Source organism: Arvicanthis niloticus, chromosome 2 (assembly GCF_011762505.2).
Source record: "Arvicanthis niloticus isolate mArvNil1 chromosome 2, mArvNil1.pat.X, whole genome shotgun sequence".
Lineage (NCBI taxonomy): Eukaryota > Metazoa > Chordata > Mammalia > Rodentia > Muridae > Arvicanthis > Arvicanthis niloticus.
In genome coordinates, this window is record NC_047659.1 from 60,945,740 (window position 1) to 61,016,093 (window position 70,354).

At 33.9% G+C, this 70,354-nt stretch overlaps 3 protein-coding genes and 4 pseudogenes across 4 annotated transcripts; 2 read left to right on the plus strand and 5 right to left on the minus strand.

Annotated features, from left to right (window-relative positions):
• Positions 1–2,628: 2,628 nt before the first annotated feature.
• On the minus strand, positions 2,629–8,186 carry LOC117703809 (olfactory receptor 8J3-like). Its single transcript, XM_076929013.1, has 2 exons — positions 7,805–8,186; positions 2,629–5,229 (listed from the first exon to the last, which is right to left on the minus strand). The coding sequence occupies exon 2, from the start codon at positions 5,216–5,218 to the stop codon at positions 4,271–4,273; it is 948 nt and encodes a 315-aa protein (XP_076785128.1). The 5' UTR covers positions 5,219–5,229; positions 7,805–8,186; the 3' UTR covers positions 2,629–4,270.
• A 3,027-nt stretch (positions 8,187–11,213) lies between these two features.
• Positions 11,214–12,844, minus strand: LOC117703689 (olfactory receptor 8K3-like; annotated as a pseudogene).
• Positions 12,845–20,984: 8,140 nt separating this feature from the next.
• LOC117703154 (olfactory receptor 8K3-like) lies at positions 20,985–22,564 on the minus strand (annotated as a pseudogene).
• Positions 22,565–29,070: 6,506 nt separating this feature from the next.
• LOC143441361 (olfactory receptor 8K3-like) lies at positions 29,071–34,819 on the plus strand (annotated as a pseudogene). Its single transcript, XR_013108683.1, has 3 exons — positions 29,071–29,099; positions 31,767–31,834; positions 32,643–34,819. The product of XR_013108683.1 is annotated as an olfactory receptor 8K3-like (transcript).
• A 2,938-nt stretch (positions 34,820–37,757) lies between these two features.
• On the plus strand, positions 37,758–39,336 carry LOC117703155 (olfactory receptor 8K3-like; annotated as a pseudogene).
• A 3,168-nt stretch (positions 39,337–42,504) lies between these two features.
• On the minus strand, positions 42,505–43,556 carry LOC117703859 (olfactory receptor 8K3-like). The gene has a single exon (XM_034495706.2). The coding sequence runs from the start codon at positions 43,554–43,556 to the stop codon at positions 42,615–42,617; it is 942 nt and encodes a 313-aa protein (XP_034351597.1). The 3' UTR covers positions 42,505–42,614.
• Positions 43,557–50,192: 6,636 nt separating this feature from the next.
• LOC117703700 (olfactory receptor 8K3-like) lies at positions 50,193–51,341 on the minus strand. The gene has a single exon (XM_034495495.2). The coding sequence runs from the start codon at positions 51,335–51,337 to the stop codon at positions 50,396–50,398; it is 942 nt and encodes a 313-aa protein (XP_034351386.1). The 5' UTR covers positions 51,338–51,341; the 3' UTR covers positions 50,193–50,395.
• Between the last annotated feature and the right edge of the window lie 19,013 nt (positions 51,342–70,354).

Genomic DNA, 70,354 nt, shown 5'->3' on the forward strand with positions numbered 1-70,354 from the left:
TATCATTCTGTAGAATTGTTAATTCATGTAATAAATATATTTCAACTCAAAAAAGACTTGCAAACTTTTTTAAAATTATGACTCAAATTTATACTACCAGCAGTGGAGAACAAAATAAACATTTATAATCTTATTTCATATATTTTATATTGATTCAGTACTTGGACCTACCTGGTAATAAAATTAAGGACAAAAGCTTGTCACCTCTGACTTTCTTTTCTGTTTGTCACTTTTATTTTGAGTCATGTGCATAGCTCTGCACACTTTCATGTTTCCCATTCAAAGTGTATATGTTTACTTATCTCAACATTCACCATGAATAAAGGCATTGCTTTGTTATTACACTAAACTTCAAATCAACTTTGAGTTCCAGAAGAACAAAAGTTAGCAGGGCAGTCTACTATGAAGTAATTTGCTAATAGAGTGAGCTGAACCCTATCTTGGATCTTTGCTGCTTCCCATATCCCCTGAATTTGGTTTCCAGTATCATGATGTTCTCCAGCTCAAACTAGTACAAGCCTCTGACCATGGGATAAACTCTGAGAACTATGAGCCAGACAAGTTGTAATTCTATTATTATTTCCTTCAGGAGGTTGTGAGGGTAAAGGAAGAGAAACCCTGTAAGCATGTTCACAGGGGCTGGGATTTGGAACATTCACATTCTGATTAGGGATTTGGGGAGGTATAGGTGGAAAGCTGATGATATATTGTCATCAAATCTCTTTATTCTCAGCTTATACACATGGAAAAATCTATTTGTACTATTAGTGTTCAATAATATAGAGACAAATTCATTCTCCAAAAGATAAATTCAAAAATTTGTGCTACGACTATACTCATATTTATCACTAAATTAAATATAAGAAAATTTTATTATAATTTCTAAAATTGTTTGAGATATGAGAATAATAATATAATATTTCCTATTTTGTGCATGTCTATTGAAAAGTTCAATTGATCAGACAAAAACACTACCAGACAAAAATATTCAATATCATTTAAAAAAAAAAGAAAAGAAAGAAAACTAAGAGCTATAATTGGCTAGGTGGCAAAGCAGTGAAGATTGTTTTAGAAGACTTGTATTAGTGTTTCCAGAACCCATATGATCTGCTCATAACTGTCTGTCATTCCTGTTCCATGAAATACAATATCCTCTCTAGCATCCACAAATAACTAGACATGTATGAACAGCAAAGGAGTCAATGCCCAGGTTCTGTATGGAATGAAGATTATGTCTCAATAGCAAAAGTTCTACTCAGTTTTATTGATATAATTCTCTGCCTGAAATACTACAGATATGTAGTAGTATCAGGAAAATAAAAAATGGCAAATGGTAATTTTTTGATTCAAGATTGCTTTCACTATTTTTGTTTTGGTATTTCCACATAAATTTTAACATGTTTTTAACCTGTCTGTGAATAAATATTCTAGCTTTTGATTAAAATTGACAAAAATTTGTAGATAGGTTTTGGTAGGATGAAGGTTTTTACAATAATAAATCTCCCCTTACCATATCTAGTCAATCTGAATCTCAGTGGTGTGTGTGTGTGTGTGTGTGTGTGTGTGTGTGTGTCCTAGCCCTGCTGTTACTAGGTATCCTAAGGTGGGTTGTTATCAAGGGGGGACTCCCCTTTCTCTGAGGATAAGTTGAAAGGGTTATTGGGGAGGGATTTGTAATGGTGGGACTGGGAGGAGAGGATGGGGGCTATGTGGATATAAAGTCAATAAAAATAAATAATTGGAAAATAAAATCTATATTGTTATGTATATCTCCTGATGTTCAGAACACACACACACACACAAACACACACACATACAAACAGACACACACACTCACACACAGAGAGACAGAGACAGAGAGAGAGAGACTACAGATGTGTATGCTACAGAACTCCATACACATATATAGAATAGAATGCAATTATATAAAATTGTCTCTGATGACTGGAAGCTGTGTAATTCAAGAATTTTTACCTCTATATTTCTAATTTAAATAGTATAGTAGGTATTAAATATAAGAAGATGGAGTGGACAAAACAAAAGACCAGAAGATAACGATAGAATAGAAGTCTGGAAAATTACTTTCAAAGCAGCAGATAAAAGCCTGTATTGAAAGGATGAAGAAGCAGGGCTCTTATGGCTAGACATAGCATTGTTCCCTCAGTTGCTCTCCCACATGTTACTCATATATAGCAAAGCCTTCACAAGCACACCTAGAACTTTGTTTTACTAATGTTCTAGGCATCTCATTAAGGTCATCTATCAAAATGTTAATCACATCAACTAATGTGATAACACACTGATCAATAAAGTCTGGAATATTTTCATTTCTGTTTCACCTCTTAAGGTTCTTCTTCTTCTTCTTCTTCTTCTTCTTCTTCTTCTTCTTCTTCTTCTTCTTCTTCTTCTTCTTCTTCTTCTTCTTCTCCTTCTCCTTCTCCTTCTCCTTCTCCTTCTCCTCCTCCTCCTCCTCCTCCTCCTCCTCCTCCTCCTCCTCCTCCTCCTCCTCCTCCTCCTCCTCCTCCTCCTCCTCCTCCTCCTCCTCCTCCTCCTCCTCTTCTTCTTCTTCTTCTTCTTCTTCTTCTTCTTCTTCTTCTTCTTCTTCTTCTTCTTCTTCTTCTTCTTCTTTTTACTTTTGAGTCATCCCTGAACTTAAATTCTCACTTCAATTTCATTCTTTCTTTTAAAATTATTTTTATTGGATATTAGCTTTACATTTCAAATGTTATCCTCTTTCCTCATCCCTCTCAAAACTCCCTATCGCATCGCCCCTCCCCTGCTTCTATTTGGATACCAAGAACTGCTTGCTGACAGGAGCCTCATATAGCTGTCTCCTGAGAGGCTCTGCCAGATGACAAATATAGAGGCGGATGCTCACAGTCAACCATTGGACTGAGCCTGTGCTCAGTTACTAATTAGACACTAATAGAGGAGTTAGAGAAAAAAACTTAAGGAGCTGAATGGGTTTGCAACCCCATAGGAAGAAGAACAATATAAACAAACTGTATCTCCTAGAGCTCCCAGAGACTAAACCAAGGAGTACACATGGAGGGATCCATGGCTTCAGCTGCATATGTAGCAGAGAATGGCATTGTCTGGCATCAATAAGAGGAGAGGACTTTGGTCCTGTGAAGGCTCGATATAACAATGTAGGGAAATGCTTGGGCAGTGAGATGGGAGTGGGTGGGAGGGGGAGCACCCTCATAGAAGCAGGGGGAGGGGGAATGTGATAGGGAGACTCTAGAGGGAAAACTGGAAAGGGGGATAACATTTGTAATATAAAATACAATGTAAATACACAAAAAACAATAAAACACAAACAAACAAAAACCCAAAAGCAATACAAGTGATTCTTTTGTGAGATTGATTTCATTTGGCTTTTCACATATCCAATACCTGGGTGTACTGAACACTTATTTCAATATTTATCTTTTTCTGAAAAACAAGGATTTTTGTTAAATACTTTATCATTAAAAATAAAATAAATGCATATTCAAATATTAAGAGTTAGATGAATAAATGACAATTTGCAAAAAAAGGACTTAACTATCTATAATGTTTGTTCAGTAGCTGTCTATTGCTAGAACTTCAGATTATTGATATCACTAAGAAATGATTCTCAAAAAACCTCCAGTCTGTGCTGAAGCTTTCTCTTGTTTGTCAATTATGACATTTTCATACTAAGAATTGAATTAAAGATTTTGTGGTTGTGGTGCAATAACTCTACCATAAGCCATAACTTAAAGCCCCTGATTGTCCTTGCAGTATGTTGCATTCTATCTTTGAAATATATCTATATCTATATCTATATCTATATCTATATCTATATCTATATCTATATCTATATCTATACCTATACCTATACCTATACCTATACCTATACCTATACCTATACCTATACCTATACCTATATCTATATTGTTTTTTTGAGACAGGGTTTTTCTGTGTAGCCCTGGCTTTCCTGGAACTCACTCTGTAGACCAGGCTGGTCTCAAACTCAGAAATCTGCCTGCGTCTGTCTCCCAAATTCTGGGATTAAAGGTGTGCGCCACCACTGCCTGGATGAAATATATTTTTAACTTGTAAATTACTTACTATTTTTCTCACTTAGGTAAATAAAAATGGGATAAAACAATAAAAAAACCTCAATAAATCCATTTGCTTCTGAAGTTTTAGGTCCTGACACTTACCAATAATATCTTTGAAGAATAGTGATTTTTTTTAAAGAGGGAAAGAAAATCTTTAAATAAAAAAAATTATGGTTAAAAATTCATATAAGATTGAATCGTTTGCATGGATTTTTTAGGAATTGTTTCAAAGCACACTTTACATCCTTGTTTCTAAAGCTATAGATGACAGGGTTTAACATTGGTATTACTAGGGTATAGAACACAGAAGCCATCTTGTCAGTGTCTAAGGAGTGATTAGTCCGTGGTTGTAGATACATGAAGAGAAGTGTGCCATAGAACACAGTGACAGCCATCATGTGAGAAGCACAAGTAGAGAAGGCTTTCTTCCTTCCTTCAGATGAATGGATCCTCAAGATTGCAAGTATTATGTTGAAATATGATATAAGTACAATAATCATAGAGAAAAACAGGTTTGTCGCTGAGAAAAAAAATACAACAGTTTCTGGAAGGTGAGTGTCAGAGCAGGACAGAGCTAACAGAGGGACATTATCACAGTAAAAGTGGTTGATTACATTGGAAGAGCAGTAAGAAACAGAGAACACACAAGGTGTCACAACAATGGCTGTGACAAAGCTAAAGAGGTATGTCAGAAACACCAGCAGAAGGCAGACCCTTCGAGACACCACCACCATGTAGAGCAGTGGGTTGCAGATGGCCACATAGCGGTCATAGGCCATCACAGCGAGTATGAAGATCTCTGCCACAATGAAAACCAGGAATCCTCCCAGCTGCGTGGCACATTCATAGTATAAGGTGGTTTTCTTACTGACTAGGAAGTTGACCAGCATTTTAGGAGCAATGACAGTAGAGTTGCCAAAGTTGATGACGGCCAGGTGACGGAGGAAGAAGTACATGGGAGTTTGCAGGCGTGAGTCCACGGTGGTGAGGGTAATGATGCCCAGGTTCCCTGATGCTGTCAGCATGTAGATGACCAAGAAGAGAAAGAAAAGTGGTACCTGCAGTTCTGGACGGTCAGATACCCCCATGAGTATGAACTCTGTGACATGAGTGAAATTCCATGGAGCCATTATATGTTCATCTTTTAATGTGGAAAATAAAAATATTAACAGATCACCATTTTATCTGCCTTACACAGTAGATTGCTAAATGTCTCATTATGTCATTTTATTTAGAATGAAAAACCTAAATCATATTATATGATTAATTATAATTACTAAATCATAATTACTCTTTTTTCTTTTCTGTGCATAAATATGAGAAACTGCAGGGAGTACTATGACTTCAATGTATCTTGAACAACTGCTAATTAACATTGATATGATTATATGAATGAAAATATCATAAAGTACCTGAAGTATGTTTATGTGCACACACACACTCACTCTCTACTCCTGTTTCAATGATAAAAATAAGCACCTCTGAGGAGTTGAGCCAATGTGACTGGATTATTTGGTTATTAGCTTTGCATCTTTCAGGTTTTTCACATTGATTCCTTTTACTTTTCTGATTCAGTTTCATTCAAACAAATCTATTCTTTGTTATTCATCCATCTTAGTATCTTGCTATAATTCTTAATCCTTTTTAATCATAATTCATTTCTTCTGCCAGTTCATCCAGTCCTGCCATGTTGCTCTGGCTTCTAGTTAATTTAAATTCTATTACTTTCTTCTTGTATTCCTGTCTGGCATTTCCATTAGAGTTTAATAATTTCTATTTAAATTGTTTTTAAGAATTTCAATTTAGCACTAACAATATTTTCAAGACTGAGTCTCACTTTGTGTCCCATTTTATATGATAACCCATAACCATCCCTCCAATTAACTTCTGAGTGTTTTGTCAGTTGGATGTGGCACTCTGTTTGGTACTATTATTTACAGTTTCTGATAAATTTTGATAGCTTTAATTTAGAATGGTAGAACACTGAATGTAAAGTATTTTTTTATTTTGGTATAACACAAAATTTCTCTATTCAAGAATAGATTAATTATATGTGTTTATTAATAATCTATGTATAATGTAAATATATATGCATATATATAATTTGTTATGTAAGTTCTACTCTGTTCTATAAGCTAATTTGGAATATAATTATTAATATTCTTATTTAATTTTCAATTAAGTAAATTATCTAAAATCTATGGAAATCAGTAATATTATTGCAAAACATCACTACTATGTGATTTTGTTTACTCCAACTGACAGGTTTCATTAGTTGTTGTTTACTTATTTTTTGCTAATTTTTACAAAACAGCTAATTTGGTTTTTGTATTTTATACATTAAATTTTACACTATTATATATATATATATATATATATATATATATATATATTGTGGTTGTCAAGCTTTAAATACATATAGTAAGTACATTATAATTTTCTACATTGAAAACAGAAAAAGCAAAGTATATTTGCTAAGTAACTGAAAAAATAGTAGAAAATTATGTAATACAAAAAGTAATAATTTTTACAGTATGTAAATGCTCTTTAATGTAATACATATCCATATATATGGACTGAATTTCATACTGTACCCTATAGCTATGTGATATGTCAGTAAGATTATTTTAAAAATTAGAGTATGTGATATCAAATAATATCTATAGTAACAAAATTAATGTAAATCTGGTTTGAATGCTTAAAAATGAATGGTCTGACTTTCAGAGTTGGTATACCTGAGTTACAGCTACTCTCCCTCATATTCTGTGTCACAGCACTCTGCCTCTATAGAAGTGATTGCTGTCTTGGAAAGCCAGCTTCAGTTGTATAACATGATATAATTTAACTTTAATAGTACTAATTTCTCTCCAGTTGTTACATATAAAATATCAAGCAGCATTTGCTTTGACATACAGTTATTTCTATCTATGCAATCTTACTTTAATAATAAGAGTCTATGGCATCATCAACAATTATTTTTGAAGCAAGAGTTTTTGTGTGTATTTAATATATTTAATTATTAAATCAATGATATACTAAACATAACTAACAATGATATGATTTTGGTAAGCAAATATCACTGAAATAGACATGTTTGGAACTACTCAAATCTTCTCTTTGTTCTCATCAGAATCTTGTTTGAATTATCACTGGGTGAAGATTTTTTAACTTTGCAAATTTTTTCAAATTAGCTTTCAAGTAGAAATATATAATTGGTGAACCTTTAGAAACTATCAACAACTTATGAAGATTTTTAAAAATCTTCATAATTTTACTACCTTCATTTTACTTCTCAAACTTTCAGAATTTGATTTAGAAAATAAATTGTAGAACATTTCTTAATTATCTTATAAAATTTCAATAGGTTATTCTACCAATTCTCAACACCTAAGCATTTCTTTTGACTGTGTGTGTTCTAGAATCCAGCTCAGATCCTTTTGGATGCTATGTTGGTGCTTTATCAAAGTGCTTATTCCTGAGTTTTAGAGATCTGGCTTCACAAAATTTCCTGTATGTCTCTTGATTCTGAGTTGTGAACAAAACCATTAACTCTTAAGTAGCAGAAAATCTTTCTGCCTTCCAGTAGACAACAATTCAAACAAAAGAAAGAAGAAAGAGAGAGAGAGAGAGAGAGAGAGAGAGAGAGAGAGAGAGAGAGAGAGAGAAAGAAAGAAAGAAAGAAAGAAAGAAAGAAAGAAAGAAAGAAAGGATCTTACCTTTTACTGTTAGTAATCTTGTAAGCAAATTTTGGAAACACAGAATTATGGATGTCAGAGATTCATCAGATGTCTCTTCTATTCTGCTACTTCTATGACAGATTAAAAACCTCTTTGTACTCTATGGTACACTTTACTCACAATCTCTTCCTCTGTATTAGCAGCCCAGGCCAATATTTCAGTAGAGACACTGGATATAAGTAATAATATCTCTGTCCCAGATCCTGCACTCTTAGATCAGAAGCATGAATTTCTAGGAAAATAATTTAAGTGTTGATCAAGAGATTGCATGTTATTGAATGCTATAACAGACATCTGGACTCTGAATTTCGACCAATAAATAAGTAAAGTATGTAATACAACCTATCACTAAGAACCTACTAGGACCTACAACAAATAAGATGACCCTATGAAGATAACTGAACAGTTATACACATTTCTGTCCCTAAAGATTAGCTCATTGAAATGTATTTACTTGTTTGCTGAAGTCCCTTAACATAAAAAATTTACTTTTGAAAGTAAGGGTTTGATTCCAGAGGGAAAAGAAGACAAATGGCAAGCTCATTAGCAAGTCCCCTCTCATCTTTTCACAAAGGTGAAACAAGAATGCTGCTCATAACTTCACCTGCTAGCAGGTAGATGTAATGATTACATCAAATTATTCATTATTTGTCTATTTTGTGATGTATCTCTGTACAACATTATAATTTGAAAGAATTGAAAGTGATGAGAATCTCACTGGGAAGAAGATCCAATTGTTGAGACCACAGTATATGGCCTAGATATTTAATTTTAAATATAGTGATAGAATGACTATAAATCTACTATTCTGCTCAAAGAGCAAACAAAGATATATGAGACATAAAAACTATTTGCTCTATAGTATGTATAGCTTGTCATGCAGAACAAATTTTTTTAATTTTTCAAAAAATTGGAAAACAAACAATTTTATGTTTGGCTAATTTTAAACATCATCACACATGATGTGGTATCAAAAGTAATTTTATTTATATTAGAAAGGGGTTATTGAATTAAATTCATTTCTGAGTGTATGTCTAAATGTAGATGTTAGTAAGTTTTATATTTCTTTCAAATTAATTTATTTAATTCAAAATTATTTAATTTCAGTGAAGTTAATTCATGTCAATAAAATATGGTGAAATTGCAATTTAAACATTGGATTACTTTATGATTATTAATGACTAATAGTGTAACTTTATTTTCATGTTTATTTTCCACTAATAATAAATTGGACTGTTTTTGATGTTTTATTTTTATTTCTATTTTATTATTATTATTATTGTTATCATCATCATCTTTTTATACAATCTAGTCGTTATCCCCCTTTTATTCTGCCCGACAACAGTTCCTCATCCTATTCCTCTTCCCCTGTCTCCAAGAGAATGTCACCATATTCCCACATCATCCCCAATACCCTGCCAGGCCTCCCCATTTTGTGGGGCCTCATGACTCTCAGGGATTAGGTGACTCTTCTCTCATTGACACCAGACCAGGCAGTTCTCTTATATGTATTGGGGGGGGGGGGGGAGGAATCGGACCAACTAGTTTGTGCTGCCTGATTGGTGGCTCAGTGTCTGAGAGATCTTGGAGGTCCAAGTTTGTTGAGACTGCTGGTCTTCCTATGGGGTAACCCTCCTCCTCAACTTCTACAAGCCTTTTCCTAATTAATCCACAGGGTTCCCCAACTTCAGAGCATTGGTTGGGTGTATGTATCTGCTTCTGTCTCAGTCAGCTGCTTGTTGGGACTTTCAGAGGTGAGCTATGCTAGGCTCTTGTCTGTAAGTACATCATAACAACAGTAATAGTGTCAGTCCTTGGACCCTCCCTGTGAGTTGGGTCCCAACTTGGGCCTGTCATTAAATTTCCTTTTCTTCAGGCTCTTCTCCATTTTTGTCCCTACAGTTCTTTTAGACAGGAACAATACTGGGTCAGATTTTTTGACTGTGGGATGGCAACTCCTTCTCTTCACTTGATGCTCTATCTTTCTACTGGAGGAGGGCTCTACAAGTTCCCTATCCCCACTGTTAGGTATTTCATCTAAAGTCCCTCCTTTTGAGTCTTGAGATTCTCTCACCTCCCAGGTCTCCAGTACATTCTAGAGGGATCTCCACCTACCTCCACTGGTTGTATATTTCCATTCATTCTGCTGGCCCTTAGGGCTTCATTCCTGGGTCCCTGGCAAACCTGATCATGTTCCCTTTTCCATGCCCCTCTTCCTCCTATCTCCTATCCAGTTCCCTCCCTCCCTCTGTATCTTGCTTTCTACTCCTTCCCAAATGGAATTGAAACATCCTCACCTGGGCTCTTTGTCTTGCTAACCATGAGTTTTGTGGATTGTATCCTGGGTATTCTGTACATCTTTGGTTAATATCAACTTATTAGTGAGTGTATACCATTAATAACATTTGGGGTCTTTGTTACTTCACTCAGGATATTTCAAGTTCCAGTCATTTCCTTACAAAAGTTATGATGTCCTCATTCTTAATAGATTCTTCTGTTGTGAGACATTTGGGTTGTTTCCAGCTTCTGGCTATCCAGATAAGGCTGCTATGAACATAGTGGAATATGAGTGCATATGCTATGGTGGGGCATCTTCTGGGTGTGAGTCCACCAGTGGTATAGCTGGGTCTTCAGGTAGATCTATTTCCAATATTCTGAGGAACCTCCAGAGTGGTAGTACCAGATTGCAATCCCACCAGCAATGGAGAAGTGTTCCCCTTTCTCCACATTCTCTCCAACGTGTACTGTCATTTGAGATTTTGATCTTAGACATTCTGATTGATGTAAAGTGGAATGTCAGGGTCATTTTGATTTGCATTTTTATGACCAGTAAGGACTTTGAACATTTCTTTAAGTGCTTCTCATCCATTTATGATTCCTCTAATGTAAATTTTTTGTTTAGTTCTATACCACATTTATTTTTAATTTTGGAGGGTTTTCTTTTTCTGGAGGTTAGCTTCTTGAGTTCTTTATATACTTTGTATATTAGCCCTCTATCAGATGTAGGGTTAGTGAAGATTTTATTCCCAATCTGTAGGTTGCTCAATTTTTCCTATTGACTATGTCCTTTGCCTTACATTACATTTGCTTATCAAACTGATACAATCAAAGGCTGCTACTGAAACCAATATAGTACTCAATGTTGCATGGGACAAAATAAAGGATATCCTTTCAACAGAAAACAACAAGATAACTACTTAATATATTAAGGCTTTATGTACAAGAATAAAAACAATACAGTATTTAAACAATTTTTATTATTTTAATTTTGAGAATTTCATAATGTACAATTAACATCAGGCAATAAAAATAAATATCAAGCCAATAAATGTAAATAAAAATCATTAATGTAAGTTTTGTAGCAGAATTTAAGCTTTTATGTGAATTGTACATTCATTGGAGGCACATATACACTGAAATAGAAAAAAATAGACAACACAGAAAAGCTATAGGTTGTTTTTTCTGACAAAATATGACAAATTAACAAGCACCAGGGGCATCAGAGATAAAAGTAAAGTTGATGACAAAAAAAGGGAAGGATCCTAGATTCCCTTTATGAAATGACACATTTAGTTAAGGTCTGTGGTGAGTTACAAGCAAAGCTCAGAACGTAGTTTTCCCTCACATTGATCAATTTAGATTTCTCACAACTCAGAAATGAATGAATCGAAAAAGCTAAAGAATATGTTTCCATAAAATGCAACACATTCATTCAGTAAGAAAACTTAATGAATCAAGTATATAATCACCATTTAAGCCCTGTTCTACAGTTCTTGTTCTTTCTAAAGAACAACGCTGTACCATCAAATCCTGTGATCTTTATCTAAGCTCTTCTAAGAGTATTTTCTGTGGTCATATATCTTCTATTACTAAAAAGCAATCCAACCATCCTCAGTAAAAGGGATTGAGTTCTATTGATTTCTTCATAAATTTATATACAGGATTTAGATGTTTGACTACTAATAATGTTAAATAATTTTGTTCAGCCTTTGTAATTTTGAGACATTTGTATGGAAAACAAAGAGTAAGGGACTCAAATCCTATATTGATTTCAAAAGAAAGCACTATGTATTTTTTTCTGTGTCCTGTGGAGAGCATCTTTTACATCTTTATTCCTCAAGCTGTAGATTAAAGGATTCAACATAGGAATAACCATGGTGTAAAATATTGAAGCCACTTTATCAGTGTCAAAGGAATGACTGGATTTGGGCTGCATATACATAAATATCAAAGTCCCATAGAAGACAATGACTACTGTCAGGTGGGACCCACAGGTGGAGAAAGCCTTGCACCTGCCCTCAGCAGACTTCATCCTGAGAATGGCTATGAGGATGAGAAGGTAGGACACAAGAACAAGTAGAAGAGAGAAAATCAAATTAAAAGCTGATAAGCACAACAATATCATTTCAATTTCTTGTGTACTTGAGCAGACCAAAGATAACAAAGGAAGACTGTCACAATAGAAATGACTGATGATATTGGAGCCACAGAAAGACAAAGTGAAAATCTTAATTGTGATTAGAAGAGCCACAATTGTACAGTAAAGATAAGGGATTATTACCAGCCCCCAGCATAGTCTTTTTGACATGATGACCATATAGAACAGAGGCTTACAGATGGCCACATATCGGTCATAAGACATTGCAGACAGAATATAAATTTCACAAGGAATGAACATACTAAAGAAAGACAACTGGATAGCACAAAAATAAAATGATATTAATTTTTATCTACAAGAAAATTTTGTAACATTTTGGGTCCCACAGCTGTTGTATAACCAAGGTCTGTAGTAGCAAGGTGTCTGAGAAAAAAGTACATGGGTGTTTGCAGCCTGGAGTCCACCATGGTAAGGATGATCATGCCCAAGTTGCCAATTAGAGAGACAAGATAGATGATGAGAAACAGTCCAAACAATGGTGCCTGCAACTCAGGGTGGTCAGTGATGCCCATCAGGATGAATTCAGTCACAACTGTGAAGTTCTGGTTATTCATTCAGGTTTATAGAATATCTTGTTTGGAGTAGAGACATTTGAACTGTGAATAGATTTCAAATATCATATTATTTAAAGTAGATTCATTAAAATATCTTCGATTATTTTATTTTTGAAAATTAATCTATTTCAATGATGTACACATACTCTTATGCATATAAATTCACAAAGAGATGAACACAAGTGACTGGAAAGACACAGATATGAATCTTTGGTCCACACTCAATGAAAGTTTTAATTAGAGAATAATGTAACTCCTTTAAAATAATATTTGCCTTTCCTAACTATAATGAGAAGAGCCAATTTAATTCGATATTAAACATTTTGATCTGGAGAACATCCTCTTACACATAACATATAGCCAAAGAGTCATTCAGCCTCAAAACCTATTAATAATCTCAGAATGTGAAAATTTTGCTGTACAGACAGATGCACATGTCTAAATTAGTATCTATAAAATTAGATGAATGTATATAGAACATCTTGCAAACATACATTTAACTCAATTTAATAAGGCATGTCTGAATAATTCCATTGTACCAGAGGGAAAGTCACAGGAGGGTAACAATTTTTACTCTTGATAAAAGGTTTACGTCTTGATGTTTTCTGAGTAAAGTCAGAAATAAAAAAATTTACAACTGTAATCATGTAAGATAGTGCAGCCTCTGAGTAAATGAAAGCAAAATTCCCTAGCAGCCACTGCTCTGTGTACAGCTGATTGTATTTGATTGACATTTCACTCACTTAACAGGTTGTTTTAAAGTGTGGTTACCTGATAGTCTTCCCTTCTCTATATATACACTTTATGTTTTAAGCATGCAAAATTATTAATTACTGCATAACTGAAACTGTTAACATTTCAATTATTTAAGTTTCTTTAATACATATTATTGTGGTATTTTCATGATTTTTTTCATGCATTGCTCTAATTCTTCCTCCTCCTCCTCTCCTCCCCCTTCTCTTCCTTCCTCTCTCTCTCTCTCTCTCTCTCTCTCTCTCTCTCTCTCTCTCTCTTTCTTTCTTTCTCTCATTTCATCCTTTGGATAGTTCTTTTCTTTATGTCAGATGCTCGACCACTCAGTTTTATGATAATTTTTGGAAGGTATTCTTAGTAAATCTAGGAACAAATATAATTGCGTATTGGTAAGAAAATACTATTGACTTAATGCTTTTGTTCTCAAATTCCATTCTTTAAATACATTAAGTCATTTTGTTTAATATAGATGTCTTCTCATCTAGGTTCTTCACTGGTAATAAAATCAAGTGTGTATGTGTGTTTGTGTGTGCATGTGTCTGTGTATGTGTGTGAGTGAGGGAGAACTAGAGAGAGAGAATTAATATTTTCCTTCTCAACCTCAGTAAAAATGTTCAAAAACTAAAATCAAAAAGAGAAATGAAGAAAAATTATTGCTACCCAGGTGTCTTGGAATATTAGAAAGAATAGACAGTGAAACACAACTAAGCAACTCTAGATGGTGAAACTTTATCAATGAATTTTCACATTTCTTTAGGCTTAAAGTATAGGGCTCTGTGTGACACTTTGTTACCTGCTGTGAAACTCCTGCCTTCATTTCCCACTGTGGTTCTTAGCTCAGGTTTCTGAGATCTATTTTTTGCTCATTTTTAAACCATAGAAACTCTCCCTGAGGAGACATCAAGAAATCATTAATCACCAGCAATCTTCTGAAGGGCTAATGATGTAATACCTAAAAATTATAAACTCTTAGGATCAATTTGTTTTCAGCTGCGATTCAATTACTTGTTGTATAGGTCAGCATTCCCACTTACACGTACTAATCAAAAGTAGTGCTGTTAAGTTCTCAAAGGTAAATTTGTGCTCTCACGCTTATTGTGACATAATGTGTAATTACCATGATGTAAAAGAAACAAAATATCCAATCATGAATGAATGAACAAGGAAGATATTTTATTCAAGAGAATAGAGTAATATTTAACTGTTAAAATGAAAGGTATGATACCACAGATGAATTTTGAGAACACCAAGCAGACAGACCAAAGATAACGATTTAAGATTACATTAGAAATGAATGATGCCATTTTACACACAGAAAGACAAAATTAAAATCTTAATTGTGAATAGAACAGTCACAAATGTGTAGTAAAGATGAGGACTGCTACCGGTAACCAACTTAATCTTGACATGAGGATCATAAGAGCAGAGGCTTACAGTGGCCTCATAATGGTCATCGGGCACTGAAAACAGAATAAAAACATTATAAGCAATGAACAACAAATAGAAGGTTAAGTCCAAAAGTCACAAAGTCTAAAAGATACTGGGTTTTGGTCTATAATAATATTTATTTTTTATTGGATATTTCATTTATTTACATTTCAGGTGTCATCCCCTTTTTTCATTTCCCCTCCCTAGAATCCCCTATCTCATCCCCTCTCCTTCTTTTAGCTTTTATACCATTTTAATTACATGTAAGTATTAAGTCAGTTCTAGGCTGAGGAACTAGCAATACAATAGATGCAAATAGTCAAGGAAAAAGTAAGACAATAAACACAAATAGTCAAAGAACAAGCAAGGCAATAAACAAAATTCCATGAACACTCCAGAAATCACTGTTTCTAAGGGCTTATCAGGATGACCCACATATCTGAGCCAATTATACAATAATATTTCTAACATTTTGGTTCCAACAGCTGTGACTAAAGAAGAACTGTAGTAGCTATGTCTGAGAAGGAAATACAAGGATGATTACAGCTTAGAATCCACCATGGTGATTAGGATCATGGCCAAGCTGCTCATCTGGGAGACCAGATGGAAGACAATAAACCATCCAAAAATTAATGCTTATAAGCTATAGCTTAGGGTGATTTGTGATGCCCATCAGGGTAAACTCAGTCACCACTGTGAGTTGTGGTTCTTCATTTTAGCTTCTCAGACAAATTTTCCTAAATATAACATTATATAATCAACCTATTATTAAGTTTACTTATTATTACTTGGAGGATTTTTATAAGCTATTATAGGTAACATAATTCTTATTGTTTCAATATGTAAATTCGATCTTGAATACACATATACAACACACCTGTATATAACTTAAAAACAGAAATAAACACAGACATACAAGAATGGCTCTAAACTAGATTTGTGTTACAAAATAACATTATTCCATGTCTACAGATATTTAGGTTTGCAGTCTTAGAGGTATGTTCCCCCTCATATCAGCTGACAGCAGCCCAGTTCAACTGTGAATTATTCTACTTCATTAGATATTCAGACCTTAAAATTACTTAGTAGATGTTTTACCAGTTTCAAGATTCAACAACTAATTTCCTTTGCAACATAATGATGAAAATTTCACAATGTTCTTATTCATGATTATATCTCTGTGGCCTTTTATAACACAATAAAAATTTGGTATGTGTTTCTGTCATACATTATAATTTTTCACTGACATAGAATTATTATTAGGTCACATATTTACATAAATTATTAAATACATTTTATAACTATGAATTGTTCTAGTAAATTATGAAGACATTAAAATTTAAGGGAAGAATATTGTTTTCAATTGGACCTACATTTTGAACTGTTACGTTTCTCTGTTAATTAGAAGGTAATGTGTTTATAAGACAATATATGTTTCAAATAAGACTTATTATCAGTGTCAATATTTCTCAATTTATGTGTATGAATGTGGTATATAAACACCATGCCAAAAAAGAACATGTAAGAAAGCATTTACAATAAATATTGGGTATAATAAAACATCTCTCTGTTATACTAGCACAAAATCATTTTGTTATTATGATATAGAACTCAGTACAAAAAACTTTGCATACAGAGATAATACTTCTGAGAATCTACTAAACATCATGATGAAAAATTAAAAAATAACATCAAAATATTGAAAAATACATGTCAATGTTGTTTCAATGGAAAAATAAATAATACACATTAGTTGGGGGAGGTGAACATATTAGTCTCTGAATAAAAGACAACGAAATCTACTTGTTAAGATCTTATTTAAAGATGATTTCCTTTTATGTGTACATTTGTGGGCAAACATAAAATTTACAAAATGTGGTTTTTAATACGTTGTATATATTCATTATTAATCTTGTGTGCCTCTCATAAAAATATAATTTTCTTATATTAACTTGAGAGGAAACATCAGATAATTAAATACACACATACACAAACACACACACACATCACACACACATTTCTAGAGGGGTATATATATACATATATATGCATGTACATATATATACATATATATATGTATATATATACATATATATATATATATATATATATATATATATATATATATATACCCCTCTAGAAATTACTGAGAGATTATCTATTCTGACCCCTTCTGTTCATTTTTTGTTTGTTTGTTTTGTTTTGTTTTTCCTAAAATGATAAAAAGTAAAAAACACAAACAATGTATGTAGGATATCATTCTTTTCAGCAAGAAAGACAAGCACTTGAATTTTGTTTTATAAAGAATTGCCTTTGATAATTTAGTGAGATACAGTAAATAAATTTTGCCATTATCATGAACCTTGTTAAATGTCTTCTAATTATCTAATAATTCTTTCAAACTTAGTGTGAGATGCAAATGTCATTTCTCTTAATGAATTATAAGGAAGCGTTCCAGAGTTGGTTCATCTAATAAGGGTTTTGTTGCCAATCTCAAAGACCTGATTTTTTCTTTGTATCCAACATGGCAGAAGGAGAAATCTACCTATTGCAAGATAAATATCATATTTTGAACCATTTAAGCAGCCAGGAACCTGAGGACAGTTAACTTACAGATCTTCCAGAAGATTCAACTATGATGAATCTGATAAAAGGACATGTCTTAATGCAACTCTAAAGCCTTAATATTTTACACATAGATAAGTGTGTTTTTTAACACTCATCACAGAAGCAAGTTTTGTTTTTATTGTTGTTGTACATCAAGTGGTCATTAACAGAGACCCACAATGGCTCAGGGTGTAGAAAATAAAAGGCATCAAAATATTCATTCATAAATATTACATCTTCATCACAACATTTTTGTAGAAAGGTTATCATCACAGAGTGGTACGGGTATGAGGAGAGTTTAAGCCAGTGGATGAAAATAGCTAAACTTTTTTGAGATACATCAGGGCTGTTGCGTACATGAACTGAGAGTGACTGTGATTACATGCACAAAAACTCTGTGAGCTCAAGAAAGACAAAGATTTAAGCATTGAGGAGAGAGGGGAGAGGATGTCCCAACCCTAGCTGAGAAGGTATTGAGGTTAACTAAAGATTGCTGATTACAGAGACTCATTATTCTGTGGGCACATCAATCCTGAGGGACTACACATGCCATGTTGGTTTCAAAATTTAAAGACATATTTACTATACTGCCTTTATATTAAAATTTAATATATAACTGGTTTAACATGTCAAATAGAAAGGCATTTCTCAAATTTCTATGCATTCATGAATTTCCTTATTTTGAAGTATATTCATTACTCAGGAAATTCACAAACTTTTTAAATAAAAGTGTTTTTACCTCAATATGTTAGAGTTCTGAGGTCTAGTCTTTTGTTTCTTACAATAAAACCTTTATTTTAACCCCTAGTCATTAATATGAATAAATAAAAATTTGAGAAATACATGTAATGTGCACAACACAGTAAAGAATAACCATGTTTATTAAATAAAATGATTTAACAAAAACAGAAAAGTTAATGTTAAAATTCTAGGTTCCAGCTTCCCAAATCTTTAAGATATTCTGCTGTTCAGTCTAACTCAAGCAAAAAAGCATGCAACTTTGAACACATTTAATGCTTCTAATTCACCTTCTTTTTATCCATTTTAAAGTCAGTGATGAAACCTAAAGAACATGTCCCAGAAGATTTATGCCACATTCATCTTGTGTTTAGAAGTTAGCAAAAGCAAAATGTGGTGAGTGATGGTAAAATCCTAAGAAAACAAAACAAAATGACAAAAACAAAAAAATAAAACTTCAGTCCTTCGAGAATAAAGTCTTTTCTGTTGCTGTTCTCTGAGAGAATATTTTGAGCATTACTTAAAAGACTATAGAGACTATTACCATTACCAAGAGAGTTTGTGATGGTGAATTGCTTTTCACATGTGGTTTGGCAAATTATTCTTTAAAAGAAATTAGTGTCAAAATACAATTAGAGCATAATTATACCAATACCTTGTACCAGTGAGGTACAAGATAGTCTTAATACCCAGTCCATCATTTTGTTGACTAACCAGAACCTCTGTCATCTCTCCTAACTAAAACACTTAGTTTTGAACTTGGCTTTTTCCTTGGCTTTAGAATGAATGTCAGCTGAAAACCATCCTCTCAAATCTTTTCTCTCAAAGTAAGTAGCCAGGATTGGCTATAAGACTATAAGTTTTCAACCCCATCAGAAATCCAGAATGACTGAGTTAACTGAAATTATGGGAAGCAGAAAGCATAGCTTCTAAAACTTAGTCAATTTATGGATACTGCTGAACACCTGGACAGTCCCTACTACAAAATGTTGGAGCATCTGATCTTTATCCTTCTGGCACAGGATCATCTGACAGACTTTAGTGCTGCAGAATTATTAAGGGTCGATTACTCTGTCTAGGCAGATATAATCAGTCGACTATTCTGCAAGTGTGTCCTTTTCTGGACAATAATTTGTTTGTAGATGGAAAAAGGCAATTCTTGCCTAGTGGCTGTCTCACCACACCTGTAGTAATTCCAAATATGCTCAATTTCTTCTTAGAATCCAATACAGGAAGCTGTCAGGAGCAAACAGGTCTCTAATCAAAATGAACATTAATACAGAAATGTTTGTAATGTCAATTCTGTGGACTTCTGACATTTTGAAAACCAACTATCCATGTAAGGTAATCTGGACTGTTGTCTGTTAACTCCTCTCAGTTATTTCTAAATAAAATATAGAAAACATCCTAACAATAAACTCAAAGCCATGAATTTGCTATAGTCCCTTAACTCACAGGTTAACCATCTCAAATCAGTTAAAAAAGTTAAAGAAGGACTGGGTCTAAGCCTTGTATTCCTAAATGTGTTATACAGGCACAATGCCTATGTTTTATTTTATTTTAACAGGAAGGGTGATATGTAGGAGAAGCTAAGGTGGGAGGAGTCCTGAGAGGAAGAGAAGGAGTAAGGAGAGGAGGAGAAAAAGGAGAGGAGAAGTTAGGTGATGAGAGAGAGAAAGAGAGTGGGGGAGCATGCAGGCAGATGTTGTGTCTCAACCAGTCAAAGATAGTTGATATATCTAGGTTGGGTATTGGGTTACACTTCTGATTGAGCATTACCAAACTTATAAAGCCTTTGATTAACATTTTAAAAAAATTGTATAAAAGCAAAAAGGAAAAGGAGGTATGGGATAGGGGTTTTCTAGGGCGGGGAAAATGTAAATAAAATATCCAACAAAAAAATTAAAAAAACAAAACAAAACAAAAAAAATTAGTGTCCAAATAGTGAGCAAGTTTTTAAATTAAAAATTTCACTGTTTTAATAGTTAATTATATGCTATTTATTTCAATCTTATATCACATATTTATGGTTCCAGCGCTGTTGTTCATTGTCCAAGAATATGCAAGGCCCTAGCTCAATTTCTCATGCCAGGAATGACAAAGTTTATTATTCATATCCAATTTAAATATCAAATTTTCATAGGTCTTATTATCAGTTTTATTATCTGATAATAATTTTCTTTGACACAGACATTTTAAAGTTATATTTGGTTTTATCTACCTAATTAGATTGGCTTTGATATCAAAACCACATAATTTTTAACCAATAGCAAAAGTTATTTTTTATTATGTTTTATCTATTATCTATTCAGCTATAAGATTGGCTTGATAGCAAACCACAAAATAATAGTCAAGCAATATCAAAACTCATTCCTTTATTAATGTTTCTAGGCGTTTTTTTTTTTTTCAAATCATCTATTTATCCAACACTCAACTCAATAAACACATTGTTACCTTATTAGTTCTACATATTTTAAAAGAATTTTTGTTATACTTCATTTTTAATTTTTTTGTGACACGATCTAATCTTTAGAGAATAATTCTTTTCTATTTTCTTTACTGAAATTATAAAGCATACGTATTTATTGTGAAGTAAGACAACATTTAACAAACTGTGACTTCCATGAGAAGTTATTGCTCATCATTTTTCCTCTCTTTCTACATCTTTTTTTCTTAAGCTGTAGATCAAAAAATTCAACATAGAAATGATTAAGGTATAAAGATGGAAGTCACTTTGTCAGTGTCAAAGGAGTGACTTCTCTTAGGTTGCACAAATGTAAATACCAAAGTCCCATAAAAGACAGTGACTACTCTCAGGTGGGACCCACATGTGAAGAAAGCCTTTTGCCTGCCCTCAGTAGAGTTCATTCTTAGAATGGCTTTAAGAGTGAGCAGATAGGAGCAAGGATGACCAGAAGAGAGAAAAAATCAAGTTAATAGAAGATAGAATTGAAATTCTCAGTTTGATTTTATTTGTATTTGTGCAGAGCAGAGACATCAAGAGAAGATCATAACAGTTGAAATGAGGGATGTCATTATAGCCACAGAAAAATGAAGAGAAAATATTTATGGTGACTATGAGAGAAATAAATACACTATAAAGGTATAAGATTGCCACCAGTATCCAACATATAATTTGTAACATGATGACATTGTAGAGCAGATGGTTACAGATAGCTACATAGCGGTCATAAGACATCACAGATAGAATAAACAGTTTACAAGCAATGAACAGAAGAAATGTGGGGAGCTGACAGAAGGCAGCTATCATCCTTGCAGCCATCTTGAGCCACATACCTGACAAGAGAATTGTTTAAAACAGCCTACAACAACTGAGCACACTCTCATTACATCTTGTTTTAGATACCCAGGATCTTCCCTTGGGTGTGTGAGACTTAAAGGTGTGAGACTTAAAGGTGTGATTTAGAGACAAGACTTATGGGAGTGACTTAAAGGCATGACTTAGAAGTGAGACATATAAAAGGCGAGAGGCAGATGGAAGAAAATACTTGAGACTTGAGGCAGGGAACTTGTAACTTGGTAATTTAACTTGAGACTTGAGACTGGAAACTTGGAACTTGGAACTGGGAAAGAGACTAGCAACTTAGAACTGGAATTAGGACTTGAGACTTGGTACTAGGAACTAGGGACTTAGAACTAGGGACTTGGAGAGAAGAAGAGAGACTGCAGAATAAATGGATTGAATCACACTCTGTCTGGTGTACATTCTTTGGGTCTGTCCTCACTTTCTTTCTTGCTGGACCCCGACCCACGGACTGGAGCAGTTTGGGACAGTGCGGGCTCTAACAAATTAGCCCCCAAGGCATTTGACAGTGCAGGTTCCAACATTGATAAAGCGATCCTTGATATTTTGGCCCCCAAGAATGGGGCAGAGCAGTCTGCAACAAAGGAAGAAGACTAATTGTGTAGCACAAAGATGAAAGGATATTTTATTTTTACTGACAACAAAATTTGTTAACATTTAAGTCCAGTAGCAGTTGAATAACCAAGATCTGTGATAGCTAGGTGTCTGAGAAAGAAGTACATGGGTGTTTGCAGCCTGGATTGCACTATGGTAAGGATGACTACGCCCAAGTTGCTAATCAGTGAGCTCAGAGAGATGATGAGAAACAGTCTAAATGATGGGGCCTGCAGCTCAGGACGGTCAGAAATACCCCTCAGGAAAAACTCAGTCACTACTGTGAAGATTTGGCTCTCCATCTGGGTTTATTATAAAACCTATTGTGAATAGAGATTGGAACACAGTCAAGAAATTTCAAATGTTATCACATTTGTATTTTTTTGTTAAAAGATTAAATATAAACATGTAAAATTAGTTTTTAAAATAAATGTACTAACAAAGGTTTATATACACTTCTATGCACATCCACACACACACACATCCACACACACACACAAACACACATATATGCAAACATATGTGGCTTTCAGTAAACCAAGACACAGATATGAATTTTTGGTTCTCAACCAATGAGAGTTTTTACAGATAATAACATAATTCTTTGCCATCAATATTTGGTTTCTCCAAATATAATGTGACCTGCTCCTCTAATCTAATGTTTTTGTGTGTGTGTGTGTGTGTGTATATATGTATATATATATATATATATATATATATATATATATATGTGTGTGTGTGTGTGTGTGTGTGTGTGTGTGTGTGTAAATATATGATATGTTTTATTATATATTATATATGTAATATATTTATATATAAAGCCTTCAAACTATAGATAGTTGAATTTATATACACTTAGATAAAATTAATTTTTCCTTTGCATTTATTTTTGAAATAATAAATACATGACATTTAACAATTTTATATTTGTCTGTTTTAGTAAAAGGATGTTTTTTATATCCTTTTACTAAAAGGATCCTGCTGTGTTCTGTCCCCTTTAAGTGTATCAGAATGGGTTTAATATCACAGAGATCCTCCTACCTCTGCATCATGGGTACTAGGGCTAAATTCATGACCCACCATTCCCAATTGTTCTATCATTTTAAAGAAAACAGAAATACATGTTTCCTCTATCTGCAACTTTTGTCTATTACTATAAAAGTGAATTCTTTCCACAGTAAATTTTTTTTTGTTTTTTTTTATTTTTGAAATTAATTTTTTATTAGATATTTTATTTGCATTTCAGATGTTATCCCCTTACCCGATTTCATCCTCACCCAGAAACAGCCTATCTCATCTCTCCCTTTTCCTGCTTCTATGAGGATTAGCCCCCACCCACCCACCTACTCCCACCTCCCTGTCCTTGAATCCCCCCACATTGGAGAGTCCAGACTTAATAAACCATCTCATGTGCTTATATCAAGATGGTCTCTCATGTGTCCTTTGGGCGCGTGCTATCATGTGACTTGAGTAGATCCCCCTTCCGGTGAGTCCTGGACCTTTCATTATAAAACATTGGGGCATCTGTTCTTCTGCCTTCTGGCCCAGGATCATCTGACAGACCTTAGTGTTGCAGAATTATTAAGGGCAGATTACTCTGTCTAGGCAGATATAATCAGTCAACTATTCTGCAAGTGTGTCCTTTTCTGGACAGTAATTTGTCTGTAGATGGAAAGAGGCAATTCTTGCCTAGTGGCTGTCTCACCACAACTGGAGTAACTTCAAAGATGCTCAATTTCTTCTTAGAATTCAATACAGGAAGCTGTCAGGAGCATACAGGTCTCTAATCATAATGAACATTAATACAGAAATGTTTGTCACGTCAATTCTGTGGATTTCTGATGTTTTGAAAACCAACTATCCATGTAAGGTAATCTGGACTGTTGTCTGTTAACTCCACTCAGCTATTTCTAAATAAAACATAGATAGGAAGAGCAGACAACCTTGACCTCTTCCAGATTTTAGTAGGATTGCTTCTAGATTCTCTCTATTTTATTTGATATTGGCTTTTGTTTTGCTATGTATTGCTTTTTTTATGTATGTATGTGCCATGAATTCCTGATCTTTCCAGTACTTTTAACATGATGGAGGGTTTTTTTTTTTTTTTTTTTTTTTGGTTTTTTGAGACAGGGTTTCTCTGTGTTAGCCCTGGCTGTCCTGGAACTCACTCTGTAGATCAGGCTGGCCTCGAACTCAGACATCCACCTGCCTCTGCCTCCCAAGTGCTGGTATTAAAGGCATGCACCACCACCGCCCAGCTGATGGAGGGTTTTATTTGCCAAGTCTTTTTCAGCATCTAATGGGGTGCTCATTTGTTTATTTTTCTCTTGAGTTTCTTTATATAGTGTATTATGTTGATAGATTTTCATTTATTGAGCAATGCCTGGATCTCTGTAACAAGGCCTACTTGTTTGTGGTGAATGATAGTTTTAATGTGTTCTTGGATTCTGTTTGTGAGAATTTTATTAAGTATTTTTGCAGTGGTAATTATAAGTGAGATTGATCTGATGTTCTATTTCTTTGTTGTTTCTTTCGAGGTTTTAGGTATCCAAGTAACTGGATCTTTATAAATGAATTAAGTAGTCTTCCTCCTATTTCTATTTTGTGGAATAATTTGAGGAGCTCTTTGAAGAGCTAGTAGAATTCTATACCAAAACCCTCTGGACCTGGACTTTCTTTAAAATTTGGGGGTATTTAATGATAATTTTTATTTCCTTATGGATTATGGCACTGTTTAGATAGTTTACCTGATCTTGATTTAAATTTGGTACATTGTATCTGTCTAGAAAACCATCCATTTCATCTATATTTTTCTGTTTTGTAGAGTATGGGCTTTTGCAATAGGTTCTGATGATTTTTCTTTAATTTCCTCAGGTTCTCTTGCTTAGTTTATCATTTCATATCTAATCTTGCTACTTTGAATATTGCCTGGGAATTTAGTTAGTTTGGCTAAGGGTTTATTTATCTTGTTGATTTTCTCAAAGAAGCAACTCTTGTTAATTATTTTTAGTTCTCTTTCTTTCTAACTGGTTAATTTCACATCTGAGTTTGACTATTTCTTGCCTCTACTCCTCTTGTATATGCTTGCTTCTTTCTGTTCTAGAGCTTCTAGGTGTGCTGTTAAGTTGCATGTTTGAGATCTCTTAAATTTTTTTATAAAGGCACGATGTACTATGAACTCTCCTCTTAACATTGCTTTCACTGTGTTCCATTAGTTGCTGTATGATGTGTCCTCATTTTCATTGAATTCTATAAAGTCTTTGGCTTCTTTCTTTATTTCTTTCCTGAAAAATTTATCATTGAACTGGGAGTTCATCAGTTTCCATGGTTATATGAGCTTTCTGTTGTTTTTGTTGTTATTGAAGTCTAGCCTTGGTGATCTGATAGAATAGATTATTCCAATCTTCATATATCTGTTGAGAGTTGTTTTATATCCAATTATATGGTCAGTTTTGGAGAAGGTACCATGAAGTGCTGAGAAGAAGGTGTATTTTCTTGTTTAATGAGAAATGATTTATATATATCTGTTAAATACATTTAATTAATAACTTCTCTTAGTTTCCCTGTGTTTCTGTATAGTTTCTCTCTCAATGACTTGTCCATTGGTTAGAGAGGGGAGTTGAAGTCTCCCACTTTTATTGTGTGAGGTTCAATGTGTGCTTTGAGCTTTAGTAACTGTTTTTTTATGAATGTGGGTGCCCTATATTTGGTGCATAGATGTGCAGGATTGAGACTTCCTCTTGAAGGACTTTTCCTTTGATGAGTATGAAGTGTCCTTCTCCATCTCATTTGATAACTTTTTCACTGAAAGTCTATTTTATTGGATATTAGAATCACAACTCTAGCTCGTTTCTTAGGGTCATTCACTTGGAAAACTTTTTTTCCAGCCTTTTACTCTGAGGTAGTATCTATCTTTGTTACTAAGGTATGTCTGTTTTATGCAGCAAAATGCTAGATCCTGTTTTCATATCCAGTTTGTTAGCCTGTGCCTTTTTATTGGGGGATTGAATCCATTGATGTTGAGAGATAGTAAAGACCGGTGATTATTAGTTCCTGTTATTTTTGTTGTACAAATTATGAAAGCTCATTGTACTCCTTATTATGAAGCGTTTACTTACTATTCCTTGAGGAACACGTACATTCTCTCCTTGATTCTAACTTTATCACATCTTTCTGGCAAAACAACTAAAATCATCAAGTAGGAATGCTATAAAGTAATTAATTCATCTAAACAGCATTAATTCAGGATAGTTCATCTTCATGTTGATCTGATGGAAATTTGCTCAATGGCTGATGCCCAGCCATTATTCAGCTAGATAATAAGGACAGGAGTGGCATATCTGTAGCAAGAAGCAATCCTGGGATGAACCCTGCATTCTCTGATCTCACCAGTCTCTGAAATCACCAGTCTGATTTCAGCCATACAAAACAGTGGGCCATCTCCAAACAACTCATTTGCTTGCCATAGTCTCCTAGGTGGCTTCAGACAACTAGGATGAGTACAAAAATAAAACATGAAAAATGTTAAAACTTGTAGCAAAGAGGAAAATAACATTTACATAAATTAATGAACATTGTATAGTATCAAAAATATCCACAAGTGGATTAGTATTATGAGATATAAAACTGAATAATACAATTTTATATAAAATATATTCAAGTTGTTAGATCATATTGAGGAGTACAAAAATTAATTTTACATTAATAATACCTTTCTTTAAATGATACAACCTAGTGCTGACTTCTAAGTAAAGGGTAAATCTGATAGAAAGTATAAATCTATATGAAAAACTAACAAATTTTAGCATTCAGTATTAAATAGGGATATCTCAAAATTTTACACAAGTAAACTATACAATAATACACAGCTGAAGGATATTTGCAGAGGCAAATTTATATGCCATAAATAATATAGTGGTCATTATTTCATTTATAATATTATGCAAATACCACCTCTTTCTTGTCAAACGTCAAACTCTTTATGAATTATTGAGATTTTAATTAGATTACAATAATTTTTCTTTCCTTTTCTCCAAATTCTTTCATATATACTTTATTTATTTCTTCAAATCCTTCAAATCCATGGAATCCTTCACTATTTATTAATAAATATATATACATTTAACATATATTATATATTTATATATAGTATATTATATATGTATATAAACTATATATGTGTATGTATGTATATATAAAATTTTTGAGAGCTGATACCATTTTCTACATAGTTTGACATGATCATTGTTGGAATTTTTGTTTAGAACACAACTAGTCAGTAAAACTCATGAGATTTTTATGGGTGGAGTTCTGGGATTACTCCCTCTTTTAAATTATTTTTGTTCATGTTTTTCCCATCTTTCAGAACCCTAGATTCTCCCTACCTCCCAATGAAACTAACTTTAGCTTCTCTCTCTCTCTCTCTCTCTCTCTCTCTCTCTCTCTCTCTCTCTCTCTCTCTCTCCTCTTAAAACAAAACAAAACAAGATACCAAAAAATCAGGACAAACAAACTAGGAAAAGTAAGATAAAATGCTAAAACAAAACAAACTCTTCAATTGCAAAGCTATTTGGAAATCACTCAACTCCAATCCATCACTTCCTCTTGTAACTAGAAATCAGTTTTTTCAACCTTGTTTTGTTCTGTTTGGTATATTTTCTGTGATGAATTAGTGGTAGTGGTTGTAAACATCTTTGCTTATGTACTGGGACAAGGTCAATTAACAGGATCTCTAGGAATTAATCAGGAAGGGTAGGATGGGCCACAGTAAGACTGAAGCTGTGATAATTTTATTGAAAGCAATCACAATACCTTTTTCAGAAATAAATATAATGGCAATTGCCAGTATCAATATATTTATATTTGTTATACAAGGTACACAAGGTTAATGCCTAAGATTAATTGTATTGTCAAACATTTTTTTTTATTGAAAATTAAGGAAACAAGAAAAGAAACACAAAGTTGCCTGAATGCTTCATAACCTGAGAAGTCCATTGGCCTTTGAGAAACTGCAAGGCACATTTGTACCCCAAGAGTCAGTTCTCTCTCAAGACAGCTAGACTAAGCCAAACTTCATCGGTTCCCTACAAAAGTTGACCTTGTTTTCTTGACACTTTTAATTAGGAAAATGTTTTCAAAGCTCATATATATTGAACTATACTTTTGCAGTCTGCTTGATGTGAGTGCATTGTGTTTAGAATGAAGTACTGGAAAGCTAATACCATCACATGTTCTGGTTGATCAAAGCAAATATTTTCTCTCTGTTTTTTTTTTTTTTTTTTGGTTTTCTTTTGGGAAAATATATTCATTATTTATTTCTTTACTATATTGCGATTCATGCAATATTACTCTGCTGTATCTATCTTACGTCATTCATAATCTTTACTGCTAGTCTATTCAAGTTATCAAACATTTCAAATTCATTAACACTTATTTTTTGATATTCAATAATATATTTATTAATTCTTGAAAGGACACTTAAGTGGATTTTCATATGATGTCTAGTACACATTAATGTAAATGTGAGAATACTAATCTCTTTAAGAGCCTGGCATCAATATGTGTAATACATATGGAAAGATTCACTAACTTGAATTTTTGGATTATAAAATAAATTAATAAACAACAAAGTCACAGTTGAAGAGCAGTGTTCCCTGACAATTAATTTATAACCTCTAGATATCTCATTAGACTCTCAAATTATTTAGATGTGATTACTGATTTACTTAGAAGGTCCATAGGGAAAAGTTTCTCTAGTTTCACAAAATGTATAAATTTGACCTCGAAAACCACATTTTAAGAACTACATTGGGAATTCAAGACAGTGCTTTCAGGCAGGTAAGAGAATATGACATACCCATCTATGAATTCAAATATTGTCACATTTTGTTCTCTCTCTGCAATCTCTGAGTCCATTTCCAATACTGGTCCTGCACTTTCTGAATTCTCTACGATGCTCATGCACCAATTACATGACTCTCACTTTTTCTTCATGCTTATTTTTAATACTTGTAATGAAAAAATGTCCATTCTTATAAGCATTTTTGAAAATTCTCAAAAATATTATATTGACAAAATTTTTAATGTGGGTATATATAATAGACTAACTGATTCATTTAATATTTTCTTATTTTTCACAAAGAATAAGAAATATTGGTTTTTATATATGATAATTAAATTTTTAAATGAATTGTTTGTCAAAAATTTATGTTTGCTTGCTGTTTTTTTTAAATTATAGCTTTATACATAATTTAATATGAATTATAACATGACCTAAATTTGTATGTACAGACATGATTTTTAATGACAATTGCAGTTTGAGGATTTTATATCTCCTTTATGTGTCTTTCTAATTGTCAGTTATTTTTGCTTCAGGACCTCTGAAAACAATTACATTCATTTTTGATAAATGTATAGATAAAATTAATTTCTAAATTTATATGGAAATGAAAATTTGAATTCATTAAAGATGTACCTACCATTATTTGAGTATGAGAGATTTTTATCCATTTTTATCGTTATGACAAATTTGTTCTATATTTAATTACAATCTGTTTAGAGGTTTAAAAACAATCTTCCTGTACTCAGTAACAGAGTAACTCTGACAATACTATTTGGTTCCCTCAAGGCCTCCTTAATATGTAAACAAGAAATAGCTATATCTATCCTTTTAGAAATATGATATTTATGTTGTACAGTTTCTTTTTTAATATTTCAACATGGGAAGATAAACGAATAACATGGAAAGAAGGCATTTGCTGTGTTTTCTTGTCAAATATTGTATTTTTTTAAATATGAAACCTATTTGGGGCAAAAAAACAATTGACATATAAGTGAGTTGAACAAATTAAATATACTATTTTCACAGAAAACTGTAAGGCATTTTCTCTATACTGCTAATTTATAGATTACACAAACAATTATATCCAATATGAATACTATGAAGAGTTATATTTGTAATTCTTTTTATTCAGTAAATGATGGTGGTCATAATATTAAACAAAACTAATATCTATTCATCTATATCTACTCATTTATGAGATATTGGATATTTTTTCACAAATATCCTGTGATTTTAGAACTTAACTCTAATGATTTTTTATGTTAGATTTGCAAAAAATAAAAACCTGACAGAAAAAATGTGTACATAAAATATAAAAAGATTTTCAGTCACATCAAATTATTCATGAAATTTATTTAAACATTTATTCCATTTTATATTTATAATGTTATTTACCATAATAAAATATGTGGAATATTAAGTGTTAAAATTTATTATAAAAACACACTTATTTCTGAAGAATTTTGAGTGTTTACTATCAAACCAATAATAAGTAATTCTTTCTAATTTGCTCAGACTTCTTTATATGTTTCTAGGTTCTTCACTACAATATGCAAATATACTTATTAAAATTACCTTATCTTGAAAAGTATTCTTCGAAAAAATTTATAAGACCATATAATTATTTTACATACACTATCAATTTATTAATTAATTAATTTAATTTACATCCTAATCATAGTTCACCCTCCTCCTAGTTCTCTTCACACACTTGGTCCCTCCTCAACCACACTTCCGCTTCACCTTTGAAAATGGTGAGGTCATTTTCTTCCCCTCCCTGACACCTCAAATAACAGCAGGACTAGGCACATACTCTCTCACTGAGGTCAAACAAGGCAGCTAATTTAGGGAAACAGGATCTACAGTGAGGCATGGAGTCAGGGTAAGACCATGCTCCAGTTCTTGGGAGACCCACATGAAAACCAAGATGTACATCTGCTACATATGTGGGGTTGCCTAGGTCCAGCACTTGAATGCTTTGGTTGGTGATTCAGTCTCTGGGAGCCCTGAAACACACAGATTATTTGATTGTTTTGGTCTTCTTATGGGGTCCCTATCCCCTCCAGGTTCCTTAGCTCTTCAGCAAGTATTCCACAAGATTTTTAGACCTCAGTTTAATGCTTGACTGTGGGTTTCTACACCTGTTTTAGTCAGCTGCTGGGTAAAGAAACTTAGAGGACAGTTATGCTAGACTCCTGTCTTTTAACCCAGTTTGACAGATACAAACATAAACTAAGGCTCCGAGGTAATTGAAAGAGGAAGGCAGACCTGCAATGTACCCCTATTGTTCTCTGAGGACAGCTCAGCACATCCTCCCCAAATTGTCAGGGGTAGGTACAGCATTCATTTATGTCTGTCTCACACATGGCTCCTGTGTCCAGGCTATCCATAACAAATATAGCTGTCAACATCTTTACAAGTCATACTGGGACAAAAGTTTGACCAACTAAGAGACATCAAAGTCTCATGGTGTATCATTGTATCCACTACCTGTGTAGGTACAGTAGTAGTTGTTTACTCCATGCATAATGATTACAAAATCATCAAGAATCAATTGAAACACAGCATACAATGCAGTGTTACTCATGACCTAGGGGAGAGAATGACTTAAATAAGTCTAATGAACAAGATGCTTGACCTAATTACCTATCTACTTATTTCAGATCAGTAAAAGAGTTCCATACTGTCCATTGGGATGTATATAAACAATTGTAGACACAACCCCTTTATGGTAAGTGTAACCCCTGATTAAAAATGGAAAAAAAGCTTATACATGTAATTTTGAAGGCTATTTGGGGCAGCATACATTCAATAGAGCATAAAATCCTGGTTCCTTTCACCAAAACATGTACAGGCACATCTGTGTGGGACACACTATAAAAAGTTTTCAATGAAGTATGTGCCAAAATTTACCTTTGTATATAGTATATTTAAATGCATCAGAGATATATGTGAATATATTCTTTCCAAATTACTTGATATAACTCCAATATTTGATTTTTTGGAATATTGAACATACATGTCTTCTCAACATATTTTACAGCTTAACACTTTCCTATGCTCCATATGAAAGCACAAGCAGTTCATGATTCAGTTCTAAAGAACTGATGCATTATTAAATGTTCTTAGCTGTTCACAGGAAGAATATGAATTTGTATATATAACTAAATTAAATAATTTACATGTCAGTATGAATCTGAATTACAGAAATGATTAATGAAAACTCCAAAAATGTATAATAAACAGTGGCAAAGACGTTTTGAAACTATTAAAATTTATTTTAATATACATGCCAATAAATTAAATATCCATAATCTCTATTTTAAGCTATGTTATTACCTACCATCTAATTACCTTTCATCTATCTGAGATTGTGAATCATGAAATAAGTTAAATATCACACTAAATATTAGAAGCAAGTGAGTAACATATATATATTAAATATATAATTTTAAATATTATATATTGAAAGAATTAAATATATGTTATCTATCATACTTTAAAATTTTTCTTCAATTAACAATAATTTAACTCTATAGGTGATGCTGATTTGCCTAATCAGAACAGGCTTACTCATAAACTAGGATGGAGAATCACAACCACACAGTGGTTACTGAATTCATCCTGATGGGCCTCACTGACCAACCTGAGCTGCAGCCCTCATTGTTTGGTTTGTTCCTTCTCATCTATCTGATATCACTGTTGGGAAACTTCAGCATGATTGTCCTCACCATGGTGGACTCCAAGCTGCAAACACCCATGTATTTCTTTCTCAGACAGCTAGCTACTGCAGACCTTGGTTATTCAACAGCAGTGGGACCCAAAATGTTAACAAATTTTATCACTGAACAAAATAGAATATCCTTTAACCTTTGTGCTACACAGTTAGCGTTTTTTCTTCTGTTCATTGCCTGTGAACTTTTTATTCTGTCTGCAATGTCCTATGACCGATATGTGGCCATCTGTAAGCCTCTGTTTTATATGGTCATCATGTCAAAAAGACTATGCTGGGGGCTGGTAATAATCCCTTATCTTTACTGTACAATCGTGGCTCTTCTAATCACAATTAAGATTTTACTTTGTCTTTCTGTGGCTCCAATGTCATCAGTCATTTCTACTGCGACAGTCTTCCTTTGTTATCTTTGGTCTGCTCAAGTACACAAGAAATTGAAGTAATTATGTTGTTCTTAGCTGCTTTTAATTTGATTTCCTCTCTTCTACTTGTTCTTGTGTCCTACCTGCTCATCCTCATAGCCATTCTCAGGATGAAGTCTGCTGAGGGCAGGCGCAAGGCTTTCTCCACCTGTGCGTCCCACCTGACAGTGGTCACTGTCTTCTATGGGACTTTGATATTTATGTATATGCAGCCCAAATCCAGTCATTCCTTTGACACTGAAAAATTAGCTTCAGTCTTTTACACCATGATTATTCCCATGTTGAATCCTTTGATCTACAGCTTGAGGAATAAAGATGTAAAAGATGCTCTTCATAGGACGGGGAAAAAACTACACAGTGTTTGCTTTTGAAACCTACACAGGGTTCAATTCCTTCACTCTTTATTATTCATAAAAATGTTTAGCAAGTACAAAGGATCAACAGAATTGAAGTTATCATTCTTCCTTGTAGTTAATATCTAAATGCTCTATAAAAATTTATGAGGCAAACAATAAATCTTACCCCTTTTATTGAGTAGGGTCAGATTGTAATGGGAAATATATGGTCACACAAAATACTTATAAAGTGTAAGGATCACAAGATTCACTGATATAGTTTTGTACCCTTTAGATAGAACACCAGCTGTAAAGCAGATCTTAAATGGTTTTGTATACCTGGCTCATTATGTTTTCTAATGTGTTGCAAATTTTATGTCAACATCTTCATTACTTTTTAAAATTCATTGATTTCTATGAGTTGTGTGAAATCTCAGTTGATCACAGTGAGAGAAACTGAGTTCTCTGCTTTGCTGGTAAATCACCATAGACCTTGCTTAAGTGTTGCATCACATGAACCTTACCTATCTCATCAGCCTTACCTACATCCATGATCTCCCTGATGCTGGTTAAATTGGAGTACTTTGTTACTCAAACAACTTGTAATTTCTTCATAGAGTCTATTATTTTTCCAATATAGTGTATATGCACCTTTGAGTGAATACACCACTTCAGATAGATGATTAAGCTTGGCTACAAAAATTTTATTAAATATTTCATTTATTTATTTTTTGATCATATCTGTATATTTTATTTCCTGTTCTTCTTTGTACATCATGGCATTCTCTAGATTAAAAAAAAATAAAAATGGTTGAACTGCCATGTTGTTTTTTATTCTTGCATATAAAGCCTGAATGTAGTAAGTAGATTTCTTGTGAAATCTGGTGAACGGATATCCTTCTATTTTGACACATGAAACAGTGAGCACAGTACTGGTTTCAGTACATTCTTTGGTTATATCAATTTTGTAAGCAAGCATAATGTCACAAACAAAAGTCGACTTTATTTCTTCTCAAAGTGCAGCAATATATGTACAGAAATACATATTCATATCATATATTGTGATAATACCATTATGTATCCTTCTTAATCCCTCAAGATTTACAAAAGTGTTTCCTCTTTAATTTTGATTACATTTTATGTGCATATTATACTAAATATATCTGTTCTGCCAGTCAATTGCTAATTAAATATTCTATTGAATAATAAAACTATATGAAGAATAACAGGAATCTACTAAAGAAGACATTAAAAGATGATTTTATAATTGAATTCATTAGAATAAAATTTGTATAGTTAAGCACTAAGTATATATAAGGTTTATACCCTGGAAATGTCCAATTTATTATTTTAGTTTATTTGAATTTATTTAATTTTATTCTATAATCTTTTTCCTTAGAACTAGACTTCATCCCGCTCCAGGTCTGCCTTCCAACTCTCCTGATCCCATACCTCCTCAACCCCTGTCCCCATTTCCAAGTGAATATATTCACTCCCCAACCCTACCCCACCAGACCTCTGCATTCCTTGGGGCCTCAAGTCTCTTGAGGGTTAGGGTTCTCTCACTGATGCCAAACCAAGCAATCCTCTGCTGTATATGTGCCAGGGATCCCATATCAGCTGGTGTATTCCACCTGGTTGGTGGCTCAGTGTCTAAAAGATCTCAGGGGTTCAGATCAGTTGAGACAGCTGGTCTTCCAATGGCTCCTCAGCTTCCTCCAGCTTTTCCACAATTCAACCACAGGGGTCTTTGACTTCTGTTCATTGGTTTGGTGCGAGTATCAGCATCAGATATATAGCTGCTTATTGGGCCTCCCACAGGGCAGGCAGGCTAGGCTCTTGTCTGCAAGCACAGGACAGCATCAGTAACAGTGTCAGAACCACAGGCTTCACCTTGAGCTGGATCCAAATTTGGGTCTGTCATTGGACCTCCTTTTTCTCTTTCTCTTCTAAATTTTTGTCTCTGCAGTTCCTTCAGACAGGAACAATTGTCAACATCCTTAGTCATTTGGGAAACACAAATCAAAACAACCCTGAGATTCCACCTCACAACAGTCAGAATGGCTAAGATTAAAAACTCAGGTGATAGCAGATGCAGGTGAGGAGGTGGAGAAAGAGGAACACTCCTCCATTATTGGTGGGGTTGCAAGCTGATACAACCACTCTGGAAATTATTCTGGCGGTTCCTCAGAAAATTGAACATAGCATTACCTGAGGACCCAGCTACACAACTCCTGGGCATATACCCAGAAGATGCTCCAACATATAACAATGACATATGCTCCACTCTGTTCATACCAGCCTTATTTATAATAGCCAGAAGCTGGGAAGAAACCAGATATCCTTCAACAAAGGAATGAATACAAAAAAAAAAAAAAAAGTGGGACATTTACACCATGGAGTATTACTCAGCTATTAAAAGCAATGAATTCATTAAATTCTTAGGCAAATGGATTGAACTAGAAAATATCATCCTGAGTGAGGTAACCCAATCACAAAAGAACACACATGACTTCACAAGAACTCACTGATAAGTGGATATTAGCCCACGATACAACTCACAGACCATATGAATCTCATGAAGAAGGAAGACCAAAGTATGGGTGTTTAGGTATTTCTTAGAAGGAGTAACAAAATTCTCATGGGAACAAATATGGAGACAAAGTGTGTGACAGAAACTGAAGGAGGAGAGACTGCTCCACCATCCATCCCATGTACAGTCACCAAAGGTAGATGCTGATGTGGATGCCAGGAACTGCATGCTGATAGGAATGTGATATAGCTGTCACTTTAGAGGTCTGCTAGAGCCTGACATATACAGATTTAGATGCTCACAGCTAACCATTGAACTGATCACAGGGTCCCCAATGGAGGAGTTAGAAAGTATACTGAAGGAACTGAAAGTGTTTGTGGCCCCATAGGAAAAGCAACAATACCAAATCAACCAGAGCTCCCAGGATCTAAACCACCAGCCTGGGATCACATAGGGAGGAACCCATGGCTCCAGCTGTATATCTAGGGAAGAATGGTCTTGTCAGGCCTAGGTGAAAGAGGAGATCCCTGGTCTCTTGAAGTCTGAACTCTCCAATGCGGAGGGATTCAAGGACAGGGAGGTGGGAGTAGGTGGGTGGGTGGGGGCTAATCCTCATAGAAGCAGGAAAAGGGAGAGATGAGATAGGCTGTTTCTGGGTGAGGATGAAATCGGGTAAGGGGATAACATCTGAAATGCAAATAAAATATCTAATAAAAAATTAATTTCAAAAATAAAAAAAAACAAAAAAAATTTACTGTGGAAAGAATTCACTTTATAGTAATAGACAAAAGTTGCAGATAGAGGAAACATGTATTTCTGTTTTCTTTAAAATGATAGAACAATTGGGAATGGTGGGTCATGAATTTAGCCCTAGTACCCATGATGCAGAGGTAGGAGGATCTCTGTGATATTAAACCCATTCTGATACACTTAAAGGGGACAGAACACAGCAGGATCCTTTTAGTAAAAGGATATAAAAACATCCTTTTACTAAAACAGACAAATATAAAATTGTTAAATGTCATGTATTTATTATTTCAAAAATAAATGCAAAGGAAAAATTAATTTTATCTAAGTGTATATAAATTCAACTATCTATAGTTTGAAGGCTTTATATATAAATATATTACATATATAATATATAATAAAACATATCATATATTTACACACACACACACACACACACACACACACACATATATATATATATATATATATATATATATATATATACATATACATATATACACACACACACACACACACTAAAACATTAGATTAGAGGAGCAGGTCACATTATATTTGGAGAAACCAAATATTGATGGCAAAGAATTATGTTATTATCTGTAAAAACTCTCATTGGTTGAGAACCAAAAATTCATATCTGTGTCTTGGTTTACTGAAAGCCACATATGTTTGCATATATGTGTGTTTGTGTGTGTGTGTGGATGTGTGTGTGTGTGGATGTGCATAGAAGTGTATATAAACCTTTGTTAGTACATTTATTTTAAAAACTAATTTTACATGTTTATATTTAATCTTTTAACAAAAAAATACAAAATGTGATAACATTTGAAATTTCTTGACTGTGTTCCAATCTCTATTCACAATAGGTTTTATAATAAACCCAGATGGAGAGCCAAATCTTCACAGTAGTGACTGAGTTTTTCCTGAGGGGTATTTCTGACCGTCCTGAGCTGCAGGCCCCATCATTTAGACTGTTTCTCATCATCTCTCTGAGCTCACTGATTAGCAACTTGGGCGTAGTCATCCTTACCATAGTGCAATCCAGGCTGCAAACACCCATGTACTTCTTTCTCAGACACCTAGCTATCACAGATCTTGGTTATTCAACTGCTACTGGACTTAAATGTTAACAAATTTTGTTGTCAGTAAAAATAAAATATCCTTTCATCTTTGTGCTACACAATTAGTCTTCTTCCTTTGTTGCAGACTGCTCTGCCCCATTCTTGGGGCCAAAATATCAAGGATCGCTTTATCAATGTTGGAACCTGCACTGTCAAATGCCTTGGGGGCTAATTTGTTAGAGCCCGCACTGTCCCAAACTGCTCCAGTCCGTGGGTCGGGGTCCAGCAAGAAAGAAAGTGAGGACAGACCCAAAGAATGTACACCAGACAGAGTGTGATTCAATCCCATTTATTCTGCAGTCTCTCTTCTTCTCTCCAAGTCCCTAGTTCTAAGTCCCTAGTTCCTAGTACCAAGTCTCAAGTCCTAATTCCAGTTCTAAGTTGCTAGTCTCTTTCCCAGTTCCAAGTTCCAAGTTTCCAGTCTCAAGTCTCAAGTTAAATTACCAAGTTACAAGTTCCCTGCCTCAAGTCTCAAGTATTTTCTTCCATCTGCCTCTCGCCTTTTATATGTCTCACTTCTAAGTCATGCCTTTAAGTCACTCCCATAAGTCTTGTCTCTAAATCACACCTTTAAGTCTCACACCTTTAAGTCTCACACACCCAAGGGAAGATCCTGGGTATCTAAAACAAGATGTAATGAGAGTGTGCTCAGTTGTTGTAGGCTGTTTTAAACAATTCTCTTGTCAGGGTATGTGGCTCAAGATGGCTGCAAGGATGATAGCTGCCTTCTGTCAGCTCCCCACATTTCTTCTGTTCATTGCTTGTAAACTGTTTATTCTATCTGTGATGTCTTATGACCGCTATGTAGCTATCTGTAACCATCTGCTCTACAATGTCATCATGTTACAAATTATATGTTGGATACTGGTGGCAATCTTATACCTTTATAGTGTATTTATTTCTCTCATAGTCACCATAAATATTTTCTCTTCATTTTTCTGTGGCTATAATGACATCCCTCATTTCAACTGTTATGATCTTCTCTTGATGTCTCTGCTCTGCACAAATACAAATAAAATCAAACTGAGAATTTCAATTCTATCTTCTATTAACTTGATTTTTCTCTCTTCTGGTCATCCATGCTCCTATCTGCTCACTCTTAAAGCCATTCTAAGAATGAACTCTACTAAGGGCAGGCAAAAGGCTTTCTTCACATGTGGGTCCCACCTGAGAGTAGTCACTGTCTTTTTTGGGACTTTGGTATTTACATTTGTGCAACCTAAGAGAAGTCACTCCTTTGACACTGACAAAGTGACTTCCATCTTTATACCTTAATCATTTCTATGTTGAATTTTTGATCTACAGCTTAAGAAAAAAAGATGTAGAAAGAGAGGAAAAATGATGAGCAATAACTTCTCATGGAAGTCACAGTTTGTTAAATGTTGTCTTACTTCACAATAAATACGTATGCTTTATAATTTCAGTAAAGAAAATAGAAAAGAATTATTCTCTAAAGATTAGATCATGTCACAAAAAAATTAAAAATGAAGTATAACAAAAATTCTTTTAAAATATGTAGAACTAATAAGGTAACAATGTGTTTATTGAGTTGAGTGTTGGATAAATAGATGATTTGAAAAAAAAAACGCCTAGAAACATTAATAAAGGAATGAGTTTTGATATTGCTTGACTATTATTTTGTGGGTTTGCTATCAAGCCAATCTTATAGCTGAATAGATAATAGATAAAACATAATAAAAAATAACTTTTGCTATTGGTTAAAAATTATGTGGTTTTTGATATCAAAGCCAATCTAATTAGGTAGATAAAACCAAATATAACTTTAAAATGTCTGTGTCAAAGAAAATTATTATCAGATAATAAAACTGATAATAAGACCTATGAAAATTTGATATTTAAATTGGATATGAATAATAAACTTTGTCATTCCTGGCATGAGAAATTGAGCTAGGGCCTTGCATATTCTTGGACAATGAACAACAGCACTGGATCCATAAATATGTGATATAAGATTGAAATAAATAGCATATAAATAACTATTAAAACAGTGAAATTTTTAATTTAAAAACTTGCTCATTATTTGGACAGTAATTTTTTTGTTTTGTTTTGTTTTTCTTTTTTTATTTTTTTATTGGATATTTTATTTCAGATGCCATCCCCTTTCTCCAATTCCTCTCCATAGAAAACCCCTAACCCATACCCCCTTTTCCTTTTTGCTTTCATACATTTTTTAAAATTTTAATCAAAGGCTTTATAAGTTTGGTAATGCTCAATCAGAAGTGTAACCCAATACCCAACCTAGATATATCAACTATCTTTGACTGGTGGAGACACATGAACATCTGCCTCCTAGCCCCCCCCCTCTCTTTCTCTCTCTCATCACCTAGCTTCTCCTCTCCTTTTTCTCATCCTCTCCTTACTCTTTCTCTTCCTCTCAGGACTCCTCCCACCTTAGCTTCTCCTACCTATCACCCTTCCTGTTAAAATAAAATAAAACATAGGCATTGTTCCTGTATAACACATTTAGGAATACAAGGCTTAGACTCAGTCCTTCTTTAACTTTTTTAACTGATTTGAGATGGTTAACCTGTGAATTAAGGGACTATAGCAAATTCATGGCTTTGAGTTTATTGTTAGGATGTTTTCTATATTTTATTTAGAAATAACTGAGAGGAGTTAACAGACAACAGTCCAGATTACCTTACATGAATAGTTGGTTTTCAAAATGTCAGAAGTCCACAGAATTGACATTACAAACATTTCTGTATTAATGTTCATTTTGATTAGAGACCTGTTTGCTCCTGACAGCTTCCTGTATTGGATTCTAAGAAGAAATTGAGCATCTTTGGGATTACTCCAGTTGTGGTGAGAAGGCCACTAGGCAAGAATTGCCTCTTTCCATCTACAAACAAATTATTGTCCAGAAAAGGACACACTTGCAGAATAGTCGACTGATTATATCTGCCTAGACAGAGTAATCGACCCTTAATAATTCTGCAGCACTAAATCTGTCAGATGATCCTTGGGCCAGAAGGATAAAGATCAGATGCTCCAACGTTTCGTAGTAGGGACTGTCCAGGTGTTCAGTGGTACCCATATATTGGCTAAGTTTAGAACCTATGCTTTCTGCTTCCCATAATTTCAGTTAACTCAGTCATTCTGGATTTCTGATGGGGTTGAAAACTTATAGTCTTATAGCCAATCCTGGCTATTTACTTTGAGAGAAAAGATTTGAGAGGATGGTTTTCAGATGACATTCATTCTAAAGGCAAGGAAAAAGCCAGTTTCAGAACTAAGCGTTTTAGTTAGGAGAGATGACAGAGGTTCTGGTTAGTCAACAAAATGATGGACTGGGTATTAGGACCATCTTGTACCTCACTGGTACAAATTGGTATAATTATGCTCTAATTGTATTTTGAGAGAAAAGTTTTATTTTAACAGGAAGGGTGATATGTAGGTGGAGCTAAGGTGGGAGGAGTACTGAGTTGAAGAGAAGGAGAGGAGGAGAAAAAGGAGAGGAGAAGCTAGGTGATGAGAGAGAGAAAGAGCGAGAAAGGGGGGAGACAGGGAGGCAGATGTTCATGTGTCTCCACCAGTCAAAGATAGTTGATATATCTAGGTTGGGTATTGGGTTACACTTCTGATTGAGCATTACCAAACTTATAAAGCCTTTGATTAACATTTTTAAAAAGTGTATAAATGCAAAAAGGAAAAGGGGGCATGGGATAGGGGTTTTCTAGGGGGGGAATGGGGAAGGAGAATGGAGAAAGGTGATGGCATCTGAAGTGTAAATAAAATATCCAATAAAAAAATTAAAATTAAAATATTTAGATCAACATATTCATGATCACTTTTCCTGCCAAATAGTGTTTCAAATAATTGCCATTTTTGTCCTTAGAGCTAAAAGAATATTCAAACTATTGGCAAATTTTTAAATATTAATTTGTTTTTAAAATATTAATATTAGCAGTAATAGAGTGTGTTAATATGCAAATGTATTAGCTGTATAATTTTCAAGCTAGAGATGTGGTTCAAGAAGGGCTCAATTATCTGCTATGCATGCCCAAAGACCTGGTTCAATCTTTACCCCAAGGATATCAAGGTTTGATTAGTTACATAGGTAATGAATAGCATTATTTGCTAGTCACATTTTACAGAGATGAAGAATTTCTTTGCCATAAGGACATATTTTTGTTTAATTTAGTACCAATATAGTTGATAGTGTTTATGTGATGTTGATGGTATATTTACAGTGTCTGAGTAGAATAGGGGTAGATAAGTACCTTAATATGAACAAGGCCTTAATATCTAAGCAATACATTTCACCTCTTGTTATAATAGTCAAGTTCGCTTTTAAGTTGACTAATAAATATGTAAAAATATTAAAATATAAAGAGTGAATTTATAGAAAATAAAACAGGAACACATGTTAATATTGAATCATTTATTATAATATTGAAAATACAATATTCATTTAAATCTTTCTAACAACTCTTATTCTCACACACAGAATTTAACTCAGGTACTCTTCTTTTGTCTTTTCACTCAAGGATGTATCTTCTACTTTCCTTTCATGGATACTTATTTCACTTATTATACTTATTATCATCACAATTATACTTATTGCTAATTTGAATAACTTTTAACAATATAAAAATTCTATAAGACAAAGTTGTGCAGCTTTTCCATTGTTTTTGTAAGGGCATCTTTTACATCTTTGTTCCTCAAGCTGTATATTAAGGGATTCAACATAGGAATAACCTGGGTGTAAAAGATAGAAGTCACTTTACCAGTATCAATGGAGTGAGTGGACTTAGGTTGTAAATACATAAATATCAAAGTCCCATAAAAGACGATGACTACAGTTAGATGTGACCCACAAGTAGAGAAAGCTTTCCATTTGCCCTCAGCAGAGTTAATCCTTACAATTGTTTTAAGGATAAGTAGATAGGACCCAATTACTATGAGAAGAGATGAAAGCAAATTAAAAGCTGAGAAGATTAAAATTATCACCTCAATTTCATGTGTATTAGAGCAGACCAAAGATAACAAAGGGAGAGCATCACAGTAGAAATGACTGATGACATTGTAGCCACAGAAGGATAAAGTGAAAATATTTACGTTAACTAGAAGTGAGACAATTATACTATAGAGATAGGGAATGGTGACTAGTATCCAACATACTTTTTGTGACATAATAACAGTGTAGAGGAGTGGCTTACAGATGGCCACATAACGGTCATAAGACATTGCAGAGAGAATAAAAAATTCACAAACAATGAACATACTAAAGAAAGATGACTGGATAGCACAATCATGAAATGATATTGTATTTTGATCTAAGAGAAAACTGCTTAACATTTTTGGTCCCACAGCTGTTGAATAACCAATATCTGTTGTAGCCAGGTGTCTGAGAAAGAAATACATGGGTGTTTGCAGCCTAGAATCCATCATGGCAAGGATGATAATGCCCAGGTTGCCAACCAATGAGGTCAGGTAAATGATGAGAAACAGTCCAAACAATGGGACCTGAAGATCAGGGTGGTAAGTGATGCCCACCAGGATGAATTCAGTCACCATTGTGAGATTGTATTTCTCCATTAGAGATGATCAGAAAGCCTGTTCTGAGTAGGAGTACCAGCATCATCAGCAGTTTTCAAATATATAGAATGATTTTATTTTCCAAACTAATATAAATCATATATTTCTTATAAAATAGTTGAATATTAATCCATCTGTATAAAAATGGCATACATACATAATTGCATTACTTTATTGCCTGTAATAATTTTCTTTTCCAGGTAAAACATAAACTGTCATTTTTATCTCATGTTTAGTGTAAAACTAAGGCAGGGAATTATGCCCTTTATAAAAAGGCTTCAACATGTATAGCTCAAAATCTTAAAATTATGAAGCAGAAAAACCTCGATTGACAGGCTCATGCAGTAAGGTAAATGTATTAGATGTGAAGAAAAAATAAATCTTCAAAAACTGTAGAAGGTTGAAACTTCATAGACTTGGATTAAAAAATATTATCTTTTAAATTTTATTTCTGATATAAATAAAAGTATATTTTAACATTATAATTATATTTTGTTATGCTATATAACATTCATGCCAACTGCAATACACATATCTACTAAGAGTTTTTCAATGATTTAGACACTCTAGTTACATATATAGGTGTGCAAAATCCTAACGCCTATAGATAAAACAGACAGCATCATCATAACTCACAGTCAATGTATTTTAGGTGAATTAATGAAAAAATTGTAGCATATCACAGTTGGAGTTGTCCTTATTTGAAGAAAAAATAAACCATACAGCATATCTATGCAATCATCTTGCACCTTGACCTAGTGTACAGAAACATGCATTTAAAAAATAATTCATCATGAATAAAATACCTTCTCAGCATAAACAGAACTAAGAGGACTTTGTGCTGTTTACTAAAAAGATGAACAGAGACTAAATAGGAAATTCTGTGCTCTGTGACCACAGTCCACAAATAGGTTGATCACTGGTTCAAAAAGTCATTGGTTACAGTAACTTACCTGAAAAATTTGTCCTCATGTATGCATGTAAAAAGCCCCTACTATGGATCTAAAAAGATGAGTAAATGAGAAACCATCCAGGAAACACATGAGACTCACAGGCTATCCTAGCATCAACCTTTACCACCCAATGATAAAATTTAACATTTCTGTTATTTAGGATTATAACTCTGTATCTATTTTTAGCATAATAAAATTGAATACAAGTTTTCTTCATCATATAATTTAACCTTTCACTGACAGATAAATTTTAGTATAATTTCTACATATATTTATATAACAAATATTCATCTTATAGCTCAGAATTGATCTAGCAACATATGAAGAAAATTTTTAAAAATTAAAGGAAACATATTTAAATTGGTTACATGATGACTTGTCCAAATTCTTCTTTGATAAACATTTTATAAGAGAATATATATTTTTAAAATGTCAACAGTAAATGTGACTGCTTTCTATTGTTTGATTGAATGTGGTACACAAACACCATAGTGAAAAAGGAAAATGTAGATGGTATTTGAAATGATTCATTGGTATAATAGAAAATACTCCTGTTAGTATAAGGTCATCTTCCCAATATGATACAGGACACAGTGCAAATAACTCTAATCTCAGGAGGTGCACACCTAAGCAACTCCTACACATCACAGTAAAAATTACAAGAAAGTGAAAGGTATAAAAATTGAAAATGCATGTCTCAATGTTTTCTTAATAGGAAAAAAGAAATCAGTCATACACAGGAGGCAAGAAAGGTGGCCATATCAGTCTCTGAATTCAGTACAATGAAATCAGTTTCAACATTCTGTTTAAAGGTGATTTCTTTTTACTCCTACTTTTGCTGGCATAAAACAATATAGTGTGGCTTCTGCTATGTTGTCGAATGTCTTCTCTGTGTAACTAGTGATCATTTCATAAAAATATACTCTTCTTATATTAAATATGAAAAATCAGATCATTAAAATAGATAAATACTGGTATAAATTCTGAAAGCTACCCTTTCTCTCCTTTTCTATTGGCTTGTTTTACAATGATAAATGTTAAAATAAGGTAAAAAGAATATTAGTTTTCCAGTAACAAAGACATGCACCTAAATTTTATTTTATAAACTATTTTCCTAGGTAATTTAGTGATATCTAGGACAAAATACATTTTAAAATGTAATTATTCTAAATCTATTGTTAAAATTCTTCTTACCCTCTAGTAATTTTTTCCAAACCTGTTGTGAGATGCAAACTCTATTTCTCTCAGGAAAGTATGAAGAAATTTTCCAGGATGTCTCAGCTACAAAAAGGTTGCTTGTTGTCAATCTTGAAAACCTGATTACTTCTCTTGAACCCACAGGGTTCAAGAAGCGAACTAACTCTTACAAGAAACAAATAATACTTGCTAACATTTTAGGAGTCTAAAAACCTGAGGCCAGCAAGGTTGCAGGCCCTTGAGGAGAATTTATGATGATGACTCTAAATTGAAATTTTTTGAAATGACTATTGAAGGCTTACACAAAGATAGGTGGATCTCTCAACTCTCATCAAAGGAGTACATTTTTACAGTAAATTGTAATGAACAGAGACACACAAATGATCAGTGTGCATAGAATAAAAATCCTCCAAATATTCAGCACTATTTGTGAAGGTTACATCAAATATCCTTGCTTGCAAGGCTAAGGCAATATCCCAGAAGTTATTTGTCTTAGGAGATTGTAAGTATCAGTGGCATTGGTTGATTATAGACAAATTACATTTCCACTAACCACAGAGCTATTCTGCTCATGAAACAAAAGTGATTGTGACTGCATGCAAAAGAACTATAGCAGATCAAGCCAGGCCAGAAAAAAAAAAAAAGGATGATTGTGAAGGTGGTGAAAAAGTTCCAATTCTAGCTAAGCAGCTATTGATGTTATTTTGTTTTAGCTGAGTAAGAGTCATTGTTATTGAAGGTGTGTCCATACACCTGAGGGTGTATCCATACCCTGTTGCAGGCAAATTTTAAAGGCTTATTAACTCTGTTTTTTGAATCAAAATACAGTAAACTATCTAGTTTAACATATCAAATATAAACTAGTTTTATGTTTTATTATATGCATTCATGAATATCCTTACTTTGAAATGTATTCATTAATGAGGAAAGTTTCAGTTTCTAAAGAGAACTGCTATAATCTGAATAGAGTAATTTATGTTAATAGAATTTTTCTTTGTCTTTGAAAAAGTGTTGATCTTAATTGTGAAGCATTACTCTAAGTAAATCAGAATTTGATAAATAGGTGTGACTTGCAAACTAGAGTAAAGAACCAACATATTTATTACATAAAATATCTAACACATATAGAACATTAAGTTTTAGATTCTAGTGTTCTTCTCCCCAATCCTTCAGACATTCTGCAGTTTACTCTTACCTATAAAACAGCACATGCAGGTTTGAATAAATCAGGAATACTCCCAATTCACTTCATTTATGTATACTTAATCATCAGTGATAAAAACCCATAGGAAATGTCCCAGAGGGATTTTGCCTCATTTGTTGTCTGTTTAGGAATTAGCTAAATGAAAATGTGCTAAATGATGGGAAAAGAACATAAATAAACTATGATATTACTGGAATGACACCTCTCCTGCTACACAGTTCACTGATAAACAAATAAACAAAATCGAAATTTTTTTTAACATTATTTAAAACTCTTTAGCTCTCATTGCCAAGAGGATTTGTGATGTTGAATTCCTTCTCAGACAAGGTATTTGAGAAAAAAAATAGAGTTCAAACTAATTAGTGAAGGTTTTTTTAATTAAGTTTTAGTAGTTAACTTCATGTTGTTTATTTGAATCTTGTATTAAGTATTTGGTTGGTAGACAGATGATCTTTATGAAAGAGTGCCCAAGGCCCTGGCTTAGTCTCTGGTGCAAGGAATGGCAAAGTCTGGTTATTTATATGGGTTCTAAACATTATATTTTCACTGAATGTTCTAACAATTTAAGCCAATTGAAAATATTTATTCCAGATAACTTGGACTACATTAAGGTATTCTGGACCCAAGGGTCACATCAGTATCCAGAGCACAGTTTTTTTGTTTTGTTTTTTTTATTGGATATTTATTTACATTTCAGATGTGATCCCCTTTTCCCATTTCCCCAAATCAGGAACCCCCTATTCCATCTTCCCTCCTCCCCACCACGAAATGCCCCACATTGGGGAATTCAGCCTTACTGGACCAAGGACATCCTCTCCCACTTATGCTCAACAATGCTGTACTGCCCTACATATACAGCACAGTTTTTTCATTAATTAAGTTAATTTTTCAATTTATGTCCCAATTCCAGCCCCTCTCTCCTCTCTTTCTAGTTCTAGTTCCACCCTCTCACCCCTTACCCACCTCTCCCCTCCTCTTTCAGACCCCTACACCCGGGTACTGACCCATCCTGGCACAACAAGTTTTTTTTCAGGACTAAAAGCATCTTCTTTTTTTGAGGCCAGACCAAACAGTACAGCTAGGGGAAAGGGATCCAAAAGCAGACAACAAAGTCAAAGTCAATGAAAGTCCCTGTTCCAATTGTTAGGGGACCCATGCAAAGACCAAGCTGTACATATCCTATATATGTGTAGTAGGCCTAGGTCCAGTCCATGCATTCTCTTTGGTGCATCAGTCTATATGAACTCAATGGGCCCAGGTTAGTGGACTCTGTTGGTCTTCTTGTGGTGTCCTTGACCCTTCCAGCTTTCTCTATTCTTCCCTAACTCTTCCACAAAAATCTCTGAGCAATAAGTAATGTTTGGCTTTAGGTCTCTGCATCTGTTTCTGGAAGCTGTTGGATGAAAGCTCTCAGATTAAACTTATAGCAGGAGCCTGTCTGCCAGCAGAGCACAGAATCTTTAATAGTGTCAGAGGCTGGCACTCTTCCATAGGGTAGATCTCAAATTGGTCCTGTTATTGCTTGGTTATTTCCTCAAACTCTGTTCAATCTTTCTCCTTTCATATCTTATAGGCAGGGCAAATTTTGGGTCAAAGGTTTTATGGGTGGCTTGATATCCCCTACCTCCATGGGAAGTCCTGTCTAGCTACAGAAGGTGGACATTTCAGACTCCATATAGTTTGCTGTTAAAAGTCTCAGTTAGAGTCACATCTGTATCCTCTGACTTATCCCAGAGATGCCCCTGGCCTCACAGATTTTCTTTCTCCAAGCTCTCTCATAATACCTCTGTTCTCACATACCTTATCCACACCTCTGTTCTCATACCCATCCCCTCTCCCATGCACGCCTTAAGTCTATTTTATTTCTCATTCTGAGTGAAATTTAAACTTCCTCCCTTGGGCTCTTTTTATTACTTAATTTCTTTTGGTCTGCGGATTTTAACATGGTTTTCCAGTACTTTATGGCTAATATCCACATACAAGTGAGTAAATACAGTATGTGTCTTTCTGGGTCCGAGTTACCTTACTCAGGATGGTATTTTCTAGTTCTATTCACTTGCCTGCAAATTTCATAATTTTGATTTCAAATTTTCAAATTTTCTATTTTAGTAGCTGAATGGTATTCCACTGTGTAAATGTGTTATATTATCATTATTCATTGTTTGTTTGAGGGACATTTAGGTTGTTTCTATTTTCTTGCTATTACAAATAAAGCTGCTCTGAACATATTTAAGCAAGTGTCTTTGTGGTATGTTATACCATTTTTGGGTGTATGTTTATAGTTTTCATTATCAGCAAGGTGATAACTTTCTTTGCCACAGATATATTTAAACCCTTACTTGATTCCACTCATATAATATTGTATTAGGTAGACTTTGGTGTAAAATCAATGAAATGATTATCAAGCTAAATTTAAGGTATTCCTGCATGAATGGTCAGAAGCTTTCTTTCTTTATTCAATTAATCCCATGTTAACAGATAAACGTCATACTAATTCCTTAGCCTAGGCTGTCCTTGGTATCCTTATTCTTCTGCCTCCACACTCCAATTAATTAATTATAGGGATGGCATTTCATTCAATAACCAAAATTTAGTATAATAAACATTCTTTAATATAATAAATGTACTTATATAATTTAGTATAATACAATTAGTATAATTTAGTATAATAAACTCATAATACATATACATTTACATTTAGAAAGACAACATGGAATCATTAAAAAAGAAGTATGAATTAATGAAGTATGATCAATCAAATAACAAGAAAGAAGAAAAGTACTGATAGCAGCCATGGAAAGAGTCAAGTCATCTAACACACACACAAACACATGCATGCACATGCACACACACACACACACACACACACACACAAACACACACATATACACACACATTCACCTATACCTACATACATAAGTACACACACATACTGAGAATTATACAATATTAGATGAAATAATATAGAAAGTGATATGAAAGAAATATAATGTGAAACCACAATGATGTAAGCTTCCCTTGTGGAATGACGGCATCTGTGTGTTTGGAAATTACTAGGACCTACATATCATCATGCTAGGTTCCACTATTATGACACTATGATAAAGAATATTTAAAAACACTGATAATATAAATTCATATGAATAACAAATGAGTGTAAATACTACAGACACTAATAATGCATTTTCCTATCAATAAATACACAGACACAAGTAGAGACCAGGGAATTTATTGGAAAGTTAAAATAACAAAGTGAATGTAAAATATTCAAGACACCTCTCCTTTTATTTCTTATACAGAACAAACACAATGTTAGTTGTAGATTTAAAAAAATTCATTGTAATGATTCATTTCTTCAATTGTATAGTATATAATGTGTCTTCTCATTAGGGAAATATTGTTTGTTACTGTTTTCTTCAATAAAATTTATGAAGCAATTAAATTTTTTTGATTTGAAGAGTAAAACCTTAAATAATATGTGAGCTCTAGGTGAAGATATTTTGTATGGTTTTTCCTGTCTTCCTAAGAGCATATTTTACATCTTTATTCCTCAAGCTGTAGATCAGGGGATTTAACATGGGAATTATAAGTGTATAAAAGATAGAAGCAATCTTGTCAGTGTTTAAGGAGTGACTGGACTTAGGTTGTACATACATAAATATCAAAGTCCCATAAAAGACAGTGACCACTGTCAGATGGGACCCACAGGTGGAGAAAGCCTTCTGTCTGCCCTCAGCAGAGTTCATTCTGAGAATAGCTCTAAGAATGAGCAGATAGGAGACAAGAATTATCACTGGTGAAGAAATCAAGCTAATAGTTGATAAAATTAAAGTTATCATTTCACTTTGCTTTTTATTTGAGCAGAGCAGAGATATTAAGGGGATACCATCACAGTAGAAATGACTGATAATATTGTATCCACAGAAGGATGAAGAAAAAATATTTATGGTGACTAAGAGAGCAACAAATATACTGTAAAGGTAAGGAATTGTCACCAGGACCCAACAGACTCTTTGTGACATAATGACATTGTAGAGGAGTGGTTTACAGATGGCAACATAACGGTCATAAGACATTGCAGAGAGAATAAAAAATTCACTAACAATAAACATACTGAAGAAAGACAACTGGACAGCACAAAAATAAAATGAAATCGTATTTTGTTCTACAAGAAAATTTCTTAACATTTTTGGTCCCACAGCTGTTGAATAACCAAGATCAGCAGTAGCAAGGTGTCTGAGAAAAAAGTACATGGGTGTTTGTAGCCTGGATTCCACCATGGTAAGGATGATCATGCCCAAGTTGCCCACCAGTGTGATCAGATAGATGATGAGAAAAAGTCCAAACAATGGGGCCTGCAGCTCAGGGCGATTAGTGATGCCCATAAGGATGAATTCAGTCACCATTGTGAAGTTCTTGTTCTCCATCGGGTTTATGATAAATTCTGTTTTGAGTTAAAATTGCTGCACAGCCAATAAATTTCAAGTGTCATTTGGTGAGTTTTTATCATCTAAAGTAGCTTAAATAAAATATCTACAAACATTCAAATTTATTTTGAAAAGTATATTAAAAATATCCATATATCCTATATATATCTACACATATACCTAAGAAAATATATGATTTGAAATACACAAATATGAATCTTTAGTCCTGTACCAATAACAGCTTAAACAGATAATTATGGAGAATACCATAATTATGTTTCAGTGATGTTTGCTTTTCCTAACTATATTGAGATCAATCACTTTAATTCACTACTATACATTAGTAAATCTGGAAAATATCCTAGTACACCTAATATCTAGCCAAGGAATTATCCAGCCTCAACCCTCCAATTTTAACCTAATACTCTCAGGATTTAAGAATGTCACTATACAAACAGATATACAGGTATTGATGAATATATATATATATATATATATATATATATATATATATATATATATTAGATATATTATAATATATAATATATAATATTGTAGATAGTTACTGATAGAACATTGAAGAAATTTATTTTTCTTATATTTTCATTTCTGATATATTATTACCACATTTACCATATTGTAGTACTTAATAATTATGTATTTGTGATAATATGTAAGATATTTTCCAGTAATTGTACATGAACCTTCTAAAATTTTTTAAAATGCAAAACACTTTCTTGTGTAGATTTACAGAGTATTACAATATAAAAATAGGGCAGCTGCTATAAATAAATAAATAAAAATAGGAAGAGTTGGGGAAGGATTGAGAGGCAGGAGGAGAGGCTGCTAAGGTGCTGCTGCTCCTGAGCCTGAGCTTGACAGACTATGAATGTGTCTTCTTCTCCAGAGTCCTTCTCTGGTCCAATGTCTCAGTAACTTTCCTGAACCATCTCTTGGCCAAGCTGCCCTCAAAAATTTAAGCCACTGCTCCTTTTTATGTGCTTTTTGGAGTGTTTATTCTATAATGTACCACTGTTGCTGCTTCCTTAAAGTCATCATATCCTGAACCTTCCTAGAGCAGCAGACACCTGGCTGGTCAGCTCCTTGAAGACAGCTTATCCTGAACCTTCCTAGAACAGCTGGTAAGAACCCTCCCCCACAACCCTCCACCCCAGAACTGCAACTGAGAACCTGGGGCACTCTGGACTCATCTCCCACCCAAACCCTGCCCCTCCGGAATACCACTACCTTTCCACACATTGTTTGGTCCTTTTGGCTGGAGCAGACACCTAGCTGGTCTGCTCCTGTGAAGACTCCATATCCTGAACCATCTTAGAGCAGTGGTAGAACCACTGCTGAGCCTGAGTCCCAGGAGCACTTCTACCCAGGATCTCAGGATCACAGAGACATCTGGACTCTGAGGAGTTCTTACTCAAGCAAGATAACTATAAAGACAGTCTCCAGTCAGAGAAAGTGTGTGCAGGTAGCACTAGAGTTAACCAGATAGCAAAAGGCAAGCACAAGAATGTAAGCAACACTTAGTTTTGAACCTGGCTTTTTTCTTGGCTTAGAATAAATGTCAGCTGAAACCTTCCACTCAGATCTTTTCTCTCAAAGTAAATAGCCAGGATTGGCTATGAGACTATAGGTCTTCAACCCCGTCAGAAATCTAGAATGACTGAGTTAACTGAAACTACGGGAAGCACAAAGCATAGCTTCTAAAACTTAGCCAATTTATAGAAACCACTGAACACCTGGACAGCCCCTATACTACAGAACGTTGGAGCATCAAATCTTCAGCCTTCTGGCCCAGAATCACTTGACAGACCTTAGTGATGCAGAATTATTAAGGGCTGATTACTCTGTCTAGGCAGATATAATCAGTCAACTATTCTGCAAGTGTGTCCTTTTCTGAACAGTAATTTGTCTGTAAATGGAAAGAGGCAATTCTTGCCTTGTGGCTGTCTCTGCACAACTGGAGTAACGCCAAGGATGCTAAATTTCGTCTTAGAATCCAAGACAGGAAGCTGTCAGGAGCAGACAGGTCTCTAATCAAAATGAACATTAATATAGAAATGATTGTCATGCCAATTCTGTTGGCTTCTGACGTTTTGAAAACCAACTATCCATGTAAGATAAACTGGACTGCTGTCTGTTAACTCCTCTCAGCTATTTCTAAATAAAACATAGAGAACATCCTAACAATAAACTTCAAGCCATGAATTTGCTATAGTCCCTTAACTCAGAGGCTAACCATCTCAAATCAGTTAAAAAAGTTAAAGAAGGACTGGGTCTAAGCCTTGTGTTCCTAAATGTGTTATACAGGCACAATGCCTATGCTAGTACCAATATTCATCTCATTTTTAGAGGTTCTGGTTAGTCAACAAAATGATGGACTTGGTATTAGGATTATCTTGTACCTCACTGGTACAAATAGGAATAATTATGCTCTAATTGTATTTTGAGAGAAAAGTGTTATTTTAACAGGAAGGGTGATATGTAGGAGGAATTAAGGGGGGAAGGAGTACTGAGAGGAAGAGATGGAGTAAGGAGAGGAGAAGATGAAGAAGAGGAGAAGCAAGGTGATGAGAGAGAGAAAGAGAGGGGGAGGCATGGAGGCAGATGTCCATGTGTCCTCCACCAGTCAAAGACAGTTTATATATCTAGGTTGGGTATTGGGTTACACTTCTGATTGAGCATTACCAAACATATAAAGCCTTTGACTAACACTTAAAAAAATTGTATAAAAGCAAAAAGGAAAAGGGGAAATGGGATAGGGGTTTTCTAGGGAGGGGAAATGGGGAAAGGGAATGGCATCTGAAATGTAAATATAATATAAAATAAAAAAGGAAAAAAATCTCAAAACATAACATATAGGTCCAAAAGCATTTGATTTTATTTCTTGTGATATTAAATATTATTTAATATTATATTTCAAACTACCACTGAAAGCCAGCACAAATCACATTGGCCTAAAAAACAGTAATATTGGCCTAAATTAATTTGCATTTAAAAATGTATAATTGAATGTGCATCAGGCTTGATTGAAATTTTAAAGAAAAATTACCCTGAAACATATGAAGGCACATAATTTACCTTGACACAACATCATTGTTTGTTAAGATAAATTAATAAACAGCACCTTTGGGTGCATACAATCTATTCAGTTGTTGTCACTGTTGATTAGAATACCTGTCTAAGCTATAATAAACTGTGACTGTATTAATATATAATAGTTCTTTTTGTTTATTTAATATAAGGCAATTACCACTAGATCATTATACCAATCAAGATATTTTATAATTGAATCTGTTTCTTTTTATAGTGTTCTAGTGATCAAAGCCTTTAGTCACATTTTATGGCTGTTCAAACTTGTTATTTACTCTAAGGTCTGATTTAAGTAGGCAACACACAACCTTACTTATTGGTTTAAGAAATGTATGAATATTAATAATACACAAACAAAATTATCACAAATGGATCCAACAGTAATGAGTCTTAGAATTTTATTGACTGATTACAGCAGCATACAATTGTAGTATTCTATTAGTAATTTTAAATTAAATATGATTTTATAACTTTACTTATTAACCTTTAAGTTAGTAAAAAACTTTCTACTACAAATCTGTTATGTTCACATTATCACATTAATTATAACTATAATGTAAAATTCTGACTTTTATAATTCATTTACTAAATAAATACAAATAATTTTATAAAAGTAACTACTCTGTCAGGCAGTGGTGGCACATGCCTTTAATCCCAGCACTTGGGAAGCAGAGGCAGGCAGATTTCTGAGTTCAAGGCCAGCCTGGTCTACAGAGTGAGTTCCAGGACAGCCAGGGCTACACAGAGAAACCCTGTCTTGAAAAACAAAAACAAACAAAAAAGTAACTACTCTAATACAGCACAAAGAAATTTCAAACTTTATAATATATAACAGACTTTTGAAAAAGCATTAGACAATTAGCTTTCATATATAACTAAGCTTTTATTAGATTAGACTCAGCCTTTCTAGTAGAGTCTTTGCAGCCAGAGTATAATGGCACAGTCAAGGCCAAAAGTCATCAGATAGAGACATTTTTAAGAATTGAGAAAGAACAGGATTTGGGGGGCGGTGATGACTTTGAGTCCACTGGATTTCCTGTGGCAGCTGTGAGACTTCAGGAGGGTTCTTACCAACAGCTGAGTGCAGCAGGTCATCTGGGATGGCTTAGGATATGGCGGGCAGGGAGGAGGTATGGGATGTGGAACAGTTGGAGGGTAAAACAGGAGGATAATAAAATCTGGAGTGTAAATTAATAAATAAAAAACAAATAAAATATTAAATAAAAAATAATTTAGAAAAGACATAAGAAAAAAAAAGAATATAAGCAACAGAAACCAAAGTTACCTGGCATCAGGAGAACACAGTTCTCACACCATAGCAAGTCCTGGACACACTATCACACCAGAAAAGCAGGATTAAGATTTAAAATCACTTCTCATGAGGACGATAAAGGACTTTCAGAAGGACATAAACCACTCCCTTAAAGAAATACAGGAGAATACAGGTAAACAGAAGCCCTTAAAGAGGAAACACAAAAATCCCTTAAAGAATTGCAAGAAAACACAACCAAACAGGTGAAGGAATTAAACAAAACCATTCAGGATCTAAAAAGGAAAATAGAAACAACAAAGACATCTCAAAGGGAGACTTCCCTGGAGATAGGAAACCTAGGAAAGAAATCCAGAGTCATAGACACAAGTATCACCAACAGAATACAAGAGATAGAAGAGAGAATCTCAGGTGCAGAAGATACCTTGGAAAACATTGATTCAACTGTCAAAGAAAATGCAAAATACAAAAAGCTCCTAACCCAAAGCATCCAGGAAATCCAGAACACAATGAAAAGAACAAACCTAAAGGTAATAGGTACAGATGAAAGTGAAGATTCCCAACTTAAAGGTCCAGTAAATATCTTCAACATAATTATAGAGGAAAACTTTCCTAACCTAAAGAAAGAGATGCCCATAAACATACAAGAAGCCTACAGAACTTCAAATAGAGTAGACTAGGAAAAAAATTCCTTCAGTCACATAATAATCAAAACATCAAATGCACAAAACAAACAAAAAATACTAAAAGCAGTAAGAGAAAAAGGCAGACCTATAAGAATTATACCAGACTTCTCACCAGAGACTATAAAAGCTAGAAGATCCTGGAGTGATACAATATAGGCCCTAAGAGAACACAAATGCCAGCCCAGACTACTACAACTAGCAAAAGTCTGAATCATTACAGATGGAGAAACCAACATATTCCATGACAAAACCAAATTTACACTATATCTTCCCACAAATTCAGCCCTACAAAGGATAATAGATGGAAAACTCCAACACAAGGAGAGAAACTAAAACATAGAAAAAGCAAGAAAATAATCTTCCAACAAACCCCAAATAAGATAGCTACACAAACATAATTACACATCTAATAACTAAAATAACAGGAAAAAACAATCATTTTTCCTTAATATCTCTAAACATCAATAGAGTCAGTTCCCCAATAAAAAATTTAAATTAAAGACTTTTTAGAACTTAATAAAAATAAAGGCTCGTCATACCAAAACTTATGGGGCACAATGCAAGCAGTGTTCTAAGTGTCTACAAAAAGAAACTGGAGAGCACATACACTAGCATGTTGACAGCACACCTTAAAGCTCTAGAACAAAAAGAAGCAAATACATCCAAAAGGAGTAGACAGCAGGAAATAATCAAACTCAGGCTGAAATCAAGCAAGTAAAAACAAAAATAACTATACAAAGTATTAACAAAACCAGGAGCTGGTTCTTTGAGAAAATCAGCAAGATAAATAAACCCTTAGTCAAGCTATCATCTTTGCAGCCATCTGGAGCCGTATACCCTGATAGAGACTTATTTTTCAACAGCCTACAAAAGCTGAGCATACTCTGACAAACATCTTGTTTATCCCACATAGCTTGTTGTTTCACTGTTTAGTGACCCCAGCTGCATGGTGCACATGGTAAAATGTCTTCACCTGTATTCTCCTGCTTGCGCTTATAAATACCCAGGATTTCCTTGTAATAGTGTCAATAGGAAGTGTGAATATAGTCTATGGGAGACAGTAAATGAGACTTGACTACAGATCCTCTGGCTTGTCCCTATTCTTTGCATCTCTTCCCCTTCTTCCCCCCACTCTCTCTCTTGCTAGACCCTGACCGGAGCAGCAGAGCAGTTGGGACATTCTGATCTCCAGCGTGGGGCAGAGTGGACGTCAACATTTTGGCCGCCCAAAGTGGGGCAGCTCGGGCCTCAACAGAAATCGAAATAATCATCCACCATGATCAAGTAGGCTTTATCCTAGGAATGCAGGGATGGTTCAATATTCAGAAATCCACCAATATAATCCACTATATAGACAAACTCAAAGAAAAAAACCACATGATTATCTTACTAGATGCTGAGAATGCATTTGACAAAATTCACCATCCCTTCATGGTAAAAGTCTTGGAAAGATCAGGAATTCAAGGCCCATACCTAAACATAGTAAAAGCAAAATATAGCAAATCAGTAGCCAACATCAAAGTAAATGGAGAAAAATTTGAAGCAATCCCACTAATATCAGAGACTAGACAAGGTTGCCCACTCTCTTCCTACCTATTCAATATAGTATTGGAAGTCCTAGCTAGAGCAGTTAGACAATAAAAAGAAGTCAAAGGGATACAAATAGGAAAGGAAGAAATCAAAATATCACTATCTGCAGATGATATGATAGTATACTTCAGTGACTCCAAAACTTCCACCAGAGAACTCATAAACCTGATAAACAACTTCACCAAAGTGGCTGAATATAAAAATAAACTCAAAAATATTAGTAGCCTTCCTCTACTCAAAAGATAAACAGGCTGAGAAAGAAATTAAGGTAATGACACCCTTCACAATAGTCAAAAATAATATAAAATACATTGGTGTGAATCTAACCAAGAAAGTGACAGATATGTATGACAAAACTTCAAGTGTCTGAAGAAAGAAATTGAAGAAGATCTCAGAAGATTAAAAGATCTCTCATGCTCATGGATTGGCAGGATTAATCTAGTAAAAATGGCCATCTTGCTGAAAGCAATCTACAGATTCAATGCAATCCCCATTAAAGTCCCAATTCAATTCTTCACACAGTTAGAAAGAGAAATTCTCAAATTAATTTGGAATAACAAAACAAATCCAAGATATGGAAAACTATCCTCAACAATAAAAGAACTTCTGGTGTAATCACCATCCATGACCTCAAGCTGGATTACAGAGCAATAGTGATAAAAAAAATACCTGCATGGTATTAACACAGCGACAGGCAGGAAGATCAATAGAATAGAATTGAAGACCAAGAAATGAACCCACAAACCGATGGTCACTTGATCTTTGACAAAGGAGCTAAAACTGTCCAGTGGAAAAAGGACAGCAGTTTCAACAAATGGTGCTGTTTAAATTGGAGGAAAACATGTAGAAGAATGGAAATTAATCCATCCTTATCTCCTTGTACAAAGCTCAAAGCCAAGTGGATAAAGAACCTTCACATAAAACCAGATACACTGAAACTAATGGAAGAGAAGGTGGGGAAGAACCTTGAATACTTGGGCACAGGGCAGAAATTCCTGAACAGAACACCAATGAATTATGCTCTTATGCTCTAAGATCAAGAATTGACAAATGGGACCTCATAAAATTGCAAAGTTTACAGACACTGTAAATAGGACAAAATGGCAACCAACAGATTGGGAAAAGATCTTTACCAATCCTACAACCAATAAAGGGCTAATGTCCAATATATACAAAGAACTCAAGAAATTATACTCCAGACAACCAAATAACCCTATTAAAAATGGGATACAGAGCTGAACAAAGAATTCTCAACTGAAGAAACTCAAATGGACTAGAAGCAGCTAAAGAAATGTTCAATATTCTTAGTCATCAGGGAAATGCAAATCAAAACAACCCTGAGATTCCACCTCATACCAGTCAGAATGGCTAAGATCAAAATCTCAGGTGATAGTAGATGCTGGCAAGGATGTGGAGAAAGAGGAACACTCCTCCATTGTTGGTGGGATTGCAAGCTGGTGCAACCACTCTGAAAATTAGTCTGGCGGTTCCTCAGAAAATTGGACATAGCATTACCTGAGGACCCAGCTATACCACTCCTTGGCATATACCCAGAAGATGCTCCAACATATAACAAGGACATATTCTCCACTATGTTCATACCAGCCTTATTTATAATAGCCAGAAGCTGGAAAGAACCCAGATGTCCTTTAATAGAAGAATGGATACAAAAAAAAAATGTGGTACATTTACACAATGGAGTATTACTCAGCTATTTAAAACAATGAATTTGAGAAATTCTCAGGTAAATGGATAGAATTAGAAAATATCATCCTGAGTGAGGTAACACAACCATAAAAGAACACACATGATATTCACTCACTGATAATTGGATATTATCACGAAGCATGAAATACCCAAGATTCAACTCACAGACCACATGAAGCTCATGAAAAAGAAAGATCAAGTGTGGGTGCTTTGGTCCTTATTAGAAGGAGTAACAAAATACTCAAGGGAGGAAATATGAAGACAAAGTGTTGGACAGAAACTGAAGGAGAGGACATCTGGAGATCATTCCACCCATGGGTATCCATCCTATGTGCAGTTACCAAAGGTAGATGCTGATATGGGTGTCAGGAATTGCATGCTGATAGGATCTTGATATAGCTGTTTCCTTAGAGGTCTGCCAGAGCTTGGCATACTCAGAGGTGGATGCTCACAGCTAACTATTGAACTGATCAAGGGATTCCCAGTGGAGGAGTTAGAGAGAAGTAGCTGAAGGAGCAGAAAAGGTTTGCAGCCCCATGAGGAGAGCAACAATACCAACCAACCAGATTTTCCAGTATCTAAACCACCAGTCTGGGAGCACATAGGGAGGGACCCATGGCTCCAGTTGTATATGTAGGGGAGGATGTCCTTATCAGGAATAGGTGGGAGAGGAGATCCTTGGTCTCTATAAGGCTGGACATCAAGTGAGGGTTAATTCGATGTTGGGTAGGTAGGACTGGGGGTGTGGGTGAGGACACATCTTCATAGAAGCAGGAGGAAGGGGGTATGGGATAAAAGGTTCCTGGATAGAGGGGAAGTGGGATAAGGGGATAACATCTGAAATATAAATAAAATATCCAATAAATAAATATAAAAATAGAGGATTTGGAGTTTTTATCACACTCTATATTCATCAGATCAATGAATAATATTGGGGTTACTCATTACACTCAGAAGTGTCTAGATTTGAGACACCTAACAGCATGTAAGTCAGACTATTAGTGCAATTCTGTTACACATTACCTAGCATGTAACAACATTCCTATGGAAAATAAGGTGAGATATATAAAATACTATTTTGGCATATACAAAGATGTCTCTGTATGAACCTTGAAAACCTAAAGTAGAAGTAAGTTATCCAACAAGTTTCTGCTTCTAGGACATAGTCCAAAAAGATGATGGACACTGAGATTTCAAATTCTGAATGCTCAAACTGACCTCAATTTTTTCTTACATAAGTACATATATATCATGTACAGTATGATCTTAGCTTCTTTGATAAATCTGAAAAGATGAGCAAAGAATTTTTTGGTTGTGAAAATAGGGCACCAAGAAGCAGCCACTGTCTGCAGCTGAAAAAGCCAAGAGCAAATTTTTATATTTTAATCTCATTTTGAATTATTGTTTTATTCAATACCATACTAATAAATGAAAATATATTGAATGAGTAATTTATTTTCAAGAAAAAAGAAATCATATAAAATTTGAAAATTAAATAGTCTTTATAAATAAATATATACATATATATTTGTGTGTGTGTGTGTGTCTGTGTTCATATTAATCTTTCTGTGAAAGAACACTTTCTATAACAGATTTGTTCTATATAATGTGCCAGTCACAGATTACACTCAAGTACTAAGAAAAATATGACAATGTAGGAAAATAATTAAGAGAGTGTATTAAGATTGCTTATGGATGAGCTATCAGTATCCCACATTGATTAAGAAGTAGTATATTACAGTAGTACATTTTTAGTCACAGCATTTCTAAGCATAACTGACCAGCTGTTGTAATAAATGTTTGATACTTTATATTTGAAATAACTGAGGATTAAACAACACAAAGTGAAACTAAAGTTCAGTATGATGTCATTTGCATGGATTAAAATTAAGGACAGAAAATCTTTTGGTTTGGTTATTTCAAGGAATATATTCCAAACATGACATAGAACACAAAGCAATATGCCATGTCTGAATATTTTCAATGCACCAGAGAAAAAATTCACAAGATGGAAAGAATTTTCACCTTCCGGAAAATAGACATATGTTAATGATTTTTGGTAAAGTAAACACTAATATGATTTACAATGGTAATCATGATAGAAAGTGCAGCCTCTGGGTGAATGAGAATTAAGTCTTTTAGCAGTCAGTGTTCTGTGTACAGGTGATTGCATTTAATTGACACCTCACTCACTTAATCAGTTGTTTTAAACTGTAGTTACCTGATAGAATTCTATTCTCTATATATACACTTCATATGTTTATCATATAAAAATTAATTATTGTATAACTGAATAATATCCCATCATGGCTGATTTTGTATTAGTGTGATTTGTAATGATGTAAAGGACAAAAAATAAGTATACTTACCCTCAATTTTTTTTTATAGATAAACACAGACCTAAAAAATCCGTCTGAAGAGATTTAGAACTCAATGAAAAGAAAAGCATTCTTTGGTATACATCCTTTTGTTCACTGATACTTGAATGCTATTTTACAAAACTATTATCTCAGTAAACTTAATTGTATTTAGTACAAAAGAAGCTTTCCCATTGTCATAAATGTATTATGGGTATCTTTTATGTTCTAGTAGTGCTTTTCATCCCACTTGTGAAATATAAACTCAACAATTTCCCTCATTAAACAATCAGATTTTCTCAGAGAGATCCCTCCACAGATAAAACCACTTAGTGTATGACCTGAGTCTGGTCAAGAAGACACAAGGTTGGAAGGGAAAATGCTTCATGAACCTACGATTCACAAGTGCACTAACAGTTGATTTATTGATTGATTATTATACTGTAAATACTTAAAAGATTGAAAAGTAATCACATTTATACCTTTCCTCTACCAAATTAAATGTTAACTTTTCAATTATTTAAGATAGGTTAACATGATGAGTTTTATTGTAGCATTTTCATAATATATATTATAAAATATTGTTCTAATTTCTGTCTCTCTTCAATCACTCTGAGCCTAGTCATTATCTTTATACTAGGTGCTCCACCACTCTGGCTTTTGCATAATGTTTGTAAGGGATTCTCAGTAAATCTCAGCAAATATAATTTAGGATTCTTTAATATAAGAGTATAGTTAGCATGTTTATTCTCAAATTTTGTCTCTAAACAAAGTTACATCACATTATTTACTATTTATCTATCTCTTGTAGGCCTTCACTAGGTATAATATTGAGTTTGTGTGTGTGTGTGTGTGTGTGTGTGTGTGTGAGAGAGAGAGAGAGAGAGAGAGAGAGAGAGAGAGAGAGAGAGAGAGAGACAGACAGACAGACAGACAGACAGGAGAGAAAATACGTTATCTAAGTAAACACATCTGTGTATGTTTAAAAGACAATCAATAATATTTTCTCTCTCAATCTCAGAAAAAAAGTGTTTTTAAAATTCAATAAAATAAAGAAATTAAGAGGTATTATTTCTGCCAGGCTTGTAAAATATTAGAAAGAATAGATACTGAGCAATGAATGATCTCTCTAGATGTTGAAACCATAGAAAAAGATGCCCACATCTTTCTAATGCTTAAACTATAGAGCTCTGTGTGGCAGTTTGTTACCTGCAGTAAAACTCCTTTCTTCATTTCCCACTGTGGTTCTTAGCTTTCATTTTGATATTCATTTTTGTGTGTTTTTAAACCATAGAGACTCTCCCTGAGGACACACAAAAATTTATTAATTACAAGCAAACATTTTAAAGTCTAATGAGATAATGCCTGGAGGTTATCATCTCTCAGGATCAATTTGTCATCATCTGTGATTTACTTATTTGTCACATAAGCCAGTACTCTTACTGACAAATACTTATAATAAAGTATTGAGTCTAGATTCTTCAGGGTAAATGTTTGCTCTTCTGTTTATTGCAATATATGTAATTTTCAAGATGTAAATTTTTTAAATATCCAATCATACATGAATGAAAACAAAAGTCATTTAAAAACCAGGAAAGTATTATAATATATACAGTCAATAGTGTATTATTCTATCTTTAAAATGCAAGCTATGTTAACATGGAAGAACATGAAGAATATCATTCTGAATGAAATAATGCTCAATAATGTGATGATAAATAGGTGACAGTAACCCAACTGAACTGTTAAGTTTCCAGTACTTCATCAAATCAGACCCTAAAAGTATTTAGTTGGTTCTTTACTGCTTTCAAGGTTAAGAATCTTATAGAGACATAGAGATAATGGATAGGTAAACAATAAGTAAAAAGATATTGCAAAATAGAGGTGGAGATATAATTTATTGATATGTATACTAAAAAGTTTTAATATTTTCAAAAATTTTGATGACATGTATGTGATAGTTTATTTCTATGTTTAAATTGTACACTCACATTTTTATAATTGTAAGTGCATAGTGAAATGTAATCAGTACATTTAGTAATATGTAATAATGCATATAATAATTATCTTGCAATAGTTGTGTGTTTTTTGTTATAATACATTTTAATGTATCATAAATTTTTCCCATGATAATTAATAGTGTACAGAAAAATTAAATATAGGTTGAGATCATATGGGCAATTTGATATGATTTAAAATCTTCCTGTGTATTACATACACAATTTTTTTCATTCAAACATAGTGAAGAACACATTGAAGAAACCTTCTGAAATCAAAAGTAATATATGTCAATATAGCAATTATCTTACAGATTAAAAATATAGAGGAGCAGACACTTAAAATTTTATTGAATATTTGAACCCTGCCATTTACTGAATAAGAAGTGACTAGAAATAAGAGAGTTCATTGTGAGGATTCTGGAAAAAAATCTGCCTGTTTAATTAATAAATAATCAATACAGTCAAAAAGCTTTACAATGTTCTCCAAAAACATTACATTTAATTTGAACTACTCTAATAAATGATGATTTTATAGTTTATGGCCCCAGTGTCTTTCATATGGGAAATATGATATTAGTTTATCTCATTAGAGAAATTTCTTCACAAAATGTTTGTTTCCATTTTACTGCTTTAAGGTCCAATAACGGGAACTTAAAAGAGAAATGGCAAAATAAAAAAAATCATAGTTTTCTAAATGTAAGGACAGGTAAAGTTGTATTCTATTTATAGTTTTAAAAGTCAATGGCAAGAAGAACATATCATATTCATAATTGCTATCTTTAATTAATTTTGAAAGATTCTTTGTAAATTCTAAACAGTATTTTCAGATCTTAATACTAAATGCAGAACAACTTTGTCATAACCATAAAATTGATAAAAATCTAAAAATAGTGCTTAACAAACCTCCAATGACATAGACAATTTATTTTGCCCTTGAATAATTTAGACATTAATAACATACATATTGATTAAATATCAAAACATTGTGTATAAATTTAGATTATATTAAAATAGAAAGACATATTAAACTTTTCATATATAGTATTTTTTTATCAATCAAAAGTTCTTATTTATCTGTTCATTTTAGTAAATACATTGATTTTACTCCAGTGGCTTCATGAGAGTTTTACAGAAAGTACTTATTTATCATTCTTATATCATATGTGTACATCTGATAGCCAGAGGATTTCAATAGAATAATTACCACCATGATTAAGGGCTCTCAGGTAATGGAGAAATCTGCACTCAAGACTTTAGTTGATTCATGAAATTGACATGTTTTTTGCTCAGTTACAAGTTTAAAAATTAAAATTAAGAAAATGTTTAGTGGTAGGATTGCAGCTTGAGCACAGTGGAGAATGAGAAAGTATAGAATTGATATAAAAATGGGGATTTCTGGAACACGCTGAAATGTGAATATCTTTGAAAGCATTCATGATATAAATATTTATGTCACACTGTTACCTATAGGAAACCACAGTTTTATTTCTCAGAGTGACTATCTTTATTTTATTATTTTTATTGATTCACTTTATATCCCATGCACAGCATATATATAAAACATTACACATTGTTCTAATTGCCCTTTCCTTCATTTTGTCCTTTATAGCTATCTTCATTTACCTAGATGCTCCACTCCTCTGGGTTTAGTATAAAGTTTATAAGGGATTCTGAGTTAATTGAGGGACAAATATATTTGAGTATGGTAAGAACACATAATGATTTACTTAATACTTGTGCCTCCAAGTGCCTTTTAAGAAATAAAATCTCATTGTTTTGTACTTGTTATCTGTGATTCTCATTTAGGCCATTCATTATTAATAAAACTGAGTGTGTGTGTGTGTGTGTGTGTGTGTGAGAGAGAGAGAGAGAGAGAGAGAGAGAGAGAGAGAGAGAGAGAGAGACAGACACAGACACAGAGAGACAGAGAGAGAGAGAGAGAGAGAGAGAGAGAGAGAGAGAGAGAGAGAGAGAGAGAGAGAGAAAGGAAGGGAGAAAGTGAGAGAAGGAAAGATAGAGAAAACTAGAGGTTTTTTTTTGTTTTTTTTTTTTGTTTTGTTTTGTTTTTTTTTGGTTTTTTTGAGACAGGGTTTCTCTGTTAGCCTTGGCTGTCCTGGAACTCACTCTGTAGACCAGGCTGGCCTCGAACTCAGAAATCCGCCTGCCTCTGCCTCCCAAGTGCTGGGATTAAAGGCGTGCGCCACCACTGCCCGGCTTAGAGGTTTTATAAGAACAAATTATCATAGAAATTATTTCTGTGTATGCTTAGAGATAGTTAATAGGATTTTTTCCTCTCAACCTCAGTGAAAGTGCTCAAAAACTAACATGAAAAAGGGAAGTGAAGAGGCATTATTGCTGTCCAAGTGCCTTGTAATAATAGAAAGTATAGACAGGGAAACACAAATGAGAAGCTCCAGATGGTGATTCTCTAGTTAAAAAGGCACATATCACCTTAAACTTAAACTACAGGGCTCATTATTATCATCAATAAGTAATTATCAATATTATTGCTAAGTTCTCAACTGTGAATTTGTGCCCTTCTGCTTGTAACAATATGTGCAATTTTCAGGATATAAAACAAATATAATATCCAATCATTAATGAATGAGCAAATAAGATATTTCCTATAAAAATGAATATAGAGTTCAATAATTCTAAAAAGTTAACTTTAAAAAGTGAGGTGTGTTACCAGGGATGAACATAGCAAATGCTGAATGAAATAATTCTCAATTATACAAGAATAAGTACAGTAAGTTTCCTATTACATGAGCTGCATGAAACTAGAATAGAGGAAATCAAATTAAGAGCTGAAAGAATCAATATTATCACTTCACATTTGTGTCTATTTAAATATATTAAAGATAACAAAGTAAGATTCTCACAGTAGAGATGACTGATGACATTGTACACAAGAAAAGGCAAAGTGAAAATCTTGACTGTGCAGGATCAGGTGTGGGAGAATTCAGGGAAAAAGTACAGAGGGTCAGGAAATTGAACAGAGGTTTGCAGCAGTAGAGAATGGGGAACTGGGTTGGGGATAGCCCCTAGAAAGTCCCAAATGCCAGGGAAGCAAGAGGTCCCCAGGACCGATAATATCAGCTGAAATACACCATACACGGAAGATAAAACCTGTATAGCCCATGCCCAGGGGATAGGCAAGTCCCCCTGTTGAGGGATTGGGCTACTCATCCATTTCAAAAATCTTAACCCAGAATTGTTCCTGTCTAAAGAAAATACGGGGACTAAGAGTGGGGCACAGACTGAAGAAAAGGCCATCCAGAGATTGCCCACCTAGGAGTCCATCCCATCTGCAGAGACCAAACCCAGACACTATTGTTGATGCCAAGAAGTGCTTGCTGACAATCTCTGAAGGATCCTGACTTTGATGCTCACAACCAACCATTACAATGAGAATGGGGACCCAAAGCGAAGAGTTAAGGGAAGGACTGAAGGACCCGATGAGAACTGCATCCCCATAGGAAGAAAAACAATATTAACTAACCAGAACCTCCAGATCTCCCAGGGACTAAACCACCAACCAAAGCTTACACATGGAGAGACATGACTACAGCTACATGTGTAGCAGAGGATTGCCTTATCTGACATCAATGAGAGAAGAGTCCCTTGGTCCTATGGAGGTCCAATGCCCCAGCATAGGAGAATGGTAGGGAAGTGAGGAGGTGGGTGGGTGGGAAAAAAAACCCTCATTGAAGCTGGGGGGAGGAGAGATGGAATAGAGGTCTTCCACAAAAGAAAACCGGAAAAACAACAACATTTAAAATGTAAACAAATAAAATAACCAATTTTAAAAAAGAAAAAAAAAGAAAATCTTAACTGTGATTAGAACAGTCACAATTGTGCAGTTAAGATAAACATTGCTGCCAGTAACCAAAATAATATTCTTGACATGAGATGATCAAAAATCAGAGGCTTACAGTGGCCAGAAAGTAGTCATAGGACATTGAAAACAGAATTAAAACCTTAGAAGCAATGAGCCAAAGATAGAAGGCTAACTATGTATCACAAATGCTAAAAGATACTGGTTTTTGATCAACAATAAAATTTCTTAAGATTCTGGTTCCAAAAACTATTGAATAAACAAGAACTGTAGTAGCTATATGTTTGAGAAAGAAGTTCATGCAGCCTGGGATCCAGCTTGGTAATGAGGATCATGCTCATGCTGTTTGTCATGGAAACCAGATAGATGATGAGGAACAAGCAGAACAATGATGCCCATAGCTTAGGGAGATTTGTGATGCCAACAGGATGAATTGGGTCACCGCTGTGAGTTGTGCTTCTCCATCCTAGCTTATCAGACTAATTATTTTTTAATAAAACATCATATTATCAACAGAGTTTAGAAATTTTTGTAGGAATTTAATAAACTATTATAGGTAACATAAACCTAATTTTTCAATTTTATATATGTAAAATTCCATCATTGATACACATATATAACATACCTATACATGACTTTATAAACAGAAATAGACAGATTATTTTCTGGTTTTTCGAGACAGGGTTTCTCTGTGTAGCCTGGCTGTCCTGGACCTCCCTCTGTAGATCAGGCTTGCCTCAAACTCAGAAATCCACCTGCCTCTGCCTCCCAAGTGCTGGGATTAAGGGCGTGTGCCACCACCGCCCGGCTTAGACACAGATTTTTAACAAGAATGATTCTGAACTAGATTTGTTTTACAAAATAGTTATTCTATCTGTACAGATATTTGGTTTTGCTGTCTTGGGGTTATGTCCCCTCATATCTGGTATCAAAAACCCAAATATACAATTATATATATATACATTATATGTAATATATAATGGTAAAATTTAACAATGTTCTGACTTATGATTTTACCCTGTGTCCATGGTAACAAAATAAAATTCTGATATAGGTCTCCTTCATATATTTAGTCATTCACAATTAGAGAATTAATATTCTGATTGGATCACATACTTACACAAAATTTAGATATATACTATAACTATGAATATGAGGATATGAAAAAATTAAGGGAAGCATACTTTGTTAAACTGAACCTATATTTTGAACTGTCAAATTCTGCTAATAAACAGGTAACATTCAAATGACAGCATACATGTCAAAGAGTTTATTATCAGTGTCACTGTTTCTCATTTTATATCTTTGGATGTGCTATACACACACCCTAGAAAAACCAAAATGTTATAAGAAAGCATTTGTAATAATTCTTGGGTATGGCAAAAAATCCTTATGTTCTGCTAGCACAAGATCATCTTTCCATTATAATAAAGGACACAGTGCAAATAACACTATATTCAGAGAAGACATTTCTGAGAACCTCTTACACATCCTAGTGGAAATTACAAGAACACAGTAGTTCTAAATTTTGAAAAATGCATGTTTCAATATCTTTAATAGAAAAACAAATAAACGATACATAGTAGGCAAGAAAGGTAGACATAGTGTTCTCTGAATAAAGGACAATGAATTCAACTTGTCAACATCTTGTTTAAAAATTATGTCTTTTTATGTGTAATTTGTGGATATAAAATAAATCTTGCAAATTGTGCTCCTCTAATATTTTGCCTATATTGTTTAGAATCCTGTGGTGCTTTCATAAAATATAAATTTCTTATAGCAAAACTTATAAAAATTCAGATCATTAAAATATATAAGTAGCTCTAGAAATTACAGAAATCATCACTTTTCTCTTCTATTAGTTTGTTTTACAAATAATAAAACATTTTTAAAATGATATTTTGATATAATTTTTTTGCAAGAAAATCAAACACTTGAATTTTGTCTTACAAAGTATTTTCGTAGATATTTTGGCGAGACCTAGTACAAAATAAAGAAAATTTGTCATTGTTCTGTGACAGTTGTCAAATGTGCTCCAGTAATTTTTTCCAAACCTAGAGTGAGTTGCAAACTAATTTCTCTCAGAAATCACAAGGAAATGTTCCAGTGATGGTTCATCTAATGAGGTTTCTTTCCATTTCTTCTTTTTTTAAAAAAAATCTTATTTTATTTTTTTTTTAGACTACATATTTTATCCCTCTCGCAGTTTGTCCTCTGATTCATCCACATTCCATATCTCCTCCCTCTATCGCTACTAAGAGGATGTCCCCAATCCTCTACCCCCTACCCTACCAGACATCCCCAACTCTGGGGTCTTCAGTCTCTTGAGGGTTAGGTGCAGCTTGTCTGACCAAGCCTAGACCCAGCAGTCCTCTGCTGTATATGTATTGGTGGCCTTATATCAGCTGGTGTATGCTGCCTGGTTGGTGGTTCCATGTCTGAAAGACCTCAGAGGTCCAGG

Bases quoted from the DNA above. Each gene is read 5' to 3' on its own strand.
- LOC117703859 (XM_034495706.2), bottom strand. From the start codon at position 43,556: ATGGAGAAATACAATCTCACAATGGTGACTGAATTCATCCTGGTGGGC.
- LOC117703700 (XM_034495495.2), bottom strand. From the start codon at position 51,337: ATGGAGAACAAGAACTTCACAATGGTGACTGAATTCATCCTTATGGGC.
- LOC117703809 (XM_076929013.1), bottom strand. From the start codon at position 5,218: ATGGCTCCATGGAATTTCACTCATGTCACAGAGTTCATACTCATGGGG.